The 72,089-nt window shown below is 36.3% G+C and overlaps 3 protein-coding genes and 1 long non-coding RNA gene across 4 annotated transcripts; 3 read left to right on the top strand and 1 right to left on the bottom strand.

Annotated features, from left to right (window-relative positions):
• Positions 1–885: 885 nt before the first annotated feature.
• LOC110921805 (epidermis-specific secreted glycoprotein EP1) lies at positions 886–2,386 on the bottom strand. The gene has a single exon (XM_022166150.2). The coding sequence runs from the start codon at positions 2,368–2,370 to the stop codon at positions 1,063–1,065; it is 1,308 nt and encodes a 435-aa protein (XP_022021842.1). The 5' UTR covers positions 2,371–2,386; the 3' UTR covers positions 886–1,062.
• A 33,385-nt stretch (positions 2,387–35,771) lies between these two features.
• Positions 35,772–41,506, top strand: LOC110921333. Its single transcript, XR_002582355.2, has 2 exons — positions 35,772–37,857; positions 41,087–41,506. It is a non-coding gene; the product is annotated as an uncharacterized LOC110921333 (long non-coding RNA).
• A 5,187-nt stretch (positions 41,507–46,693) lies between these two features.
• Positions 46,694–48,177, top strand: LOC110922563 (epidermis-specific secreted glycoprotein EP1). The gene has a single exon (XM_022166849.2). The coding sequence runs from the start codon at positions 46,696–46,698 to the stop codon at positions 48,001–48,003; it is 1,308 nt and encodes a 435-aa protein (XP_022022541.1). The 5' UTR covers positions 46,694–46,695; the 3' UTR covers positions 48,004–48,177.
• Positions 48,178–59,222: 11,045 nt separating this feature from the next.
• LOC110922995 (epidermis-specific secreted glycoprotein EP1) lies at positions 59,223–60,672 on the top strand. The gene has a single exon (XM_022167189.2). The coding sequence runs from the start codon at positions 59,227–59,229 to the stop codon at positions 60,529–60,531; it is 1,305 nt and encodes a 434-aa protein (XP_022022881.1). The 5' UTR covers positions 59,223–59,226; the 3' UTR covers positions 60,532–60,672.
• The last annotated feature ends 11,417 nt before the right edge of the window (positions 60,673–72,089 follow it).

The following is a 72,089-nucleotide window of genomic DNA, read 5'->3' as shown; positions in this document are numbered from 1 at the left end:
TCTTTGAAACATCAAATGCACTAAAATTATCATTTAGGCTCAAAGCACTCGTACACATTAGCAATTCAGTGGTAACCTAATTGGGCGTAATTTTTAAACTATAAATATGTTTATTATGTAAAACGTTTAGAAAAAATAAAATAAAAGTGTCTCTCGAAAAAAAGCAATGGTGTCTCTCGTAAAAAAACAATGGTGTCGCTCGTAAAAAACAATGGTGTCACCCGTATTTTTTCTATTATACGATACATATAAAGCGCAAATTTGAATGGTGTCGGCAAACACCGTTGCCAAGTATATGGCTCCGCCACTGGATATACCCTGTGGGTGCCGAAGACAAATGGGGTGGGTGGGGTGGGGGGGGGGGTGTTCCCCATCGGGGCCGAAGTCCACATCAGCTCCCCTTCCCCTTCACACAATTTTTACTTGAACATTTACAATATCCACTTGGACACAGAAGAACATTCTAAATTGTATTCAAACTCAAGTAAATTAAAACCCAATATATATAATTCATGAAAATGTTGAAGCTCAAGCGGCCAAACTAAAGGAATAATAAAGGATTGAGAATCCGACGCTTGATGTAATTAAAGAAGCATAACATTATTTTATTGGCGTTTCTAAAATATTTTTCTACAGTTTTTATCTGTTGGTTTTTTCGTAACCTTTTCCTAAATACTTTCCCAGCCGGCTTGTGGGTCTGGAACTTTGGATGTATGTAGCTTCTCGACATATATAACAGAACAGGAAATTATGCCACTTTATAACATTGTTTGTATTACTATTAAAGTGTCTTGATGTAGCTTCTCGACATGGAAACAACATACACATTCTAAATAGTACTACGTCAAAACCCAATATAGTTGCTTTCACAATCATGATTCTTCATGAAGATAACTTTCTTTATTAATTATTAAAAATAAAAATATAATCATACAATCTTTAGGTCAATTATAGGATAGATCATCATATCTTTGACCCATACACATTTATTAAATTATTACACATCTAACAACACGAAAAATAAAACATAACACGCAAAGAAAGAAGTTGATCATGACACTACTACTTGTTGGGTGTTTTGATGTACGCCAAATGAGTCGAGTTCCCAACTCTCGTCAATGTTTTCAAATCGTAAGCAATCCAGCACCTTGAACTATCCGTGTGATAGAAATACCCCATGCACTTACAATCCTTTGTGCATTTGCTCTCACAATCGCTTTGTTTGGTCGCATCTCCCCTCGTGTACTTGATCATAAAATGGTCTACCCCTTGAAGCTTGTAGTACCCAAAGTCGCTAGCTTTGCAAGATGTCACCTTTTTCACCTCGCACTCCTTACTCCACCCCATTAGGCCGTTTGGTGTCGGGCACGCCACACACTGGCTGTCCTCACATAACCCGAAGTTCCCACATCGTCCCGGTAACTGACACTCACCTTCCATCGAATCCCGATCGAGAAACGTGTACACTAACTCCCATGCCACACCTTGCACATTCGGGTTATACGTGTAGAATCTAAGGTTTCCGTCTATCCCTAATCGAAGATACGATAACGTGTTGTTGTATCGCGAAAACGCCATGTTGCGATTTGACGATGATGTAGGGTTTGTGGTAAAGTATTCGAACGTCAAGTAATATAGAAAACCCTCATCAGTGTCTGGGACTGAGGTAAGAGTTAAATTGGTTAAACTCCCTTGGTCAATGGTGAACCATTCGCTAGAAGACCAATAAAGCATTGGTCGAGGCGAGTTGGGACTTTTGTAATACAAGGCTAACCCTTTGGGCTCCATAACCAAACTGTACGGTCCATCAACGTTGCTCACCTCGGAAAGCCGACTCACAAGCTTATTCGGACCACCCGCTCGTAGTGTTTGACCAACCAAGAGAGTATCGGTTGGGGAATCAAAGCTTTGCCATAAGTAATTACCCTTACCGTCGTGAAGAACCATGTTACCGGTTGGAAGCACTTGAAACCCGACCACACCCTTGTTCGCAGTGTTCGTTTGCCAGACAACCCGTCCATCAGCATCCGCTAGGACAAGGTTGCCGTCTGTACCGAATGTAAGGGTGGCGTTTTCACGAACAGGGTTTCCACGGTTAGCTTCCCAAACCCAACGCATGAGGGATTCGGATCGAACCGTACCCATACGGAGAGCTAGAGTAAATGCGTTAGGGGTTGTGTTGTAGAAGCAAAGCTGGAAGGGGTTGGTAAAAGGGGGAAGTGCACGATAATTTGCATCGTATTCGACTATGTAGTCGCCAAAATCACCTTCGTTAACGTAAGTGAATGTGTCTGAAGCAGGCACAACAGCTTCAGAAAAGGAGGAAAATAGTTGAAAGGAGAGTAAAAGAAGAATGAAGGTTGAAGCCATTTTTGTTGGTGTGTTTAAAAGCATGAAAGAAGTAGTATTTATAGATGAGAATTGGGATGGTGTAGCCGCCTCATGGTAATTGAATTTGAAGTTTAATCGATTGTTGTGCAGTGTATGGCTGCGGAGTCAATAAATAATAAAAAAAGTAAAATGAATAGAAAATAAAAAAGAGGACATACAGGCTATTGTGAATACTAAAGCACCTTTAGTGTTGCAACTTGATAATAAAGATGATAATAGCTTGTTGGTGGGAGGAGGATGCCCATTTAAGAAAAAAAAGCTACACTGCTATAAATGGTACAAGTTTTATTATTCTTCTTCTTCTTCTTCTTCTTCTTCTTCTTCTTCTTCTTCTTCTTCTTCTTCTTCTTCTTCTTCTTCTTCTTCTTCTTCTTCTTCTTCTTCTTCTTCTTCTTCTTCTTCTTCTTCTTCTTCTTCTTCTTCTTCTTCTTCTTCTTCTTCTTCTTCTTCTTCTTCTTCTTCTTCTTCTTCTTCTTCTTCTTCTTCTTCTTCTTCTTCTTCTTCTTCTTCTTCTTCTTCTTCTTCTTCTTCTTCTTCTTCTTCTTCTTCTTCTTCTTCTTCTTCTTCTTCTTCTTCTTCTTCTTCTTCTTCTTCTTCTTCTTCTTCTTCTTCTTCTTCTTCTTCTTCTTCTTCTTCTTCTTCTTCTTCTTCTTCTTCTTCTTCTTCTTCTTCTTCTTCTTCTTCTTCTTCTTCTTCTTCTTCTTCTTCTTCTTCTTCTTCTTCTTCTTCTTCTTCTTCTTCTTCTTCTTCTTCTTCTTCTTCTTCTTCTTCTTCTTCTTCTTCTTCTTCTTCTTCTTCTTCTTCTTCTTCTTCTTCTTCTTCTTCTTCTTCTTCTTCTTCTTCTTCTTCTTCTTCTTCTTCTTTTAAATAGAGTAAAGTCATTTTTAAGTCGTCGTGGTTTAGCTATTTTAACTATTTTAGTTAAAAACTAAAATTTGTTTTGATTTGAATGCCAATGGTTTCTAATCTTAACTTCTTGAGTCCAAAAGACAAACTTTGTTAGATTTTCATAGTTAGTTTTTATGAAATTACCAAAATACCCTTACCATAAAAAAATAAAAACAAAATATCCAAATATGCATATACCCTTACCACCCATCATCACCATCACAATCAATATCACCAATTCACCATGAACCACCACCTACGATCACTGCTAAACCTATAACGGTCACCATTCATAGCCACATCCATCTTTATCTTTGTTTAACACACTTAACAACGTAGACCTTCACTACCGAAGCCACCATCTCCATCGTATATCCACAAGAAACATCACCATAATCATCATTATCCATTTATGCTTTCGATCACCGGAGTTGCTCACCATTATCACCACCGCCGGAACAACTTCTGTTTCCGTTCCTCGTCGTTAGCATCACTAAGCTTATCACCAACACAACGCCTAACGCGTTTACTCTAGCTCTCCGCATGGGTACGGTTCGATCCGAATCCCGTATGTATGTATGTATGTATGTATGTATGTATGTATGTATGTATGTATGTATGTATGTATGTATGTATGTATGTATGTATGTATGTATGTATGCATGCATGCATGCATAGAGAGAGAGTGTGACATAAGTGTGTGAGTGGAGTGTGTGATATGGTGAGTAGATAGGTGTGTGTGTGTCAAAATTTAATGGTAAGGGTATTTTGGTAATTTTGTAAGATTTAATTTAGAAAATCTAACAAAGTTTGTCTTTTAAACTCAAAAAATTAAAGATTAAAAACCATTGGGACTCGAATCAAGATAAGTTTGGGTTTTGAACTCATGTAGTTAAAATGGTCAAACCATTTGAACTCAAAAAGGACTTTATAATGTTTTATTAAACAATTTCTAAACTATGGTAATTTTCATGTGTCTGTTTACATTTATTTATTTCTTAAGATTATATGAAGTTATTATATAATTAATTTTAATACGAGTAAACGGGTATATTATTGGTAATCGGACGAGTATCGTAATTAAATAATACTCGTCTCAAACAAGAAAGCTTCTATTATTAATCTTATATTTGGTCCTTATACCCAAATACACGTTTTGAATATTTCAAGTTTTAGGAGTTTTTGCCTAAAGTAGTGTTGATGGAAAAACTATTTACCAAAATGGTGTTTCTTAAAAACTATTTATCAAAATAGTGTTCTTTGTTTATTTAATATTTGTCTTTTCCTTTTTAACCAATATATTGAACTTTTTTTTATATTTCTATTATTGAACTTTTTTATATTTCTATTAAATTAATCAGGTAGCTATTTTTATTCATTAATTCTTTATATTTTTCAATCAACCCAATATTTTTTAATTTCTAAGTGGTGAAAAAGAATAAAACCACGTAAATTGTAAATTATAAAGGAGTTGCAAATGTGTGACTTTAAATGTGTAAGACTCAACCAGATTTTTCAACTCATGAATAATTATTTGATGATTTTATTAAAACCCCTAAATAATATTTGTGTAACATATATGAAGTAAAGAATGATGTTTAAACAACATTTATGTTTTCTTAAATATGCGCATATATACAATTCATATTCAGTAGGTAATATATTTATAAAATAAAACATGAAATTTTACTGCCACGATATAACATGAAAAGTGTTCAAACCGTGCTCCACAACTGCTAACCGAACAATCAAAAGCTCTGACGATTCTCCCATTCGCGAAAATAAAGAAGATGGCTATCGCATGCCATGCTTCTTACCTTAATCATAGACGTATAGTTCTTATAGAAGTTGCTACGTGGAGTTTAACATGCATATACTTGAAAGATAAACATAAGAATTAAAGACATAAATCATATTATTCTCAAGAGGATGATTCTGTTCCAAAATAAATAACATTACAACATCTGTAATCATTAGAGACTAAAAAAATATTGGGTTGATTGAAAAAAAAAAATACAAATAATTAAAGAATAGAAAAATGGGTTATTGGATTTTATCACCCCCAACTATCGGCCTTCGGCCGTTGCCACCCGCAACTAACACTTTGACACCCGACACCCCCAACTTGACATTTTGTTTGCACTGGCACCACTCAGTTAAATCTGCTCTAACTTGGTTAGTTTTTTGTCCGACGTGGCACCATTTCGCTTATGTGTACATGATTACGTGGCTGCTTATGTGTTATATCCCACTTATAAACCCTGCTAAGCTCATTTTCCAGTCATCAAATTCTAGTCATCAAACACAATCGTGATCATGAACAATGAAGAATGAAGCCCCAATCTCTCGAAACTAAGGTACGACTTATCAGAATTCTTGAAATTAGGCATTTTTTGAGATGTCGGAAACAATAGATGTTATGCTTTGGTATGGTGGTCACATTGAAGTAGGATTTGGTGAAGCACAATATGTAGGAGGTGAATCAAGGCTTGTTAGAGTAGATGCAGACGACATTTCATACTTTGAACTTGTAGATTATGCAATGGAATCAGGTTTTTTCAGTTCTAGAAACATGCATATGTATGGGTTGGATGCTGATGATGGGGGACTTCATCACTTTGAGAATGATAAAGATGTTTTGCACTTGGCTGCTAAGGTTTTGAAGTGGACTGAACCATTTATGGAAGTACTTATCCAACAAGGTCCAATACTGGCAGATGAAGCCCACTCCTGTTCCAGGCCCACTAACCCAGCTCCCCGGCCCAATGAACAAAAAAGCCCAATCCAAAAAGTTTGCTAGGTCAACTGATAGGGTTTCAGTGGATATAAACAAAGAATCTGGTGATGACAGTGATGATAGTGACTATAATGAAGTAGTTGGATCAGGAGAGTCAGATGAGTATACTTATGATATTGATGACCTAGTTGCAAACAGTGATGATGATGAGGAGGTTCCGGAGGAGGTAACTGGTTCTGAGTCAGATAGAGAGGACTTGGAATGGAGACAGTCACAAGATGCAGTTAGGAACATGATAAAGAACACACAACTAACTGCAGGGTTTATAGCTAATGAGTTCCTACTATTGTTTAGATCCAAGCCCAGTTGGACTGCTAAGGAGATTGCATTGGCTGTAAAACAGAAGTATAAGGTCGTAATTACTAAGTGGTTGGCTTACAAGGCCAAAGCTTGTGCTCATAAGAAGTTGCATGGATCAATGAGGGATCATTATAGTAAAATTGGTGCATACATGGATGTTTTGAAGAAAACAAATCGAACATCAACATTTGTTCTTGTAACTGCACCACCAGGTTTTATCAATCTAGATCCAACATCCACATGTGAAGCATTCTTTAGATTATTTGTATGTTTTGATGGTGTCAAAAGAGGCTTTTTAGCCGGATGTAGGAAGGTGTTGTGTTTAGATGGTTGTTTTCTGAAGACATTCCTGGGGGGAATGTTATTAAATGTTGTTGGAAGGGATGCTAATGATCAGATGTATCCTTTGGCATGGGCAGTGGTTGAAGGGGAAAATAGTGATAGTTGGGAATGGTTCATGGAAGAGCTCAGGAAATGTTTAGGAATAAATGATGGTGGGAAAGCATAGACATTCATATCAGATCAATAGAAGGTACTACTTTTTCATGTTACTTACTAGAAATACCCGTGTTATATTCTGCATAGTATTAATAATTATGATCATGCAGGGTCTATTGAATGCTGTTACACTAATATGGCCAAGAGCAGAGCATAAAAATTGTGTAAGGCACATCTATACTAACTGGCATAAGACATTCAAGGATGAGGAGTTGACGGAGCTGTATTGGAAAGCTACAAGGGCTTATTGTGAACCTGAGTACATTTAAGCCCTTGATGAGATGAGATCAATCAACCCTGATGCAGTAGAGGCATTATTGAAACAGGATAAAACTTGTTTCAACAGATGCTACTTGAAAACTCATACTAAATGTGATGTAATAGTGAACAACATGGCAGAAACATTCAATGGTTACATCATCAATACAAGGTCTAAGCATATTATACACATGTTAGAGGATATCAGAATTCAGATCATGAGTAGGTTGGTGACAAAAAAAAAGACAGAAATGGCTGCCAAAGATGTTGTTATCTGCCCTAATATATAGGAAAAACTAGAGTTTTCAAAAGGTGCAGCTTATAGGTGTGAAGTGTACCCCTCATCTTATCAGGTTTTCCAAGTAAGAGACTTTGATGATGTATCTGTTGACTTGGATAAGAGAACCTGCACATGTAGAAAGTGGGAACTTAGGGGATATCCATGTAAGCATGTGTGTGCTATAGCTGGGTTTTTACATAAGAATTCAGAAGATTATGTGGACCAGTGTTACCACAAAGATACATACATGAAGATTTATGACTTCACAATCCCTCCATTGCCTAGTGAAAAGTATTGGCCAAAGATTGATTATCCAATGGATCCACCTCCAATAAAAGTTGCTCCTGGTAGGCCTAAGAAGAACAAAAAGAGAGATCCTCATGAGGATCTAAAAAGGCCAGGCAAACTAACTAAGCATGGGGTTATAATGACATGTGGTATTTGTGGAGAAAGAGGTCATAACAAGAGAAAATATACTGAAAAAGGGAAAATGAATACAAGTGGACATTTAGTGTTTTATTTCATTTGTTGTAGATGTCAAATTATGCTAACTAGTGTGTTTTTATTGGTCACAGCTGAACCTGGATCAAAGAGACAGAAGGGGAACATAAAGAAGAGAAAGTCAACTCAAAAGTCAACTCAACAGACCAGTCAACTCAACAGTCAACCCACCGGTCAAAGAGGGAGCAAACTGTCAGCTAAAAGAGGAAGACCAAGAGGGAAGGGCAACAGAGAAGGATGTACTTAGTGGGTGAAAGTTTGACTTATGTTTGGACAATTTGATGTTTTGTATTGCCTGTTTTGGACAAGAATCATTTAGGCTTAATGTTAAGTAGTGAATCTATGTTATCTAATGACTTAATGTTTTATGTAATGTTTTGGTAAGTTAATGTTAATGATGCAGGGGTAATTTGGTCATTTTACAACAGTGGTATATATACAGAAGTGGCTTATATAAGTTTTAAATGTAGTAGGGGTAATTTGGTCATTTTAGAGCTGTGGTGTATATACAGAAGTGGCTTATATTACTTTTAAATGCTTCAGGCGTAATTTGGTCATTTTACAACTGTGGTGTATATATAGCAGTGTTTCTGTAAGTCTTGGCTGTTGGGGTAATTCGGTTATTTTACAATAGTCGTGTGTATATAGCAGTGGTTTATGTAAATCTTGGCTGCTGCAGGGGTAATTTGGTCATTTTACAGCAGTGTTGTATATAAGGTAGTGGTTTATGTAAGTCTTGGCTACTGCAGGGGTAATTTGGCCATTATAGAGTGCATTGTACATACACCAGTGATTTATGTAAGATTTGCGAGCTGTAAATGGGTTAAAACAGATGCAAGTGTGTTGTACATACACTAGTTTTGGTTTTGGTCACAAGTTGTTGTAGTGTGGTGTTGTTCATTACGAAATGATGCAAATGGGTCAAAACAGACCACACTACTTAATGCTTTTGCTTTTGTTTATTGTCAACTGCTGCAAATGGGTCAAAACGGACCACAAGTTGCTGCACTCTGTTTTAGGTCATTACCAGACGATGCACTTTGGTTTTGCTCATTACCAAATGATCCAAATGGGTCAAAACAGACCACTATTGGCTGCACTTTGGTTTTGGTCATTACTAAATGATCCAAATGGGTCAAAACAGACCACAAGGTGCTGCACTTTGGTTTTGGTCATTACCAAATGATCCAATGGGTCAAAACAGACCACTATTGGCTGCACTTTGGTTTTGGTCATTACCAAATGATCAAAATTGGTCAAAATAGACCACAAGGTGCTGCACTTTGGTTTTGGTGATTACCAAATGATGCAAATGGGTCAAAACTGACCTAATGATGCAAATGGTCAAGACTGTACAATGTAAAAACAAATGTGAATTGGCAAATAAACATACTAAACAATTGTCAATTGCAAATAAACATACTAAACAACTGTTAACTGGTTTTCATTCATAAGTTCAATATTGTACAACCAAACTAAATCACTTATTCAAAATGTACATCCATATGGCAATGATAAAAGACATAGTAAACACAAATGGTTGCTTCCACATGGACTTTTTGCCATGAATTTTTCATTTCAGCATCTTGTTCTCTTCGTGTAGCAACTTGTTCTGCAATTGCAAGTTCTCATTCTTCGATATATTTGTCAAAATCTTGTTTCCACATAAAGAACTTGCAATCGGATAACTACAAAACAATATTCCCACTTCAGTTTCAACAAGAAATTAAGTTCAAGCCATAATTAAACAACTTACAGGTCATTGAGGGCAACAATAAAATTGATCACCATGTCGAACACTTTTTGGACTAGCGATGCGAAGAACAACAACAATTTCATGATGACAATACAAGTTTCCATCGAAATCAACCATGAATAATTTAGGGGTTCGGTTCACACTCCACGAATAATTGGAAGAGAAACTCATCTCAATTAGAACTTATGCTTCATTTGGACATGAGTCAATTAGGGTTTTTGTGGGATGAATCGAAGTGTATTAACATATGGATGACGGTGATTTTGTGGGATGAATTGAAGAATGGAGGAGATTAGGGTTTTTTTGGGGTTTCTGTGTTATAAACGAGAGAAGGGAAGGTATATAACACATAAGCAGCCACTTAATCATGTACACATCAGCGAAATGGGGCCACGTCGGACAAAAAACTAACCAAGTTAGAGCAGATTTAACTGAGTGGTGCCAGGGCAAACAAAAAGTTAAATTGGAGGTGTCGGGTGTCAAAGTGTTAGTTGCTGGTGGCAACGGCCAAATGCCGATAGTTGAGGGTGATAAAATCCAATAACCTAGAAAAATAGATGCTTGATCTATTTAATGGAAATATAAATAAAAGTTTAACATGTTATTTGAAAAAGAAAAAGACAAATACAAAATAAACAAGTAACACTATTTTGATAAATAGTTTTGAAGGACTATTTTGGTAAATAGTTTTTCCACTAACACTAGTTTAGGTAAAAACTAGTTTAGATTATCATAGTTCGTATAATTTTCTCAACATTTACCCATTGTTATATCTTTTATAAACACAGAGGTAAAAACATGTGTAATATGACAGTCTTAATGTGCTACCCATTGTTTTTATTTAATTATTAAAAAACATATGTTACTTGTTAGAAGATAACCAAAGAACGAAATATATAGTTAAATCCAACACGCAATATTACGTGGGCCCATGCGAGATTAAACTAACACTTTTTTTTTTTTAACGGTTAACAAACTCAATCTCGAGTATTCTCGGGGCACCCACTTGACAAACGAAGTACTCCGAGAGTAACCGGAGTTCACCACCAATTCCGGGGAAAACCCGGTAACCCACCCGCCCGTAGGCACGACCGTGAAATTACCGGTAAAACCCGTTTGGCTCAAGGATCGAACCCAGGTTTCCCTAGGTCTCCTATCATTGCCCACCAATGCCTCACTCTACATCAAGTGGAAGTCGAACCTGCATCTCTCAAAAGAAATGCAAGTCCTCCACCACTTGATCTAGAGATCATTGGTTTAACTAACATTTCTTACTTTTGATTAACCGATTGACATGGAAAAAGTCCTTTGCCTATAAATTCATTAATATATGACGTGTTAAATATATCTGTTTTAGCCATGTTGGTGTCCTTTGTAAAGTTCCACCCTTCATTTTTTTTTTTTTTTATAAAATGCCGTGTTAAAAGAAAATGAATAGCAAAAACCCTTTTAATTTAACGGTATCAAAATTTTGGATTAAACTTTATCTTATCCAATTACAAGGCCACAAGGGTTTAATATTAATACTTATATTTAGTATATATCCATTTCCTTGTATAACAGAAATTTTCATGGGTAATGGTTGATGTACCTTAAGGGGTGTTTTTTTGTCACATTACCATCATAATGCTTCATGTAATGATTAAGACTTCATAATGCCCTTTCATTTATTAGCTTCCTTGTTTTTCCTCCATATTGGGCATTATTCTAGAAATGTTCCTCCCTCTTCATGCCCTTATAACACCCATGAGGAATGGTATAAGGGCATTATCAAAATCTTTCACGTCCTTAAATAGCCCCATTTCATATGGCCTCAACACATCATTGAAAGGAAGGCATGAGATTTTACCAAATATTGATCCTCCTCTGATCTTCCAACCCTATCGTTGGCTCCTCCTTCTTCCAGCAAGCGTCTTATTCCTTTTACCCTCACCTCCCTCTCTTTAAATGGACTCTAAAATCCACCTAGCCGTAGGTGTGTCCAACATCAAAAACCTGATTCTAATCACTCTGGAGATGGAGACGGGTCAATACGACTCCTCGACTGAACTTTTCAAGATCTACTGTCGTGCATTCATGGTCATTGACCACCTCTCCCCAAAACCTGCTGAAAAGTCTCAACCTCAAAAGATGTAGACAAAACTCTTTCCAAACCTGCAAAGGATTCTTGAGATAGACTTGATGTAACACCCATCTAATTACTACTCGACTTTAATCAAAATTCATATGATTTTATATAAAAGGCGACTAAGTTAAAACATAAGTTACCAAAACATCGTTCTAAGTAAACATAAACTAGACAACTACTGACTAGCTTGAACATTCATGACATATTTAACAACTTGTTTACATACTAAAACATTGTCTAATAAAGTTTAGATATCGCGGAAGCTTCAAAAGTGTGTTCGGTTCTTCAAAAACTTGCTTGATCGCCATCCGTAAGATCCCCATTGTCACCTAAGGTCAAAACCATTAAGAATGTTAGTTTTGACATTGATATAGTACATATAAACAAGTTCCAACATCGAATCATGACAAATAAAATAAAATTTCAAAATTCATCATGTCGCGTGTCGCGCCAGGTACCTTTCGTTTTGTCGCGTGGCGCGGGGGAGTCGGTTTTCCAGCAGATGCAGGTTTGTGTCTTGCATTTGCTGCCAGCTCCGAAAATTCAGATTTTTAACTTCGTTTGGCCATAACTTTTGACTCGTAAGTCCGTTTTAGGTGATTCTTTTTCCTATACGTCTGTAAATTCATTATCGACGTGCCTATTACATTTATCATACCTAAAATTTGATTTACGGACCGAACGACTAGATGTCACTATGCATTTATTCGACCCATTCTAACTTTACCCATTTTACTACCATTTCACTAGTAAGCCTATGGCGCCTTATGCCCATCATCCAGGGCTTAGCATCACTTGCATTTCCTTACCAATCCCATGGTTTAATGCTCTTGTGATTAATATCACCATTGCTAACTAATTAACAGTAATACTACAATTTACACTATTATTCGACCCGTAGGCTCATCTTGTGGAAATCCTCCAATGTGATGACTACCAAACGATTCCTTATCAATTCTAACCCTATTAATTCAAGTAACGATCATGGTCACTAAAATCAACACAACTTCTATTCTACAATGCGACTACGCATAGTCTAACAACAATTCATTTAATGTAACGGGTCAAGTTACATACCTTCAAAGTGCGCCCTTCAAACGTAAGTCGCCACCGGCTTGTCCACTCGACGCTCCGGTATCTTTTCCTATAGAGTTCAACCATGATACGTTTAGAACCCCTTTTTAATCATATGTCGCATAATTTGCCAAAACATCACAATTATGTGTTTTAACTTTAAATTTCAGTTTCGAGCCTTCTTTGAGGCATTTCTACGAACACTTTAAGGGCAAAAATTATACATGATTATATAGCAAGTCCCTAGCTTATCATTTAGCCCGAATTTACATCAATCAAACCATTTTACATAATTGTTAGCTTCTATAATTCTGAATTCACTTCACAATTGTCAAGTTACACTAGAACAACACCCAATTTCCTAGTGTTTATCAAATTCTACATAACCCACTAACCACCTACAAGGGTGTTCATGGATTTTACTAAAATTTCACATGATTTCAACTTGTATTTGTCTAGGGTTTGCCCCTTGACACTATATTGCTCCTAATCCATCCATGAAACAAACATGCAACCATAAATTTCAGATTTCCCAATTTCATGAGAATTTCAAGTGGGGAATTTTCATCAAATTTTACATACCTGATAACCCCCTTGCAATGAGGATCACTAATCTCAGCTTGGATTTCGTTTTGGATCAGATTTGAACCTTCAATTTAGGTGTTTTGTGGAATTTAGGGTTTTGACAAGCTTGGTCACCCCCCTGCTTTGATCGATCTCCAGCACTCTCACAAGGAGTGTTTGTGTTTTAATTAAAATGTTTTTTTTTAAAACTTGTTTCAAGTTAAACACTTTTGGTCCCTCTAGTTTCTTTTAGTTTATTTTTATGTCTTTAACTACACATAAGTCATCATCTAACTAGGTTAGTGTCCTTCCTAGTTAGTTTATTTTACTAATTTATTTGCAATCAAATTGCAATTTTATGAATTTATATTTTCGGGATGTTACAAGTCCACCCCCCTTAAAAAGGGTTTCGTCCCCGAAACCAAAGTACATACCAAATAATGTAGGGTAGAGACGTCGCATCTCCTCTTCGGACTCCCACGTAGTGTCCGAACCTTTCCTATGCTCCCACTTGATCTTGACTTGATTGATTTGTTTGTTTCGCAAGTGCTTGACCTTTCGATCTAAAATCTCCAATGGCTTTACTGCATAATTCAAGCTATTATCCACCTCGATATCGTCGTAATGGATATAAGTTGTTGCTTCCGCTAGACATTTCCGCAATTGCGACACGTGAAACGTGCCATGTATTCCACTCAACTCTTCCGGTAGCTTGAGGCGATAAGCCACCTTGCCAACCCGTTCGATGATTTTAAATGGCCCGATAAACCTCGGGCTTAGTTTCCTCTTTTTCTGAACCTGATAACGCCCTTCCATGGGGAAACTTTTAGCATAACCATATCGCCTATCTGAAATTCAATAGGTCTTCGTCTTTTGTCAGCATAAGACTTCTGTCTATCTTGAGCTGCTTTCAAATGGGCTCGCACCACTTCAATTTTCTCATTAGTGGCTTGGATTATGTCTTTATGTGCCAATTCACGGGGTCCCACTTCACCCCAACACACCTGGGTTCTACATTTTCTACCATATAGCATCTCGTAAGGTGCCATGCCGATACTCGAATGGTAACTATTGTTATACGAAAATTCGGCCAAGGGTAGATAAACATCCCAACTTCCACTGAAGTCGATGATACACGCCCGTAACATATCCTCTAGCGTATGTATTGTTCTCTCGCTCTGCCCATCCGTCTGAGGATGGTAGGCGGTGCTAATGAAGAGTTTCGTTCCCATCTGTTCTTGAAAATCTTGCCAAAAATTTGAAGTAAACCGGGTATCTCTATCCGACACGATGGATACCGGTACTCCGTGACGTGCCACTATTTCGTTTGTATATACCTCGGACATCTTTACCGAAGTATATGTTTCACGTATAGGAATAAAATGTGCACTCTTCGTCAATCTTTCCACAATCACCCATATGACGTCGAATCCCCGAATTGTTTTAGGTAGTTTGGTCAATAGGTCCATAGTGATATGTTCCCATTTCCAAACCGGGATTTCCAAAGGTTGCAGTTTCCCATAAGGTTTCTGGTGTTCCGCCTTGACTTGTAAGCAAGTCAAGCACTTCTCCACATATTTCACTACATCCCTCTTCATTCCAGGCCACCAATAATTTTGTTTCAGATCGTTGTACATCTTGGTCGCACCCGGATGAATAGAATATCGGGATTTATGGGCTTCATCAAGTAGTAGCGCCTTCACCCCACAAGTATTTGCAACCCATATTCTTCCGGATCGAGTCTTCAACCCGTTCTTTCCATCCGACAAGTCTTTCAACTGGCCGATTATTCGTTCCTTCTTCCAATTATCCTCTTTCACTGCTTCTACTTGTGCTTCCCGGATACGTTCAAGTATACCCGAGGTCACCACAAGCTACATCGACCTTACTCGTTTAGGGACATAGTCCGCTTTTCTGCTCAGAGCATCCGCCACCACATTTGCCTTTCCGGGGTGGTAGTGTATTTCGCAGTCGAAATCCTTCACCATTTATAACCATCGTCTCTGGCGCATATTTAACTCCTTCTGATCGAAGAAGTATTTTAGGCTCTTGTGATCGGTGAATATGGTGCACTTTACCCCATATAAATAGTGCCTCCATATTTTTAACGCAAGTACCACCGCAGCCAATTCAAGATCGTGCGTGGGATATTTCTTCTCATGTATCTTCAATTGCCTCGAGGCATAAGCTATAACTTTGCCCCGTTGCATCAGAACACATCCGAGCCCCGATAATGAGGCATCCGAATAAACCACCAAGTCCTTGACTCCGTCCGGAAACGTTAATACCGGAGCTTTTGTTAACTTCTCTTTTAGCGTCTGAAACGCCCTTTCTTGTTCTACACCCCAAATAAACTTCTCCTCCTTCCGGGTTAACTTTGTTAGTGGCGACACAATCTTGGAGAAATCTTGAATGAATCTCCTATAGTACCCCGCAAGCCCTAAGAAGCTTCTAATTTCTGAAGGGTTCTTCGGGGGATTCCATTTTGACACAGCCTCAATCTTTGACGGATCTACCAATACTCAATCGGCACTTATGATGTGGCCGAGAAATTGCACCTCTCGTAACCAAAAGGCAAACTTAGAGAAATTCGCATACAACCTTTCTCGTCTAAGTGTCTCTAACACCTCTTGTAAGTGGTGTGCATGCTCAGTTTCACTTTTCGAATACACCAAAATATCATCGATGAACACGATGACCGATTTATCCAGCATTGGCTTGCAAACCCGGTTCATGAGGTCCATGAAAGCCGCGGGTGCATTTGTCAGCCCAAATGACATTACGAGGAACTCGTAATGTCCGTATCGCGTGCGGAAAGCCGTCTTCGGCACATCTTCCTCCTTGACCTTTAGTTGGTGATACCCCGATCTAAGGTCAATCTTTGAAAACCAGTTCGCACCTTGTAATTGGTCGAATCGATCATCTATCCTCGGAAGCGGGTATCGGTTCTTTACCGTGAGTTTATTTAACTCCTGGTAATCGATACACATGCACATGCTTCCGTCTTTCTTTTTCACGAACAGTACCGGTGCGCCCCAAGGAGACACACTCGGCCTTATGAATCCTTTGTCAAGCAGGTCTTGAATCTGGGACATCAACTCTTGTAATTCCGACGGCGCGAGTCAGTATGGTGCTTTAGGTACTGGTTTTGCGCCCGGAATCAATTTGATCCCGAACTCTACTTCCCGTTCGGGCGGTATCCCTGGTAAATCTTCCGGAAATACATCTTCGTAGTCCCGTACTACCGGTACATCTTCAATCTTCAGTGATTCTTTCTCGGGCTCATTTGCGTATATCATAAATGCCTTGCATCCTTGCTTCATAAACTAGTGAGCTTTCAACATCGAGCATATTATGGGGTTACCTCATTTTTCGCCATAGATAATGACGTGTTTCCCGCTCGGAGATGTTAGCTTTATCTCCTTACGAAAACACACGACCTTTGCGTGGTGCTGAGATAGCCAATCCATCCCAACGACTACTTGAAATTCCCCCATTAACATCGGGATTAGGTCTATCAGGTATTCTTCATCATCGATGCTTAATTTGCAGCCTCGACAAATATCACAAACTATAAAACTTTTGTTGTCCCCTATTTCAACTTCTAAGGGCACAGATAATTTCGTCAATACAAATCAAGGATGTCGAATAAATCCATGCGAAATGAAGGATTTATTCGCACCCGTATCAAACAATACACGTGCAGGAATTGAGTTAATTGTGAATATACCTAAGACCACATCGGGTTCTGTTTTCGCTTCAGCCGTGGTAAGTTGGAAGGACCTAGCCTTTGCCTTAGGGGCTTCTGTTGGAGATTCTTTAACGTCTCTCCATCCAACTAAGTCTGGGCATTCGGACTTTTTGTGGCCGGGTTAATAACATTTGTAGTAAACCGAGACTTTACCCGGGCATAGAGACGTCGTGTGCCCCGTCTTACTACATATGGGGCACGGTTTGTCTTTGAACCGACACTCTCCCTTGTGTCCTTTCCCACACACTTTACAACTTGGCGACCCACTTTTAGCATCCACCTTCTTTCCCGATTCTCCAGTTCGAGCTTTCTTTGTAGGGCTTGGATTCACATCTTGTACCCTTCGCTCACCCCTTTCAACTTCTTTCTTTAACTCGATTTCCCGTTCCCGAGCAACGTTTATGATCTCGGTAAGGGTCTCGTATTTTGAAGGAGTCATGAACTCCCTATACTCAGCGCTCAACATGTTATAGTTGTAGTATATCTTTTGTTCCCCATTCATCACCAATTCATTGCAAAACTTCATCTTATCCATAAATGTCGACGTGATCTTGTCTATGGTCTCGCCCTTGTGCCTAAGTTGCATGAACTCTTCCTTGATTTTATTAATGACCGCCTTGGGACTATGATGTATAAGAAATGGCGTCTTAAACTCTTCCCATGTCATGGCCCTTGCCGCTTCGGCCCCTATTTCATTCTTTTTATTGTCCCACCAATTTTTGGCTTGTCCTCTCAACTGACCCGTTCCGTAAGCAACGAAGTCACTTTCGTCGCAATGGGTCCTTTCAAACACCCCTTCAACGTCGCCCAACTATCTTTGGCAAATTATCGGGTCAACCTCCCCGTTGTAGATTGACGGTTTACACGCCATAAATTCTTTGTATGGACACCCTTTACGTTCTCCCGATTTCTCCTTCATAAGGTTGACACTATCCTCCAACCTTTTGACTCGTTCTTCGACAAGTGACAATACCGTGTTCTGAATTTTGTCTATAAACCCGGATAGACTACCTTCAATTGCCTTCCCCACTTCTTCGGCAATTATCTCTTTCATTTGTTTGATGCTTGTCTGCACCGGATCATCATCGTTTCTTTCCGACATCTTGAAACTGAAATGTTTACATTAAACATTAAACATTTCATTTATAACATTGCTTAATTTGTTTCCGTTTAACCAAGTTCCTAACTTGCTTTAACCGTTCACATTTGGTGCACTTTCCGGGTTTGAGTGAATTAACACACTCTTCCCATGCACATCAATTCACATCTCATTTTTCACATAAGATATAATCTACTAAAATAACAAATTAATTCTTACCGGACGATCGATCAAGCTTGAACCGAACACTTTGTTGACAACCTTAGGCTCTGATTACCAACTTGTAACACCCATTTAATTACTACTCGACTTTAATCAAAATTCATATGATTTTATATAAAAGGCGACTAAGTTAAAACATAAGTTACCAAAACATCGTTCTAAGTAACCATAAACTAGACAACTACTGACTAGCTTGAACATTCATGACATATTTAACAATTCGTTTACATACTAACATTGTCTAATAAAGTTTAGATATCGCGGAAGCTTCAAAAGTGTGTTCGGTTCTTCAAAAACTTGCTTGATCGCCATCCGTAAGATCCCCATTGTCACCTAAGGTCAAAACCACTAAGAATGTTAGTTTACATTGATATAGTACATATAAACAAGTTCCGACATCGAATCATGAAAAATAAAATAAAATTTCAAAATTCATCCTGTCGCGTGTCGCACCAGGTACCTTTCGTTTTGTCGCGTGTCGCGACAGCTCCCTAGTGTCGCGCCGGATCTAAGTGATCCTGTCGCGTGGCGCGGGGGAGTCGGTTTTCCAGCAGATGCAGGTTTGTGTCCTGCATTTGCTGCCAGCTCCAGAAATTCAGATTTTTATCTTAGTTTGGCCATAACTTTTGACTCGTAAGTCCGTTTTAGGTGATTCTTTTTCCTATACGTCTGTAAATTCATTACCGACGTGCCTATTACATTTATCATACCTAAAATTCGATTTACAGACCGAACGACTAAATGTCACTATGCATTTATTCGACCCATTCTAACTTTACCCATTTTACTACCATTTCACTAGTAAGCCTATGGCGCCTTATGCCCATCATCCAGGGCTTAGCATCACTTGCATTTCCTTACCAATCCCATGGTTTAATGCTCTTGTGATTAATATCGCCATTGCTAACTAATTAAAACACTAATACTACAATTTACACTATTATTCGACCCGTTGGCTCATCTTGTGGAAATCCTCCAATGTGATGACTACTAAACGATTCCTTATCAATTCTTACCCTATTAATTCAAGTAACGATCATGGTCACTAATACAACACAACTTCTATTCTACTATGCGACTACGCATAGTCTAACAACATATCATTTAATGTAACGGGTCAAGTTACATACCTTCAAAGCGCGCCCTTCAAACGTAAGTCGCCACCGGCTTGTCCACTCGACGCTCCGGTATCTTTTCCTATAGAGTTCAACAATGATACGTTTAGAACCCCTTTTTAATCATATGTCGCATAATTTGCCAAAACATCACAATTATGCGTTTTAACTTTAAATTTCAGTTTCGAGCCTTCTTTGAGGCATTTCTACGAACACTTTAAGGGCAAAAATTATACATGATTATATAGCAAGTCCCTAGCTTATCATTTAGCCCGAATTTACATCAATCAAACCATTTTACATAATTGTTAGCTTCTATAATTCTGAATTCACTTCACAATTGTCAAGTTACACTAGAACAACACGCAATTTCCTAGTGTTTATCAAATTCTACATAACCCACTAAGCACCTACAAGGGTGTTCATGGATTTTACTAAAATTTCACATGATTTCAACTTGTATTTGTCTAGGGTTTGCCCCTAGACACTATATTGCTCCTAATCCATCCATGAAACAAACATGCAACCATAAATTTCAGATTTCCCAATTTCATGTGAATTTCAAGTGGGGAATTTTCATCAAATTTTACATACCTGATAACCTCCTTGCAACGAGGATCACTAATCTCAGCTCGGATTTCGTTTTGGATCAGATTTAAACCTTCAATTTAGGTGTTTTATGGAATTTAGGGTTTTGACAAGCTTGGTCGCCCCCCTGCTTTGATCGATCTCCAGCACTCTCACAAGGAGTGTTTGTGTTTTAATTAAAATGTTTTTATTAAAACTTGTTTCAAGTTGAACACTTTTGGTCCCTCTAGTTTCTTTTAGTTTATTTTTATGTCTTTAACTACACATAAGTCATCATCTAACTAGGTTAGTGTCCTTCCTGGTTAGTTTATTTTACTAATTTATTTGCAATCAAATTGCAATTTTATGAATTTATATTTTCGGGATGTTACACTTGACGCCATTGTTCTTCAATGGATATATAGTACTATCTCCAATGATCTTCCACACACTATTCTCAAACCTAATAACACCATCTATGATGCATGGACCACTCTGGAAGGCATCTTTCATGACAACAAGAGTTCTCGAGCCATATATTTGATGCACAGGTTATCAAATACAAGACTAGATGGATTCCCCAACATGTCAGCCTACTGTCAAGCCTTGAAAGTATTGGCTGATTAACTCACCAATGTTGGAACTCCTGTGGATAGCAAATGTTTGGTCCTTCAATTACTTTCTTGACTCACTGAAAAATTTGAATGTATTTCAACAATCTTGTAACAAAAAGAACCATTCCTTACTTTCTATGAGGTACGGTCTCAACGCATCATGAATGAGACTTAGAAAGCGGGAAAGGCCCTCTATGCATCACAGTCTGCTAGTCATGCGCTGAACACCACCACTGCCAAATCATCCACACCATACTAACAACCCACGAACTACTATTCAAAATAATCCAGGGGTTGGGGCAGATCTCGTGGGCGGGGACGTGGCACGTGAACTCCACTCGCGGACGAGGTAATCACTCAAGTTACCAGATGCAGTAATTTGGCTCTCCATAATACTTTGGCACTTGTCATCAGGCTCATGGGCTCAAACACCGCAGTCGCCCACACCATAGTGGGCCGACCTAAACACAGCAGTCCCATGGAAGCCCTGATCGCCACCTTAATATTTGTTTCCCACTAATGCCTTGCCCACTCAGCCTTTTTGAGGAAATGGGATATGTGGGCCTCGACCAACTCAGCCTACACTACCTCTTATGTTCTAACGGACCTTCGATGGGCCCTATACATAATGAGTCTCAATCAACCAGACTACAATGCTGTCATGGACTCACGCACAACTGATTTCATGGGGCCAAACTTAGGTAATTTTCGTACTTTTGTTAATAATAGCAAGATTCAACATATTATTGTTGGAAATGGCATGACTATTCCTGTGCACAACGATGGCATATTAACCTTACCACCACCCTTCCCACCCCTTCTCCTTAAACATGTTCTCTTTGCTCCCAAACTTATTAGAAATTTAATATATGTACGTCTCTTTATAAAAGAAAAATTTGCTTCTCTGGAGTTTGACCCTTTTGGTTTTCTTGTGAAGGATTACAAGAAACGGGCCCATATCCTCCGGTGCAACAACAACGGTGAATTATACACACTTTCAACAAGGTCGCAGCTCCACACCTTCCACCTTTGTTGCTCTATCTTCACATCTTTGGCATCAACGTCTCGGTCACCCGGGACCTACTTTATTTTAATCTTTGAAAACATCTAGTTCTATTGTTTTTTTATTAATTCAATAAAAATGTTTGTGAACCTTGTGTTTTTGGTAAGATATATCTTTGTTGTCACAAAGTGAATATTTCAGGTCATGTGTGGCCTTAGATTACGATCCAAGTAAGCGTTTTATCCTACAAATTTTTCGATAAAGAACCAAAAGATTTGGAAGTAGCAAGATTGGTAATTGAAGAATCTTTATTGATTACAAAAATTAGAATACAAAAGAGTTCCATAAGATGGTTTACAAGGTGGAAGTTGGAGTTTTGGAGGTGGTTTGGACAAATGATCACCCTCCCACTTATTATTAACTAGATAACATTTGAAAGATTGTGAATAGTAGATGCAACCCATTAGTCTATATGTGTGGGCCATAGAGCAGGGTCATCCTTAAGAATGATAAATTAAGTTTTAGGCCTCGTGTGAGATAAAAAAATTGGCCCCATCCTTATAAGATAAACTCATCAATCATATATAAAAACCCATAAGACAACGATTTTATGTTGGACTCAGTGTAGCTTTTGGTTCTGAACACGAAATATTGCAAAGACGGAAACATAAACACTGATGACAATGATCAAATCATCCAATGACTGGTGCCTTCTTCAGCTCTGATGTCGTTGGTAGTAGGAAGTCCCAATCGTTGTTTAAGTTTTAGCACCCCATCCAAGTTATTTTTTAATTGGATTTGAAGTTTGTACTTGAATAAAGAATTGAGCCTTTTACAGATTTAGTAAGTCAACATGTAGGTGAATATGAGTTTTTTTAGGCTTAAATTTTTGGTAAGTTACATATTTGGTAAGTTAACATGTAGGTAACATATTTGGTCGATTGAGCTTGAATTTTGAAGACATAAAGTTTTGCTTGCAGATTAGGGTGTTGTAAATCCCAATTAGGGTTGCATGAATCGCCACCATCGGTTAGGGTTGATTGAGATTTAGAGGCTAGATCGATTGTAGGAATTAGATAATGGTAGCTACTAACACAATATATATATATATATGAGAGAGAGAGAAATAGATCGTGAGAAGAGAGTGAGAGACTGAGGTCGATAATGGGGCTACTGTGGTGGTGTGGCGGTCATGTGGGGCTGTCATAAAAATGATAGTTGGTGGTGGTAAAAACCATTTTTTTCAGGCAAGGGAATTGTTGTGGTGGTTTTATAAGTTGGCCGATAATGGGACGACCATGGTGGTTATGACTAAACGACTACCATATTTGGAGGTGGTTTAACCTAGAGATAGCGATGAAAAGAGACTAAGAGTGAGACATAGATCGTAGCGGGAAGGAGAGAGAAAGAGAGGTGATGGCCGGAGACGGAAGGTGGCCATTGGAGACTTCTTCTTGTTTTTGTGGTGGTAACTAGTTGTTAGAGATAAAGAATGGTAGGGGTGGAGGTGGGTTAACATCCAATAAACTATAGTGGGAACCACAATTATTATAGTCTTATGTTGTTTAATTAGTTTTAAGTTTTTATATTATGTTTTCAATATCACGGGTGTTTGAATATTTCATATGTATCAGTTTAATAAGAAAAATTAATCACATATGTTTTTAGGGTCTAAAGGTGTTACAAACGCGTTTGTTCAAATTGCTCGTCGCTCGAAACTTGTTTGAAAAATGTTTAGAATTTGTTCGTTCAATTCAGCTCAATTGAAAAAGGCATTCGGTTCGAATCAGTTCGGTCTGAAACGGACTGAGTATGAGCAAAGGCCCGCTCAGTTTGATGGCTCGAATTAGTTTTTAGTGTGTGTGCATATATATATACGGTAGGAATTCTAAGAGAAGTTCACCATATTTGAGAAACTTGAGAAGTATTCTGGACCACACATTTCACTAACCTTTTCGTAATATACGCATATGTATAGTTTAAATTAACTGTATACATATATGTATATTGTCAAATCTTGAATTATACACATATGTATATAGTCAATTTTAAACTATACATATATGTATATTACGAAAAGCTTAGGGAAAATGTCTGGTCTAGAATGTTTCTCAAGTTTCTCGATGAGCTTAGTGCTTGTCACACGATCCTAACTCTATATATGTGTGTGTGTATATATATATACACACACACATATATATATATATATATATATATATTAATAAAATAAGTAGAGATGCACATTAATAATTCATTTAATTATAGAACTGAAGGATGATACTAATATGAATAAAATAAGTAGAGATGCACATTAATAATGTATGGTCCAAGATCCAACTAGAGTTCATTTAATTATAGAACTGAAGGTTGATACCAATATTCCATTGCCCGATGATCCAATGTCCGTTTGAGTAATTGAGTCAAAATGTTAAAATACTGTAACGTGAAGTGTCGACTGATAATTAAGTGTTAACCCGCCATTCAATTCAGAAGTATATAATCCTAATTAAAACCCCAAATAAACCATCATTATTCGAATTCTCCATAGCCAGGACGCCAACTCCCCAAGGTTTTGCTTTATTCGGTTCATTCGGTTTCAAACTTCTCATCGATCAAGGGTCTGCTTCAATCGATCAATGATTCATCTTTCCGCTCAGATGATATCTTGAGAACCAATTGAGTGTTTATTCTATTCCTTGTTATTTGTTAAATTTATTATTGTCTTCTAATTTGACGAAACTTAGGGACGAAAACTGCACTTTACTCTAAAAACTAACAACCCCATCATCACTTTCCTATTTGTTATGCGACGCTCGATACCCGCTCGACATTCGCTCGAAAAATACTCGGATCGAAAGTCGCTCACTCGACTTTGGCTTGGTTGAAAAGACGCTCGGTTTGTTTTGTAAACAAACCAAACGTAAGTGAAGGTCCGATCAGTTCCGTCGATTCATAAACAACCCTAGTTACAATATTGGAAGGGTTTAGGTGTAATTTCTCCTACTTCGGGATGAATTCTTAAATTTTGGATAACCAGCATGCACTATCCGTATAGTTTACTATTAATAAATTTATCATAGTCGTTAGGGTAAATTACACTTTTCGTCATCGGATTGCAATGGGTAGCCTTTAACTTTAATAATTACAGTTACAATCCTTTATTTGGAAAACGCATTACACCATACGTCCTTTACCATTAACCACTTTAATTTTTAACATTAAGTCAGATCATGTGAGGGCATTTATGTCCGTTCAGCTACTTATTTCTTCCCACCTTCCCACTTTATAAGACCCCTCTTTCAACTTAGTTCCAAATTAGGATTCCAACCTGCAAGTGTGACTTCCAATAAAAAATTAGGGCTTCACTCACTCTCATATTCATAAAAGCTTCCATGAAGGAATGCTCTTTCTATGTGGATATGGTGGCAGAGTATGACCAAAAAGCGCCCGACCGAACATCGACTAACTCAAAACAATTTCAGCGACATTAAACAACATAATCAATCCAGGAATACACGGCATCAACAAAATCACAGTATTTTATTGCTAGATGGCAAGTGCCAAAATAACAAAGCAATGGCCGCAATGGTCGTCATCAGAAGATGGAATCGATGTGTTGGAATGTTTCTGAAAGCGCAAATATATGAAGAAACGTACAAGCATCTTATGTTTCAAAAAGCGCAAATTTGTGTCCTGGAATCCATGCTTGTGACGTCTTGTTCTTCGTCTTTGAATATGTTTCTGATAACGCAAACCAGTGTACTAGAATCGATGCATGTGCCGTCTTGTTCTTCGTCTTTGAATTTGAATTTGAGATCTGGAAACCCTAGGTATGTGATTTAGGGATGATTATGTCTGTGTTTGTGTCTGTATTTATAATATACTTTAAACAAACAAGTAAAATTACCGATCTACCCTCATGTGCAAGTCACATGATCAATTTAACTTAAAATTTTAACCTGGTTAGTGCCAAAGGACCTAGGGTGTAATGTGTTATCAAATAAAGGACTGTGACTGTAATTATTAAAGTTAAAGATTATCCATTGCAATACGATACAAACATAAATAACGAAAAGTGTCATTTACCCAAGATGTTAGAAGATAACCAATGAAAGAAAAATGATGGGTTATTGTTGGATATTTTTTATCTTCAAACCTTTTTTATTTGCTGAGATAAAATATTCAAAGCGGCAAGATATTGTGTGCCCATGAGAGATTGAACTAAAATTTGTTACTTTTTGATTATTCGATTGATATGGAAAAAAGTCACTTGCGTACAAATTTATCAATATATGACATTTTAAAAATACTTATTTTAACAGTGTAGGGTTCCAGCGTGAACAACCTCCCAAGAGTAAACTGCGTGAACAGATATGGACCCTTGATTTCCTTTTTAGTTGTTAAGGGTAGGATTTTAATTATATAAAAAATTAGATTTAAATGATTATTTTAATAATTGAATTAAGTTACATCTTTCCTAATTTAAATTCATTCTCCACATTATGTTTATTTATTAATAAGATAATTATTTCAGATTTCATCACCAGAATTCAAATTTTGATTTTTAAGATCCACGTAACCTTCATATTTCAACGGTATACACATGTGTACTTGGATATAAATAGAACAGTACACATGTGTACTCAGCATCGTACATATGTGTACAACAATTCGCAGGTGTACATCAACATTCAATACAAAAAAAAAATTCTGAGATATCACAAAAACAGACGATATACACATGTGTACATCGCATTAAAAAGAGGGCAAAATCAGAATACATATGTGTACATCACATTTAAACAAATAATTATTTTAATAATTGAATTAAGTTACATATTTCCTAATCCTTGATTTGATTTGTGAGAGATTTATGCAATCAATTTAAGAGGATAATTGATTACTTGATTTGTGAGAGATTTATGCAATCAATTTAAGAATGAAATTACACATATACCCTTTTTGTATTTAATTAAATGGAAAAAATTAACCAAATAATTACCATCATGCAACTCACTTTAATCTCAAGATCATAAAAATCAAGGGTCCAGATCAGTTCACGCAGTTCACTCTTGGGATTTTGTTCATGTTTGAACCTAATCCTATTTTAACATGTGTGCTCTTAAGTTCCACCCTTAATTTTTATACAATGTGGACAATACAATCAAAATCTCTACCATATTTTGCATAATAAGAGCCACATAGCGTTGTCGTTTATGATAATAATCTTAATAATTAAATGCCACATCGTTGACAAGCATCTTAAAAAATAGTTTTTAAATTATAGAAAGAAATGATATATAAACAACATAATTCATTAAGAAAAAGATGTTTGTTCAGATAAAACTAGATTGTTGTCGTAGACCGCACATTGTAACGGTAACGCTTTAGAACATAGGTGGTGGTATGTTATGTGATGTGATGTGTTAACTCTATAAAAACACGTGTTTTAACGTATCCGATCTAACTCAGTATAACCTACGCAAGCATTGCGGTTACAAAAGAAACGGAATCGTACCCAGATTGGTTCGTTTACTGGAGGTTACAGCAAACCATTACACAACCTTTACCGTTGTATAAAGACTAATTAGCGACATCAAAACGTAAAGTAACTCAAATTTATATCGTCGGATGAAAACGTATTATATTTGATCCAACTCGTTTCCGAACACAATTTACATCAAAACGTAGACCAACTGAAAACATACACAAAAATAAGCATAAAAGCGTATTATATATTTGACCAGACTTGTTTTTGAAAAAATATATATCAAAACATAAATTTATATTTGTTTACGTTGAAACGTGAATTTATACTAACATGTATGTCAAAACGTAGAACAATTAAAATCGTACATAAAAATAAGCATAAAAGCACATTATATTTGACCCTACTCGTTCCCGGATGTTTTTATGTCAAAATGTGAATTTATCTGGACATATATTTAAAAATAATTGCGTGACCGAAATATGAATTTATATCGTTAACATTGAAATATGAATTTATACTGATATGTACGTCAAAACGTAGATCATCTGGTAACATACATAAAAATAAGCATGAAAAAACCTTATATTTGACTAGAATTATTTCTGAAAAACTTTACGTCGAAACGTCAATTATACCAACACATATATATAAATAACCACGTGAGAAAATATTTTTTTAAGCTAGAGAATGAAAATACAAAGGTAACGTTTGGAAAGTTAGAACTCAAATGGTGAAAATAACATTTTATAAAGTTTTAGAAAGTATAGAAAGTGTAAATACCCATTTTAAAAGTTTAGAGCTACCAACCTTTGTTTTTAAAAACACATACAATACAATATATACTGTTTTTTTATTTTATACTAGTATTAAGCTCCTGCGTTGCAGCTTTTGTTGTAAAACTGTGTCAAGTAGTACCAATGTTATACCACTGCCAGAGACCACCGACACCGGAAAAGCTCGTAAAAACAAATTAAATAAAAACGACAAAAATAACGCCGAGCGAAAAGCAGACGTAAAATCTTTGAATCACGAACGCTCGTTGCAGAGAAATTAAACCGAAACATAAAACATAGAAAAAAACAACTAAGTCAATCCAGGACCCGCGCGTTGGTCGAAGTTGTTAGGAGAAAAATAGATGTGTTGCGATGGGCCAGTCAAACGGAAAAATATATATGAAAAAAAATGTTGAACCCCACACGCACGTTGCGGTGCATTAATTCACAAAATTTAGAACGAAACGAAAAACTTGGGAAATATGATAAGTATGGTGGACCAAAATTGAAAATAAAAAAGAGTTGAGATTAAATTGCAAAAGATGAAAAACTTTGGGTTTACAGTAAAAAAACAAAGGGTCTAAATTGAAAAATTCAAGTTATTTATTAATCTTAGATAAAGATAAGGATAACAATAAATAATATCACATATTAGTTATTAATATTAATATTAAAAGAAATTTATTAAATAATTATAAATAAAATTTATGAGGTTGAAGGAGAGAATGTCATGTGGCATTATTAGGAGTTTTTTTTATTATAAGTTAGATTCTAATATATACCATACTAGGTTATAACCCAGTGTATTACACGGGTTGAATAAATAAATTTTATATACTAAATAATAAAACAATATATCTTTAAAAATCTCATTTATTGCATGGGTTGAATAAATATAATTTTATTTATTAAATAATTAAAAGTTATATCTATAAGAACAATATTCTACGGGTTGAATAAATGTAATTTTATATACCAAATAAAAAAGTTATATCTTTAAAACCACGTGTATTACATGCGTTGAATAAATAAATTTTATATACTAAATAATAAAACAATATATATTTAAAAACCTCATTTATTGCACGGGTTGAATAAATGTAATTTTATATACCAAATAATAAAAAATTACATCTTTAAAAATATGTGTATTAAACGGTCTGAGTAAATGTAATTTTCTGTACTAAATAATAAAAAATATATATATCCTTAAAAAACTCGTGTATTATATGGGTCGAGTAAATGTAATTTTGTATAGTGAAAATAAAAATATTTAATATATTAACACAAAGTTTGGTTTTCGTAATAAAAATAGATTATTCTGTTGTTGCAAAATTTGTTAACGAAGCCTCAATAAATTTAACCCTTTATTTAAAACTCCGTAAATGTATAAATGATAAATAATATTAGTTAATTTTATTTTAAGTTTCGTAAAATCTATTTGATACCAAACTAAACAAAATGTTCAAATATATAGTTAAGATCAAATTAGATAATTAAGTTTGAATTTGAAGTAAATAGATAAATAAACAAGTAATAATTAATTCTGTAAGTCACGTATAACCGGATCTTTCAATGATATCAACCAATCTTGTGAGAGTGCGGAATCCAATCACAGGATGATTCAAGATAAATCGAAAAATATGAAAATCAAAGAACACAATACCGAATCACCTTTAAACTTGCACACGATTCTATTACTATCAATTAGCAAAATCGTCTGGTACAAGCTTGCAACCAATCGTCTCTCTCTCTAGAGGAAATCTGTAACTGTGAATGTCCAACCCTAAAACAAGTTAGAAACTTGTTTATATACATACCTAAGCCCAAATCCCTACATGGGCTCCCCTTGGGCCTGCTTGGCCCACATGGCCTAAAGCTTGGCCCAAGTGACCTATAAAGGTCCAAAACCTAATATAAACTAACCCGGTAAAGCCCAGTTCGTAACCATAGTCCATTGTATTAATTTGATGCGTCAGTCTCACACTTTAGGGCCTAACAATCTCCCCCTAGACTGATGCCATCAAATTGTCTTCATAACTTGAATTCAGAAACGTCTTCAACGAGATCTATGGTTGTCGCTATGCTGCAGATGTTGTGGAAGTTCTTGACTTCTGAACCCTCAGCACTGGGTCTCTTTCTTCAACTTTTGTGGTTAGCTTCATATCAGGATCACGATCAGCTTTGCTTGAAAATCTTGTTAAAAAGAATGTGAGAGGAGGATTCTCAGCAGCTCTTTTCTTCTTCAATCTTTGTCTTTCAAGCAGGTTCACGGTACTTCTTCAAATGCACTTTCATTGTCAGACGGCGTCTCGTATCCGGTTCTTCTAACTCAGGTACATCTTGTTGTTGTGATGCTTTGGGCTTCTTCAGCAACTAACAGCATCTCAGTCTTCATCAACCCCTGTTCTTGATTGAAATCAAGTTCTGCACATGCTCACAAACTCATAAGCAAACATTTCTTATGCAACAGGGAGAGTACCACATGAACACTAGGTACATGAAATTTCACAATTTAAATTCTTTTAACTTTTGATGATCAGTCAAATCTTCAAGAACGGTTACATTTTTAATTTTTAAGAGAAACAAATAAACACACTATTTTTGGATTTTTGAATTTTTCTATTTTTTTTAATTTTTAATTTTCAAAAACTAAAACAAATAAAAAACTCAAAATATAAACAACTACCATAATATACAATTACAATTGCAAATGGGATCAAAATTCGTTCTCAGGCAGACTAAGGAACACTTTTCAGTACGAGCCTAATCAAACTGGTCTATGCGATTGCCAATATATTTGTCCACTTAAACTTTAACGACTCAACTTTCAATTTTCAACTTCGTGATATGCTTAAGGTAATATTATACTATTATACCCGTGTGTCCCATTCCAAGGCATACCCCCGCGATCAAGGTAAGCACAACGATTCATCGTAATAGGTGAGTATACTGATGTCATCCTTTAAGATATCCTGACTGTGCAGTCTGCATATAATCTGTTTTATCATGTTTTGATTTCTTAACAATGAACACCCAAATAAATACTAATCAAATCCCGGAAATATAAACAGCACACTCTATCATGCAAGTATCTTCCCTACCACATATTTCACAAGTCCAATCCAGATTTCTGAAATCTTAACTGGGAGTAGGTTGAGAAAAGAACATAATAGATCTTTTGCAGAGATGATATAATATACAGATCAAATGAGTTTTTCTCAATTTGATATAGGTTTCTTGGGGTTTCTTTTGGGCACTAGAGGGCCTCTTTCGGGTGTATTAGATCTATAGCGCGACAACGTACAGCTAGGTCAGCATGTATCTGGATGCAGCAGAAGCTGTCGTTGCCTAGCACCTCCAGGTCAGCATATATCTGGATGCAGCAGAGGAGGTACACGACTTTTTTTAGAGAAGATTTCAGAATCAGATCAAAATTGTGTGTATCGGGAAACATACAGACATTCAAATAGATATGAGCTAATTCCAAGTGACTTTCTTTCCTGGGGTCATGTACAATTTTAGTTCTAAGCAGAAGGACAACCAAGATATCCTCGGATGATTCAACAATATAAAGACCCGAAACCTCAGATGTTGGCTATCTATCAACGCAAGATTTAAGACCGTAAAATCATACGCCTTTGGTATGTTACCCACATGATACATAGTTCGTTATGTTTATATCACTTAGTATCTTTTATCATGTTGAGCGTCAAGCCTATCGACATATCGCAGTAGATCCTAGTCTTTTCAGCTGTGGCACCTTACATGTGTTAGTCAAACCCTTTAACACAAACATTTATTTCACTTCCCATATCATGCAATCTTTCTTTTTGGCTTTTTCATTTTTCTAATATTTTTGTATTTTTCTCATTTTCTCCCCCTAAACACTATATATGTCTCTCTCTCCCCCTAAATTTGTGCAGAAATCTTGGATTTTTGCGCAAATTTACCCTTTACAAGAGAAAGGACACTGTATATACAAGGTTATAAACTAAGAAAAAGAGAGAAAAATATTTTTGTTTAACCGTTCTGTCATCAGATTGAAGACTAATCAAATTCAAATCAAAGGACGGAATTTAAACGGTACCTTTTGCTGATCATTTCTTACTTCTCTAATCTCCTCCAATGGAAACATATCATCTGTAAAAAAAAATTTGAACTTTTTGCAACAGAGAAATGTTACCCGTTTTATCTCTGGAACAACCGCTATCAACATTCCAGAGATTGTCAACAGCTCCTCCTTGGTTGTTCCTGAAAAGTAAGGAGGTTAGTAAGACATGGGTACCCAGGCCATCGTGGTCCTGGGATTTCCTGAAGCATCAAAATAAGACACTTCTTTTAAACACAAGTCCCCTTTCATTTCAAGGATTGGAGATGTAGTTGCTTTTTGTTTTGCTCTCCAAATTTGTTTAGGCTTTTCTAGTTTCTTAGATGCCTTTGGCAAAACATTTGGCTTATCAACCTTGTTATTTTTCGAAACTTTTGTAGGTTTCAAAGCTTGTTTTCTTTTTGCTTTAGCAACATTCCAATCCCCATCAGAAGGTTTAACCGTGGGATTCACATTCTTCATTGCCTTAGGTGAAGATACCTCCATCGGCTTAGAATGATAGTTGCCCTTTGGTGTAACCCTCTGATTTTGCATATAGTGGGGTACGTAAGGACGATGTGTGCAATTTCGAGCAATGTGACCAGCAATGCCGCAATTGAAGCATGTTTGTCTCTTTACGTAGAATGCATTCTGATCAGCTGGATTTGCTCCTGAAGACCCTGAAGGACGAACCGGTCCTTTCTGTGCTTGATTTTGTTGCACATTTCTTGCAGACGACGATGAATTTGGATGTCTATACTTGTCGTTTGCAGGGGCCTTCTGTGGTGGAGATTTATTCTGAGTTTTCTTGTTTTGAGTAGACTGCACGTCATGTTCAGAAATCTCACCAGTCTTTCCGAAAGCTTTGTTAGCACAGTCAAATGCATATTTTTCACATTTGCCGTTAGTGACTGGCTTAACAAAAGTATTTTTCACATTACGGGCCTTTTGAGGACTATTGTTGCCCGTTGAGGACTGTGGAGAGCCTGCTTGTCTTTGATGTTTAGGCTTCTTCTTTCCACGTCCTTTACTTGCTTGCTTCGGCTCTTGTTGCTTGATCTGAGCCTTTTCGTCACCAACCGAAGGTTTAGACTGTTCAGCTTGCGCATTTGGAGCCTTGGTCACGTCAATCTTCACTTCTTCCTTTGACGAATTTTCAGCACAAGTCGGTTCTTCACATGACATCCTTGAGCTGAATTCACCAGAATCAACTGATTCCAATTTCTCAGAATCAGCTGCTTCAGGTGATTCGCGTTTGGAATCAGACGGTTCAGCCGGCTCATTCGTTTCATTTGCCGATTCAGTCTCTCTAACACAAGCATCAACGTTTTCACCCAAACCATCAGGCCTGACATTCTTCAACATAGATTGCAAAAATGAGCCAAAAATGTCACACACATGAGAACTTGACGCTTGTTCATTTTCAACGACACCTTCAACTTTAACTTCATCTGCAAGAGAAGACGAAGCATTAGGATCAAAAGTACCCTTGGAAACAATATTTATCGAAGGAGTCGCTTCTTTATCAACAGGTCTGCTGTTGATTGATGACTTATCAGTTTTAGGACCGTAAGTCATCTTGTTCTCATTCATCAATTCCTCCTCAGTCATGGGTAAGTATGTGTAATTGTCATTGTAAGGAGGAGGAACTTGATTAAAACCCAATCCCAACCCTTTTCTTTTCTGGTATGCTAGCTGTTGATCACACAGGTTTTTGACTAATTTGCTGGAAGAATCAAATTTTTTAATATTTAGCTCATTTATTTGATATCTATCTCTGATATCCTCCAGTTCCTTAGTCACATCGCATAGTTTTTCTTGAACCATGAAGAGTTGGGCTGTTTTTACACTAACATCATCCTTAAGTTTGATGATGTCTTTTCGCTGAGCTTCAATTTTATCTTTATAAAGCTTTTCATTCTTTGATAAAGTAAAATTTTTATTTTTTATGTCGTTGTATTCTTGAATCAACTCAGCATTGTTTAACCGATATGCCTCATTTCTATTTCTACACTCAGGAGTGCAAAATACAGAAAGTATCTCTTCACGCTCACGAGTAACTTCTTGAGCCATGGGTTTGTTAAACATAAATGCTGAATTTTGTGATGAGTCAGCATTGCCATAGGATTTGATGAGAGAGATCAGCTCATCTGACTTCATTTTGTAACAGTTGCCTTCGGTTGTCACTATTATCTGATTAACATTCATTAACCAACTACAGTTCCCTTTTATAGCCTCCAGAAGCTTTCTGTTGCTCACGCGAGTAGGCACCACCATTTCTGCCTTTTCCATTTCAGAGAGCAGTTCAGTAAACCGACCTGCAAGAGCTTCTATCGATTCACCGTATAAGTAACTGAATCCTTCGAATTTCTGCTCAAGCATCTCTCTTTTTGAAGACATTTTAAGATTTGATCTCCCAAAAAATATGATCTTTTAACTATTCCCTCAACACAATCTCAAGCGAGAACCCGTGCACTCGCTAACTGAAACCTTTTGCACGCGAAGGAACCTGCTTTCTGAACCGTACCTCAAAACCTGTCAAACCGAATTCACCACCAAACAAACCCCCTTTTTTCTTAATTAATTAATTTTTTTTTTTAATTATCAATTTGTTTTTATTTTTTTTTATATAAGAAAACTAATTATTATTATTATTATTATTAAAACCTAATGATTATGTAATGATGAGTTAATAATAATTATATAATGATTAACAAATGATTGTTTATGATTATATTATATTTGATCTCAATTAAAAGAAAAGCTGATATTATAAGTCCCTGATCAAGTCGTCGTCTTCTTCGATTTAAACACACCGAACCCTACTTATAAATCTCAGGCGACTGATCAAAGGTGGCGGTGCTCGGAGATGGAAACCGGAGATCGTTGGGGGTCACCGGAGAAGATGGACAATGACCAACCTTGAAACAGAAAACACGAAAACACGACTCGAAAACTCGGTAACTTGAGAACTCAAAAACACGTAATTCGTCGGAGATAGATGAAGATGATGGATCTGAAATCTCTGTGACCGGAGAAGATGATGGAGGGTATGATGGTCGACGGCGAGGGTTGATGAAGAGGATGACCGATGATGATGATGATGATGAACGGCGGAGGAGGTGGTTATGGAGGTGACGGAGGTGATGATGAACGGGGATGGGAACGTGGTGAACGATGACCGACGATGACCGAGATGATTGATTCAGACGATGACAGAGATGCAGGCCGGAGATTGACGACCGGAGATGGTGTAGGTTGTAATGATGACGGTGATTCAGGAAGGTGATTGACGACCGAGATGATTAATTCAGACGATGACAGTGAAAGTGATAAGAGATGGTTGCGACTCGGAACCGTGGTTGCGAGTCGGACGAGTCGGAACGGTGGTTGCGACTCGTAATGGAGTTGATGCGAGTCGTTATTGCGAGTCGGAGATTGCGAGTCGGAACGAAACCGTGAAGAGCCGAAACCTTGATTGCGACTTGATGAAGATGATCAGTGGTTGCGACTTGCTGTCGTTGAAGAAGGTGAAACGGTTGCGACAAAGGAGTTTGCGACTGAAGGTGTTTTAACTGAAGGTTGCGACTGGAACCTGAAGGTGTTTTAACTGGAGGTTGCGACTGGTGTTAAAATGTAACATTCTTTTATCTTAATTCATACATCAAATAAAATACGTTACATGTTCAGTGGGTTGTTTGTATAAAAGTTAATCTGTTCTATAAGTTGTATGGGCTGGTAAGTTGTATGGGCCTTGGGCTTATTTGTGTGTTAAGTTTGCAGTTTTGGAAGATTAGGGGGCAAAGTGAAACATGGGCTGTTGCTGTTATAAAAAGGGAAAAGTTAAGTGCATCTGGATGATTCTAACACGCCTGTTTCTCTCTTATCCCACCTACCTATCCTTCTTCAGTCTGTTACAAGTTGTTCAAGTAGCTGTTACAAGTCGCTGATGATGTTGATGATCCAGTGTGGATCTTATTTCAGTTGTTGATCCTTCGTGTGGATCTGTGGTTACTATAGATCCCATGGATCTCTGTTTTTGGTTGTGTTGTTCTTGTTAATCAACTGATAATCATCAGTTGATTATTTATTATTTCTTGTACTGTTTCTATTTTGGATCTTACAGTTTGTAAGGTCTTGGGAGGTTGGGTGTTTTTTCGGTTTGGGCAAATAATAAAGTTTTCGTCACCGGTTTTTGTCGCTTCTTTGTTGTTCTGTATTGTTAGTTGTTTGTGTCATAGTTTTTCATACCATTTTGACATGGTATCAGAGCTTAGGCTCTTGATTCTTCATCTTCCGCTGGTCTAGTTTTTGGTGCTTATTCAAGTCCATACTTCTGATTGTAGTCAGAATCTTAGATCTAAACCCATGGTTATTGCTGTTCTTTGAAGGTTTGGATTCGAAACCCTAACCTAGGGTTTGTCGGTTCCAAAACAGGTGTTCAACAACACACCGATCTTAACACAAACAAAGCACATCTGTCATTTTCACTTTCCTCGATCGCAACAATGTCTTCAAGTTCAGGATTCAGCGGTGATGAAACCGCTCCCTTTTTTTCGGTTTCCTCGGCGCTGCTGCCGCCCTTGTCTTCTCCTGTATGGGGGTTGCATATGGGACTACTAAGAGTGACTACTAAGAGTGGTGTAGGTGTGGCGTCATTGGGGGTGATGAGGTCGGGGCTAGTGATGCTGGTGTTAGGCATGAAACGCTCAAGATCTGGGGACAAGTGCTTGATTCAGATCTGTTGGTCTGGTGTTGTATTTGTCGACATGTGAATGGTTTTTTGAATGGAAAAGTGTGAAGCCTAAGATCTGGTATGTTGAAGTCTGTTCTTGCTCTATTTCTTGATGAAATTGAAAGAATCTATAGACGAGATTTAGGGTTGCAATCAAAACCCTAACAATGATTCTTGGCGAATTTTTCCTGTTTTGGTTCTGTTATGTTGGGCTTTCTTGAAGACATCAGAACCCTAAGTGAAGGGAAGGTCACATACCTTGATATGAAAAGGAAGCCCTAACTGAGAAAGTCAAAAATTTGAAGCAGTATTATGGGCTGAGAAGAAAGCAAATGGTGGCTAATGGGCTTAGGACAAGATGATGTCTCGTGGTATATTGGTGCTATAAAGGTGCAACTGTTCAGTTGTCAAGAAAACAAATCAGAAAAGTCATGTACCTACTTTTAGGGTTTCTCTCATTTTGTTTACAGTTTTTTTCTCATATCGTCTCTAGGGTTTGAACATGTAGTGTTCCGTTTTGCTGTTAGATTGAGAGTTTTATGAGAGTAGATCATTCTAGTAATGTTCTATGTGTGAGCTGTGTGTTGTTATTAGGAGTCCTAATTTGTTTTTTTATTAGCTCATGTGTCTGATTGTCTGGGGTTTCCGTTGTGTTCTGTATTTGTCTCTTGTTTTTTTTGTCTGGTCTGTTTTGATCTCTTTCTTGGAGTGTGTGCAGGTACATATCTTGTGAGATCTATTATCTGCTCTTGTTTCTTGGTGTTACACAAATCCTAATTAGGGTTTGTTGGAGGTCAAGGAGGAGACCTATTATCTGCTGTTTCTGAAGACCTGTGTTGGTCTCTGAACCCTAGAAGGTTCAGGGCAAACTAACAAGGTGTTGTTTGTTTTTGGCTTGATCAGTTCTTGTAGTTCTCGAAAACTACAGTTCTGATCTTCTTTTGAAGCATATTGCACCCTTTGTAAGATCCATCCATTCTACTTTTATTTTTTGTTCCTTTGTTATTGATTAGTTGAAGTCGGGGTAGTGAGGACCGGCACCTTTGATTGTTATAGTTAATTCTTGTCTACTCTGTGATTACTTGTTTTTGTCTGTTTCTTCTTGTTGCGGTTGTTATTGTCATTTGTTTGATTGTGGCTCCTGAGTAAAGACATGTCCAGGCACCATAGAGTGATGAACCTGGAATCTTGTCCCTGACTCAGCTTCGCCTTAGGGTTGTTTGCTCTTATTTTCTGTTGCTTCTGTAATTAGTTATCCGTCTGATAACTTGTGTTCTCCTGGTTATATAGTGTTGTTTATATGTTTTTTGTCTTGGTTTAAAAATGCTAAATTGTTTTTTAAAAAAAGTTCATAAAAGAGTAGAGATCATATGGTCACAAACTCTATGTTATGGTATTCTAGTTTTTTATTGTTGTTTGTGCAGATTGTTATTTGTTATGTGAAAAATTCTTATTGACTGTCTGTTCAAAGTCTTTTGTTGAGAACAGTCAAAATGTTTGTTTGTTATATGAGTTGTATGTACTTTTTCTCAATGTTATGTGGTTTACAGTAAACGGGTTTTTTAAATCATTCTTATATGTCTATTAAAATTGTGGAATGGGAGTGTAGCATCTTGTTCATTTGAGTTCATGTTGTTCTCAGTCTGTCTTGTTATCAAGGTTCTTAAACTCAAATAATGTTTTCTTGTTAGTATGAGAAATGTTATATGTTAGGTGTGGTTCATGCTTCAAATTTTTTGAAATGTTCAATAAATTTGTACAAGTTTTCTTGGTTTATTGAACCTAATGTCTATATGTCTTGGATCATGTGATTCGATTCTGTTTTGGACTGTCGAAGTGTCTTCTGGGCGTTGTTCATATGTCTTATTGTTTTTTGTTGTATGATTAGTCAAGCCATGTGGTTTGCGTGTTCTCTAATCAGTTGTTGTGCAAAGATTGTTCTTGATGTTTGTGTCAGTCTAGTTATGAGATCTTATGTAGATTCTTTTTGTCTTGAATGTTGTTTAAATGTCTCTTGTTTGCAGTCTTTGTATCTGCCTGTCTTTGATATTGGTTGTATGGTTAGTTGAGATGTGTAGTTTATGTTTAACCAATGGTATTATCAAGATTGTTTGTATATGTGACAGCCTTGTATGTTATCTCTTGTGAGGTGTTTTTTTGGTTGCAAAATATGTTATTTTGTGATTTTGTTTGGCTGTGTCTTATTGTCTTGTGTATGTCTTGTTATTCTTTGCCTTGTATGAGATATAAAGTCAAGTGATTTTGTGTTTCATTTTTGTTAGGTTGGAATTGTTGTCTGATATAGAAGTGTGTACTTCTCTTTTATCAGTGTTATTATGAATCTTGTTGTCTGGATCAATAGTATTGTCAAGTTTGTTCTAGAATGTTTGTACAGCCTTCTATTTGCTCTCATGTATGAGATGTGTGTTCCGTTTGCAAATCGTGTGATTTTGTGTTCTGTCGGAACTTGTTTGGTTGTATTGTTTAATCTGATGTCTGCGTTGTTATCAGAGTTTTTCTTTGAATCGTGTGATTCAGTTTGTTGTGAAGTTGTAAAATTTTATTTGCTTGATTCAAATTAGTCTTTATGTTCTTTACAAGTTTATGTTTCTTGTAAAGTTGTAAAAGTTTTTGGTCAAGTCAAATTAGTTTCTTAAGATCTTCACAAGTATTGTTTTTTCGGTCTTGGTATCGTATTCTTAAAAATCGTGTGATTTTTAGTTTAAATGGTATAACTGTGGTATTGTTAATGGACTGTGTGGTTCATTGTTCTAATTAGAATATGTTTTCTAATTGTCTGTTGTCTCACTTGGTTTGTATATGTATGAATTGTGTGATTCAATTTTGTGGTTCATGTCTTGTGTAATTGTAAAGGTTTTTTTTGGTAAAAACAAATGAGTCTTTGTGAGTTCTTGACCAACTTTTTTTGGTTCAGATGTGATGTGGGTCTGAAAGTTTTTAGACATGTGACTTTATGTGTCGTTTAAGTATTTGATTCTTTTGAATGTAGAGTCGAAGTCTATTGTTCAATAAGAATTTATAAATCTTGTCATATGTGAATTCTTGTTATGACAGTTTTTTTGTGTGGTTGAAGATTCATGACATTCTTGTTCGTTTTAGACTTAGTTGTGAGTTGTGAAGGTTATTCGGTATTGTGCTAATTTTTAGTTTATAACTCTTTGTTTGCCAGGGTTGCTTCTTGACTTATCTAAGTCTTTATGTGATCAGTTTATAAGCATGGTAAATGGTTATCGAATCTTATGATTTTTCTTTACAGAATTGTCCTGCATTATGTGATATCTTCTTGACTTCAATACTGTTAACATTGTTTTCTGGGTATGATCTGTATATCATATTATATGATTATCATATCTCATGTTTTGAATAGGTCCAACGTGAGCTGTTTTTCGAGCTTGTCTCTTGTATGTTGTTGCGTTAGCCTGGTGTTTCTATCTTTGTGTAAGAGATGTGTTTCTGATTGTGTATTTTCCCAGAATCTGTAAAGGCTATTATTGTTGTCTGGTGTTCTTTGATATAGAGAGTTCTTTGATTTGTTGGTATTTCTGTTTTACTTCAAGGAATCTCATGTCTTGTCTTGTAGCTTGTCAGAGTTAGGATTTTTGGTTAAAAAATCCTACTTTTTATTTGTCCTCATGTTGTTGTGTATATGACTCTATTGCAATTAGTTAGGGTTATAATTTGTATTGTATAGTATAGTTTTTGGTAAATACTTGGTATTAAATGCAGTTTGCTTAAAATCTAGTAAATTGCTGAAGGTTAAGTTATTCTGTGATCGTTAGTCTGTCATTTCTATATCGTTTAATCCGGTATTTCATGAACAGACTAAAACATTTTGAGATTGATTTGCATTTTCTGAGAGAAAAGATTGCAAATGGTATTGTTCTTTTTGAGAAAGTTGCTTCTGATGATCAGTTGGCATACCTATTCACGAAAGGGTTGAATGGGTTTCAACATCAGGATTTATGTAAAAAGTTGGGAATGGTTAACGTATTTGCTGTATGAATTATGGGGGGATGTTAAAATGTAACATTCTTTTATCTTAATTCATACATCAAATAAAATACGTTACATGTTCAGTGGGTTGTTTGTATAAAAGTTAATCTGTTCTATAAGTTGTATGGGCTGGTAAGTTGTATGGGCCTTGGGCTTATTTGTGTGTTAAGTTTGCAGTTTTGGAAGATTAGGGGGCAAAGTGAAACATGGGCTGTTGCTGTTATAAAAAGGGAAAAGTTAAGTGCATCTGGATGATTCTAACACGCCTGTTTCTCTCTTATCCCACCTACCTATCCTTCTTCAGTCTGTTACAAGTTGTTCAAGTAGCTGTTACAAGTCGCTGATGATGTTGATGATCCAGTGTGGATCTTATTTCAGTTGTTGATCCTTCGTGTGGATCTGTGGTTACTATAGATCCCATGGATCTCTGTTTTTGGTTGTGTTGTTCTTGTTAATCAACTGATAATCATCAGTTGATTATTTATTATTTCTTGTACTGTTTCTATTTTGGATCTTACAGTTTGTAAGGTCTTGGGAGGTTGGGTGTTTTTTCGGTTTGGGCAAATAATAAAGTTTTCGTCACCGGTTTTTGTCGCTTCTTTGTTGTTCTGTATTGTTAGTTGTTTGTGTCATAGTTTTTCATACCATTTTGACAACTGGACCGATGAAGAAGGTTGCGACTTGAGAAGTTAGGACTCGGAACCGTTTAAAAAATCCTTTGCACTCTTGGAATCAGTTTAAAATTCAAACCAAATATTTGTTTTAAAAAACAAACAAGAAAGATATCCCGAGAATTTTGTGATTTCGGTAATTTTGGAAAAATCAAGAATTTTCAAAAACAAACAATTTCGAGATTTTTTTTTTTTAAATAAAGAATTTTTTTTAAAAATAAAAAAAATTCCTTTAACACAATTTTGAAACGGATCAAGGAGCAAATTATGGCAATTTTTCAATAATAACCCGATGAACACGATGAAGAACGCTAAGAACACGAAGAACACCGAACCAAAAATAACGAAAATCTTGAATCTTTGATATCACACCGAGCCTAGAAACAGGTTCTAAAGGCTCTGATACCACTTGTAAGTCCCGTATAACCGGATCTTTCAATGATATCAACCAATCTTGTGAGAGTGCGGAATCCAATCACAGGATGATTCAAGATAAATCGAAAAATATGAAAATCAAAGAACACAATACCGAATCACCTTTAAACTTGCACACGATTCTATTACTATCAATTAGCAAAATCGTCTGGTACAAGCTTGCAACCAATCGTCTCTCTCTCTAGAGGAAATCTGTAACTGTGAATGTCCAACCCTAAAACAAGTTAGAAACTTGTTTATATACATACCTAAGCCCAAATCCCTACATGGGCTCCCTTTGGGCCTGCTTGGCCCACATGGCCTAAAGCTTGGCCCAAGTGACCTATAAAGGTACAAAACCTAATATAAACTAACCCGGTAAAGCCCAGTTCGTAACCATAGTCCGTTGTATTAATTTGATGCGTCAGTCTCACACTTTAGGGCCTAACAAATTCAAATAAATAATATTATAAATGAGAAGAAGATTAAACTAAATAATAATTATCCATAAGATATTAAACTAAATAATATTTAGTAGAAGAGTTATCTATAATTGATTAGAAGAGATTAAACTAAAATAATAATTATTTATAAGAGATGCCCTAATATGATGACAAGTGTCTCCAAAGTAATTTTTTTATTATATAGTAAAGATTCAATTTCACAGCAGGAGATAGTTAAAGGTAAATAAGAATTATGACGAATTATTTTAAAGTTGTAATATATACTGTATTCAACAATTTCACAGTAGGAGATAGTTAAAGGTAAGTAAGAATTATGACGAATTATTTTAAAGTAAACGTTAAAACGAATTCCCCATTCCCCATTCCCCAGTATATTAAAAAGGAAACGTTTTGAACAGTAGTAACAATATAAGTATATTAAAAAGGTTACTAAGTAGAAAAGCAGGGACGCAGCTTTCTTGGGGTGGAAGGGGCGCCCCCCTCCCCCCCCCCACTTTTCGACGCGTAGTGTTATGAACAGTACATTCGCATAGAAATTTTTAGGTATATACATTTTCTCCCCCGGAATTGGGAAAAATCGACCCCCCAAACTTCGCCAATGTAAAAAAGGTTATAATAATAAATATAGTTTTTTAATTATTTTTATTATCTTCTTCATATATATTAAAAGGGAAACGTTTTGAACAGTAGTAACAATATAAGTATATTAAAAAGGTCACTAAGTAGAAAAGCAGGGGCGCAACTTTCTTGGGGTGGAAGGGGGCGCCCCCCCCCCCCCACTTTTCGACACGTAGTGTTATGAACAGTACATTCGTATAGAAATTTTTAGGTATATACGTTTTCTCCCCCGGAATTGGGAAAAATCGACCCCCCAAGCTTCGCCAATGTAGAAAAGGTTATAATAATAAATATAGTTTTTTAATTATTTTTATTATCTTCTTCACTTTTTAAGTTAGATAAATTTATGTCAACTGGTACTGGTATCGAAAATATCAATACGGTTATCAGTACATGAAGGTAAAAACCGACACCAGTCTGGTACAGAAAACACCATAAGTCGGTATCGAATTGATTTTGAAAATCTTTTAGTTCGGAAAATTCGGTACTGCTACCCGGTACCATTTTCTCATCTCTGATCACGGGCGTCGTACGAACAACAACGGTATCGTGCAACTTTTTTTGTTGATTTTCTTCAACTTTTAATGATTTCTTTTTTTAGTTTCAGAGGTAGGGATGAGCTCGATGCCAACCAATACTGAATCGGTACTGGTACCGAAAATACCAGTTACGGTACCGGTATATGAAGGTAAAAAATGGTAGCGAACTGGTACCAGGAACGCCAAAAGTCATCCCGAATTGGTACTTAAGATCTTTCGGTTCAGAAAATTCGGTACCGGTACCCAGTATCATTTGCTCATCTCTGATCACATGTTTCATACAAACAACATTATTACGATACAACTTTTTTGGTTGATTTTCTTTTGATTATCTTTTAGTGTTTTTTCTTATATTTTCTTTTTATTCTTGTCAAAGTTTTCCGTACGCAACGCGCTTGTAGTGATTTCAAAACTCATGTAAACACAAACTAAACAACAAAAGACGTTTGCCGCAACGCAGCGATAGTAAAAAAACTAGTTAAATAAAATTTAGAAACTTGAAATGGATTAAAAGGCATATATGCGGTCAACGATCCCAGCTACACAAATTGCCGATTGCAATAACTGTTGGCATGCACCAGGGAACGCGTCAGTTGCCATCTACGACCACAACTTTAATTGACCACGTTCGATGTTACCTTATATACTTTTGTTCTACTTTTCAGTTTCCAAATAGCTTTTTTTTTTTTTTTTTTTTTTTTTCTTTGAACTAGTTTCTCACAGAATAAAATATACAAAACTTTAAGGGGAAAACAACATTATAATTACGGTAGAGATAGTTGTGGTTATTGTAACACCCACTGACCGTACATTTTTAAAGTCAATACAAAACTATATTTTTATAAAATGGTCTCACCTTTTCAACTTAAAACACAATTAGCAGAATTGTTTTTAACAAAAATACATATTAACTATGTATTTAAAACTGGTTTACAATTGAGGTAGTGAGGTACGATTGTTGGCGTTATACATTCACTCGAATGGAATGACCCATAACGGATAAGGCTAAGTTTCGAAAAACATGATCAACATCATCAGTCCGAGAAACTCGAGTGACAATCCAACTATCTGAAATCCTTTGCCTAAAATGTTTCAAACTTACAATACAGACAATGCTAAGTAAGAGTAAGAACATACCATGTTATTAAACCACCTCATAAAAATATTTTGTAAAATTTCAACATAGGCTTGGGATACCGGTACTCTCCGGGGTGATGCCCTCTCCAAAATGCATTTTTCAGTGTACTAGTTTATACATCATATAATAGCTACTAGACATATTGCAATGTATATTTTCGAATAATATGTATACACTACGGACATTGCTCCTTTTTAACAAATTTTTATACCTAAATACCATATAAGTACATAATCTTACACCTATAAGAATTTAGATGTATACCTGTTTTGTGCGGGATTAAAACCATACCAATAGATAGGGGTGCAAACGAGCCGAGCCGAGCCTGAGCTCGGCCAGGCTCGAGCTCGATTAACTTATGAGAGCTCGGGCTCGAGCTCGGCTCGTTTGTATTTTATCAAGCTCGAGCTCGGTTCGGGCTCGGCTCGTTTATTATCTATTAATAAGTATATTAAATAAAAATAATATAAATAATAGACTTTTTAGGCTTGCGAGCTCGATAAGTAAAGCTCGGGCTCGGGCTCGTTAACTAAATAAGCTTATTTTTAGGTTTGAGGTCGGCTTGTAAACAAGTTTAAATAAGCTCGGCTCGACTCGGCTCGTTTACACTATGGCTCGATAAGGCTCGACGAGCCTAACGAGTTGCACATGTGAGGCTCGAGCTTGGCTCGGGCTCGATAAACAAACGAGCTTTGTTTGGAGGCTCAAGCTCGGCTCGGGCTCGATAAGGCTCGGCTCGTTTCGAGCTTTTTCTCGAGCCGATCTTGAGTAGCTTGCGAGCCGCTCGGCTCGTTTACACCCCTACCAATAGACCACTACATCTAGTGGCGAAGCTTGAGATTTCCGACCGAGAGGTTGAAAACGTATATACACAAAAATTTCTATAAAACCCGGGGGGGGGGGGGGGGGGGAGGGGGCAAAAACGTATATACCAAAAAAAATCTATATGAAAACTACCTAAATTCCACTACTGAGCGAAAAGTTCGGAGGGTCGGCCGTCCCCACCATGCTTCGCCCTGACTACATCATAGATATGAGGAACAGACACCATATAACTAGACCACTAGGTTATGAATTAATACAAACATTGTTAGTAGTGTAACATATATATGTATATATTTATTGTTATATACGAAAAGTAATTTGCTAATTTTGGTTATATAAAACTAGGCTACAAGTTGGCTAAAAAGTCTAAAATTTCTAAAATTTCTAAAAAGTGTAAAAATGCTATAAAACCCCATGATGTCAATCATAAAACACACGCTAAACCCACAAATAACATAATAAAGATTTCTAAAACGCCATATATGTGGATTTTGTTTTGTGTTTTGGATGATAAAGCCCTAATTATCCAATAACTAATATTATGCGTTTATGTTAATTATCATGTTGTGTTTTATATTTATAGTTCTACGATGGTGTGTTTGAAGATTCTTGTGGACTGCTAGTGTTTGAAAATAGTGTTTTAGTTATGTTCACTCTGTTATTTGTGCGGTTTGGATGTCTTTTAAGATTAAAATTATGGTATTTTATAAATTTTTACACTTTTTAGGAGATTTAGACTTCGTAACCAAACCCTATCCAAACTAATCAACAACTTTTAAAAGCCGCACAACAGTTTGTATTTATTTATTATTAGAAGATAAATTCATATCTTTTATTTCGCTTTGCATCTTCCTCGCACCAACAACCCATTACTAGATCTATGATCAAGTTGCAATATTAAAGGTTATTGACCAACTTTAGCATTCGCAATAAGCCTGTAAGTCCTTTTTTTAGTTTCCTTAATAGTTATTAATTTATTATTAATCTTGACTCCGTAGCCACCTCACAAAATAATAAAAAATCAAATTACCTTACCATGAGGCGGCTACATCATATCAATTCTCATCTATAAATCCTACTTCTTTCATAGTTGCTAACACACCAACACACAACAAAAATGGCTTCAACTTTCATTCTTCTTTTGCTCTCCTTTCAACTATTTTCCTCCATTTCTGAAGCTGTTGTGCCTGCTTCAGAAACTTTCACTTACGTTAACCAAGGTGATTTTGGCGACTACATCGTCGAATACGATGCGAATTATCGTGCTCTTCCCCCTTTTACCAACCCATTCCAACTTTGCTTCTACAACACAACCCCTAACGCATTTACTTTAGCTCTCCGCATGGGTACGGTTCGATCCGAATCCCTCATGCGTTGGGTTTGGGAAGCCAACCGTGGAAACTCGGTTCGCGAAAACGCCACCCTCACATTCAGTACAGACGGCAACCTAGTCCTCGCGGATGCTGATGGACGGGTTGTCTGGCAAACGAACACCGCCAACAAGGGTGTGGTCGGGTTTCAAGTGCTTCCAACCGGTAACATGGTACTTCACGATGGTAAGGGTAATTACTTATGGCAAAGCTTTGATTCCCCAACCGATACTCTCTTGGTGGGTCAAACACTACGAGCTGGTGGTCCGAATAAGCTTGTGAGTAGGCTATCGGAGGTGAGCAACGTCGATGGACCGTACAGTTTGGTTATGGAGCCCAAAGGGTTATCCATGTATTACAAAAGTCCCAACTCGCCTCGACCAATGCTTTACTGGTCGTCCATCGAATGGTTCACCGTTGACAAAGGTAGTTTAACCAATTTAACTCTTACCTCAGTCCCAGACACTGATGAGGGTTTTCTATATTACTTGACGTTTGAATACTTCACCACAAACCCTATGTCTTCGTCAAATCGCAACATGGCGTTTTCACGATACAACAACACGTTATCGTATCTTCGATTAGGAATAGACGGAAACCTTAGATTTTACACGTATAACCCGAATGTGCAAGGTGTGGCATGGGAGTTGGTGTACACGTTTCTTGATCGGGATTCGATGGAAGGTGAGTGTCAATTACCGGGACGATGTGGGAACTTTGGGTTATGTGAGGACAGCCAGTGTGTGGCGTGCCCGACACCAAATGGGCTAATCGGGTGGAGTAAAGAGTGCGAGGTGAAAAAAGTGACATCTTGCAAAGCTAGTGACTTTGAGTACTACAAGCTTCAAGGGGTAGACCATTTTATGATCAAGTACACGAGGGGAGATGAGACCAAACAAAGCGATTGTGAGAGCAAATGCACAAAGGATTGCAAGTGCATGGGGTACTTCTATCACACAGATAGTTCGAGATGCTGGATTGCTTACGATTTGAAAACATTGACGAGAGTTGGGGACTCGACTCATTTGGCGTACATCAAAACACCCAACAAGTAGGACTAGATTGACTTCTTTCTTTACGTTTTGTATTTTATGTTTCCTGTTTTTGGATTTGTAATAATTTAATAAATGTGGATGGTTCAAAGGTATGATGATCTGTCCTATAATTGACCTAAAGATTGTGTGATCATATTTTTATTATTTAATAAAGAAAGTTATCTTCAAGATGCATGATTGTGAATATGAAACAAAGTTAAGTAAATTGGTTGATGAAGTGATTTGCAAAAGAGTACGAGGATTTGGATGAAGTGAAACATGGGAAACAACCCTATCACGGATGACAAAATGTAATCATTGTTACTTTCATAAATTTTTATGCCTTTAATTTTAAATTCAAATAATTAGTTTTTTTCTTTTTTCTTTAATATCGTGGCTATTCTGGTTACAACCGTAGATCTTTCAACACAGGCGGATGGGTAATAGATTCCTATAGAAGTTCATTATCCCGCACCATTTTTTGGATATTAATTTGCACACATGACTGGATTCGAATTAAAAATGTTCTTTTAGGCATTAATTAAAACTTTTAGATGTTTTTGAAAAAAATCAAGTTGACGAGGATTGAATGAAGAATTAAGAAATACCTATTTTGACGATCGAGGGAAGTCCATATAAATATTTTTTTTAAACTATCATTTAAAAGATCGTTTATGTTTTTAGTTCTTTTAACTGTTTTATAATGGTTTGAATGTTAGCTACTCATCATTTGATTATAAATTTGTTGCTACAATATATAATCAATTTCGTACATTTGACTTTTTTACAATCGGTTCAATATATATGTTCAATGTTCATATGTTTTTTTTTTTTTCTTTTGGATTTGTTGAGCACTTCAGCAGTTCAGCCGGCGCAACAGTCGCAAACATTTGCAGCAGCCCAATCTTTCATCAGCTTGAGTTGAACTGGCCCAAAAGTATTGGGAGTGGCTTGGATTAAGGCCCAATGTAATAAACTGGTTCTATAGACTATAGGGACCAAATATGGGTCTAGGAACCGTGAGCAGAGGTGCACATATGACATATCTGGTTATTTAAATACCTAGTTACAGAAACTGGGTATTGGAAGAAATCAGGTTGCGTTCGATACGGGTATTGAGGAAAAAAGCAATGTACCCGAGTGGGGTATAGAATCGAGTAACATTCGGACCTAAGATTGGCAACAACTTGTGTTCTTGGTAACATCCGGACCTAACACGACCGTGCTCTATGTTAGGTACGGTTATGGGTATTGCAAAAATTCTCAATTTTCTCCCCAACTTGTTCGCAAAGTGTTACACTTTCCTAGGTCATATTGCATTTTAAAGAATTTTCCTTGAGTTGTAGTGAATTATGATAGATCATATTGGATAATGATCAGTGGCAGAACTAGAAAAAAAATTCAGGGGTATCCTATTTTTTTTTTAAATCTAAGGTTGTTCCTAAGAATTCGAGAGCCCTTAGGAGTCCTGTGCAGCTAATAAAAGGGGCCCCTAAAAATTTTCTTTTAGTGAGGGTCAATTCCAAGAATTTGAAAGCCCCTAGGGGCACTCTACGGCTAGTGTGTGTATATATAAAATTACTAGGTTACATAATCGTGTATTACATGAGTTGAATAAAAAAATATTAAATAATTCGTACTAAGATTTCGAAATTATAATATGATAACATTTTAAGACAAGATATAATTGAAATTATGTATTACTTAGATATTTATACGTGTATTGTGAAACTATTTTTAAAAGAAAAAAATGTTTATCAACCTTTCTTGATACATAATTTATAATATAGTGTCACTATTTAATAACCGGTGTGTCACACACCGGAGAACGTTAACGAATAAACTTATATAAAACTTTAAATATTATTTAAAAGTTTTATAAATATTATTTAGTTTGTAATACATATATATTTAACAACAAAAAACCACCGAAAACTTATTAGCAAGTAAATCTAAACTTAATTAAAGAATAAACAAACAAATTAAAAACTAAGGAAAACAAACAAGTAATATTTAGAATAAACTGCCATTTTGGTCCCTGTGGTTTGGCCAGTTTTGCCACTTTAGTCCAAATTTCAAACTTTTTATATTCAGGGCTCTGTGGTTTGGTTTTTGTTGCCATTTTGGTCCAAATTTCAAATTTGACCAGATTCTCCTACTTAAAGCCTTCTATTTTATCTTTATTCTCAGGGGTATTTTGAGCATTTTGTAATTATTATAACTCAATTATGTAAATAAAATACCCTAAAACAATTATATATATATATATATATATATATATATTATATACCTACACATACAGAACTCTCTCTCTCTCTCATCTTTCTCACTCTGCTCTCTCCCTCTCTGAACTACCAATACCACCGTCGCCGCCAATACCAACACCACCATCGCCACCCAACCCAAAATCATCATCCTCATCATCTCTCTACCCCCAAATCAAATTCCTTAAAAACACATCAAAAACCAAACTAGAAACCAGAAACCTTAAACAGAAGCTTGAATCTTTTTATGCAAACGATGGAGGAGAAAGGATTGATGGTGTTTGCCAGTGGGTTTGATTGACGGTGTTTGTACCGATGGAAAGTGGAAACCCTAACGGTGAGCAGAGGCAAAATCAAGAACACCAGACAAAAATGGTGAACAAAAGAATCAAGAAAACCCTTAAACCCTCCTTCTCACAAGCTTCCACGGAGGATGCTGATAATCAATCGATTGAATCTGGAGCTTTGATTGGATTGACGGTGTTTGCACCGAACGATGAGGCTAGTGGGTTTGATTGGTTACGGTGGAAGATGGGGATTGTGGTGGTGCTAGTGGTGGTTTTGGTGGTGGTGAGTGTGTTTAGAGAGAGATCTAACCTGATTTCGTGGGGATGATGCAGAGAGATGGTGGTGGTGGGGATGATGCAGTGGTGGGGGTGGTGGTTTGTGGCGGCAGGAGGAGAGAGAGAGGGAAAAAGAGAGAGACGGTGGAGGAGGTGGTGGTGGTAGGTACGGTGGTGGTGGTGATGATACGTTGGTGGGGGTGGTGGTGGTGGTGTGGTGGTGGTAGTTCAGAGAGAGAGCAGAGTTGGTGGTGGTGATGATACGGTGGTGGTGGGGGTGGTGGTGGTGGTGTGGTGGTGGTAGTTGAGACAGAGAGAGAGAGAGAGAGCAGAGTGAGAAATATGAGAGAGAGAGAGAGAGAGATCTGTATGTGTGGGTGTATATATTATATATAATTATTTTAGGTATTAAATATATACAATTAAATATAATAATTTTTAAAATGCCCAAAATGCCCCTGAGAGTAAAGACAAAATAGAAGGGTTTAAGTAGGAGAATCTGGTCAAATTTGAAATTTAGACTAAAATGGCAACAAAAACCAAACCACAGGGCCCTGGATGTAAAAAGTTTGAAATTTGGACTAAAGTGGCAAAACTGACCAAACCACAGGGACCAAAATAGCAGTTTACTCTAATATTTACAATGAATTACTGTAAATAAAGTAAATTAGATAAAGGGTCTTTGACTCTGATTGTGACGTACTGATAGAGGTGACGTGTTGTGTTTTGCCTTTTTTATTTATCTTTCCCAATGTTCAAACTAAATACAAGTTCATCTCCTTCAACTTTTTTAAAAAGTGCCGCTGCCACTTTTTGTGGCCGGAATTTTCGTTTACGTCTACCGGAAAATTTCACTTCATCTTATTTTCACCTATCTTTAGGGGTATTCCAACGTTTACTTAGAGATATCCTTTATAAATAAAACGAAGATTCGAAAAAAAAATTACACTTCGCTAAGAAAGTTGAGGGGTATCTCGGGCAACCCCTGACCACTAGATAGATCTGCCCCTGATAATGATAGTTCATATATGTCATAAAGGATCATGTTAGGCCTTATTAACGATAGCTCTTAATAGATCACACATGTTTAGTGGCGGAGGTTTCTTGTGACTCGTGGGTACCCTGACCCCCACTAATTTTTCACTCGTAGTGTTAATCTTACCCTAATTTTCTGATTTTTTTGTAGTATAAAATATTGAATTTTAAAAAGTACAATTTTAAGAAAAGGGTTTTATCGGTTTAGACAATTGGCAAAAAAAAAAAAAAAAAAAAAAAAACCAATTTAAAGAAAATGGTTTTATCGGTTTAAATTGAGAGGGTAAAAACTATAATTGCAAGAAAAGATTTTATCTAGAATGAGATAATAAAAATTGTATTTGTAGGGAAAGATTTCATCAGGTAAAACAAGTTGAATAGTTGGAGAAGTGTGAAAGAAAAGGAAAAAAAATGAAATTTTATAATTTCCTTGACTAAGTCGAGTTTATGAGAATTTTTTTTTTAGATCAAAGTAGTTGGAAGCAATTTTGGTAACAAGAAAAGTGATTGCATGATTTGAGAAGTGTAAATCAAGTAGCTACATGCATAATCAAGTAAAATGGCTGAAATTAGTTAATTGATTTTTTTTGCCGGTAAGAAAACGTTGTGGTCTAAGGGGGTGTAGACACGGTTTGTCAAAAACTTTCCAGTCCACAAGGGATAACCAAACATGTGAGGTAAAAATAATGAGGGTGTTAGACAAAAGAGAAAATAGATCGTTGAAGAATGCCGGAGGTGGTTGGAGCCACAGTGATTAACAGATTCGAAGGTGTGATTTTGTTATTGTCATGGTTGCAAAAGTCGCTAGGCGCTCCCTAGTCGGATTCGGGAGTACTCGGGAAGTACTCGGCTTAGGCGGAGATTACTCGGGGAGTAATTGTCCTGGGAGAAGAGTACTCGTGCCTCGGCAGCCTACCTTGTAGCGAGTACTCGGGGAGTACTCGGAGTCTAGACGGGACTTTTACAACCATGGTTATTGTCGAACCGAATATTAAAATATTTCAAGGTAGAATTGTAATATGTATGAAAAGTACAACTAATTAATATAGGGCATGGTCTTCGTGCAACTTCTGTATTTGGTCATAAGAAACGAGGTGTTGGTTGCATGTGACGAAATGAAAGGTCGTGTCGCCGGGAATTATTGTTATATGAAAAAGGAAAAAAAGATTACTGACATACTACCTCCGTGCCACTAAAAGTGTCTTATTTTGAATTTTCAAAGTCTTTATTTACAAACTTTGACCTTAAATAATTTTGTTTGTGTTAGATAATACTTGATGAAAGTTATATGATTTGAGTGTGTTTCACAAGTGTTTTTATCGGGTTGATTTTCATCAAGTTTTATGTAACACAAAAAATATATAATTAAAGTCAAAGTTTATAAATAAAGACTTTGAAAATTCAAAATAAGACACATTTAATGGGACGGAGGGAGTACTAAAGTTTGTTCGATAAATAATATTGTTTAGTAAAAAGGTTCAAATAACACCGACTTTCCCATGTTACGTTTTACGTAACTTTCGTTAACATGGTAGGAACACTTATATATAGAAAGTACCAGCGGCGTATCCACCATGCCCTAACCATGTCATATTCGTTTCGTTACTCGATGTCATGTTACGTTCCGTGTCACGATACACAATTGAACTTGCTATGACTTTCATGCGCCTACCATTATAATTACGTGTGCACCCGTAGTTAATCTGGTCATTGCATGATCCGCATAAGTCATTCTTGAGGTGTATGGGGTAAAGGGTAAAATAAGGTAATACAAATAAGAGGACATGCATGATAGTTAAGATGACACACTCTAAAATAGGTGAGCATAGTTTTAAAAGTTTTGACTATGAGAGTTTCTGGACGTAAAGTACGGGATTATAGTAAGAACGGATTTGAAGTTGTATTAGGCAAGACCCATAGTGTGATTTGTCATGGGTTTGTATATGAATTTACGAAAAGTCAAGTGTACGGAAAGACTAAGCATGTGTATATTTGATTGTGTTCAAGTATGTGTAAGGACAACATATGTAAAACTAATCATGTAATGTCGAATGTATAGGTTCAAGTATGTGCAAAGACAAACATATGTAAGACTAAACATGTGATGTTAAATGTATAGAAAGTCATGATTGTAAGAAGTTAGATCTGAGAGTAGGATTAACCCATAGGAGATCAGTTCGAGGATTGAACATGGATCGAGTTTAATGATAACGGAAATATAAAGTCCGTTAGAGATGGAGAATCGTGCTTGTTGTCATTTGAAGGGGGTAATAAAATTGGGTTCATTGAAGATAGGAACTGAAGATGGAGGGTTAAGTTTATAGAAGAAGTACTACTTTTGTCGAGGATTTGATTCGTGGGTGTTGTAGGTTGCCCAATTCCATGAATATCCGCCCACACGTTGGTATTTGAGACAAATTTTAGGCAATGAGTACGTTTTCTTTAGAGTATTTTACACAATGTGGGAAAAATTATGCTCGTGACTTTTATAGAAAATTAGGTTTTTGAAAAGTTTAAGGAAAACAAACTTATATATGGTCAAACTTGGTTGGTATTAGCGTGTATGGTTCAAGTCATTAAGTCTAGTGCATGCATAGGTATTGGGTTGACTAGTGGGATAGTAGTTGTAGGTTGGTGATGTGGTGGTTTGGTGGTATAGTAACAAGTTCCGACTAAATGGCCATGGGCATGGCAATTGGTGCACAGACGGATGGTGTACGAGCGGGATTATGGGAGTTATCGGTTATGTATAATGGGAGGCTTCCTAGGTACGAGCAGGATCATGGGAGTTTATAGAAAAAATACTAATTTTGACAAGGATTTGATTCGTGGGTGTTGTAGATTGCCCGATTCCATACGGGTAAAATAGTCGTAAATAAGAGTCATTTTAATGAAAAAGGAGAAATATGTATATAATAATATTCACTTAATAGTTCAATAAGGGTAAAATTATCAAAAATAAGAGTCATTTTAATGAAAAGGAGAAATATGTAATATATATGGGTTAGGGAGAGGAAATAGGTAATTTCTTTTCTTTTCTTTTCTTTTTTTTTGGGTTTGAGGAAATACGTAATAAATTCGATTCTCACTTGTGTCATTTTGGGGTGGATATAGGCAATGAAGGATTTGAACTAGACCTTGTGCAAGGTTGTCAGTTCGATTCCCGAGCGCAACCGAGTTTTCATCCCATCGTATGTTACGCCAGAGAGTTCTGCTCTTGTGGTGGCATAATGTCTGTCAAGTGGCAGACGGCGGTATGGCTTACCGGGGGAACGCCCAAAAAAAGCCAAACTCTGAAGCTAGTGTGGGCCCGGTTTAGACAACATAGTCTGGCTGAAGTAGGGCAATATTAAGCTCTCTGATTTGGAGTGTGTGGTAACTTATACATGAACTTCACCGTTTAAAAAAAACCAATGAAAGAAAAAGGATAGGTTATTGTTGGACATTTTTTTATCTGCAAACCATTTTTTGTTTGCTGAGATTAAATATTCAAACATGAGACGCAGGATTAACATGAGACGCAAGATTTGGTGTGCCCATGACTTTTGATCATTCGATTGATATGGAAAAAAGTCATTTGCATACAAATTTATCAATAATGACATGTCAAAAATACTTATTTTAACATGTGACCAATTTACCATTTTACCCTTGTTGTTTATTTTGGTTTACCCTATAAGGTACCCATTCAAAAGTTTCATTTTCCATTTGTCATGAAATGATCGAATTACCGATTTAGCTCCTTTTAAACCATCAACATGATTTCTTGTCATGCGCGACTATCTTGTCCCGTACGTTTACACGCCGGAACATCATACCTCAATTATGTATTTATCTTATTCGTAACTAATACAATAAGAGAATATCCTAAAATATAAGACTAGTGTAAGCTATACTTACCTTACCTCCGAATTATGCTTTTCCTTCATTCTTTCTTCGTTTGACCCGCTTTGTTCCCAAGCTTTCACCTAGCTTGTTAATCGTCAAACTATCATTGTAAATTGTAAGATGGTTAGATTAGTCATAATCATTCACGACTATTCCATCTCACTTATTTCATACGTCGAAACTACTATTCGACTTCATGATTAGTTAACTTAGCTTATTAAAGTTAACCACTTTAAATCACAAGGTTCACTACATTAAGCCTAAATCAACATTATATTTAGAACCCTTCTCACTTCATATTACGCGTAATCATCATATCATTCAAATGCGCGTTTTCGCTCTAATTTCAACACTTTAGTTTTCACTTAGGCATTTTAACAAACACCTAATGTGCATACATTTTTACACATTTGCAACTAGTTCATAACTAGTTATTTTTACCAAGATTAACATCAGGGCCGGCCATAAGCATGTGTCGGGTGTGCGACCGCTCAGGGCCAAAACGAAAAGGGGCCTGCAAAATTTTCTGTATTTTTATATATATCTGTACATAAAAGGTTGGGCAGTGGCGGAGAGGTGGGTCTCGGGGCCCCTAATTTTATCCGGAATGTTGACCGGAATATTTTTCCGGCAAGTAGTTGCAGGAAAGATCTTAAGAGGGCAAAGATGAAGAGGATGTTGGTATTTAAGTAATTTAGTAAGGATAAGTAAGGGTATCAAAGACAATACACAGATAATAGCTAACATTTTTAATTCTGAGTTCTGACACACTTGTATCCTTTCAAACTTTGACCTATTTTCTTTTAAATTTATAATTACGAAAAAGTAAATAATGATAACATAAAAACCTTAAAAGAAACCATTTTAATTTCAGTTGAATTCTTATTTATTATTATGTTAGGTTATACATTTATTAGTTTATTTAATTTATTTGATTTTTTTTATCTAATTTACTAATATTCTATATTTATCTATTTTTACCTCAGTAAAAAAATATAATATAGTAACAAGTATAGAAATATATTGTGACCCTAAAGGTTTTGGTTTTGCCACTACCTATTATTTTTTGAAAAATATTATTTCTATTTGTTTTTTATGTGTAAGAACTGATTATTAGAAGTTCTCTAATTATTTAGAGTTCTGAGATTAACTCAATATATATCTTAATATTGGTCTTTAATAATCTCAAATAGACGTCATTGGTCATTGACACCTTTTTTACATCAGTGGACTCGTATTCTTGTTCTGATCAAAAACCTTAAAACGTCATTTTGTAATTCGGAAAAAAAATATAACTATGTTAAGTTTTTTTAACCGAGGACCAGTGGAGTAAAAAATAGTTGAAAAGTGAGACTGTCAGGGAGAATAAAAAAAATGTGGGTCTGCCAATGGCTAATGAAGTCTATTTGAGATGACTGGAGACCAATATCCCATATATATATATATATATATATGTATATTAAAAAGCTCTAAATTTTTACTTTTAACTGTGTTAATCTGTTTTAATACTAGAAGTTACAACTATTTTAAAATGCCCAAAATTTAAACCCAAGCTAAATAACTAATGATTAAATATCCCACTCAGTTTTAAAAGACCAAAATTTCAAACAACTAAATCCAAATTAAATATTATATAATAATCGATTTAGGGGAGGGCCTAATTTTTTATCTTGCACAGGGCCAAAATTCTTTTAAACATTTTCGGAGACGGCCCTGATTAACATCAAAATTCACCACTATCACTTATGATCAAATACTCAAACTTGCAAATTGTTTAATTATATCCCGATTACTAACATGCATGATGATCCTAATCACAATCATATCATCAAATTCATCATATGATTAAAACCCACTTAACCTAGTGTGGTAAATCATTCAATCATTCAATCCCTAGCATGTTATGTATGATTTTCACTTAGGGTTTTGTTCCTAAGCAAATATACATCACTAATCTAGCCATAGCTTCTCAAATCCATGCCTAATTCGCGATTAGGATGATTATCCAATTTTTACAACTTCAAGAATGTTAGAAATTCGACATACCTTACGATCCCCTTGACTTGGTGACCGTTTCTATGTCTTCAAATCTGAATTTGACCCTTGTTTGATCCTCCAATTTGAGGGTTTTGTTGAAGTTTAGGGTTGAGCTCCATGGGAGCTTTCCTGAGATCGATCCAGAACACACACTTGTGTGTGTGTTTGTGTTTTGTTTAGTTAAATAACTTTTCTAGTTATCCCACTTTAACCCCTCGTGTTTGGTTCGTTATTAAGTAGGCCACAACCTACTTATTTTTAACAATATTCCCACTTATTAACTAGGTTTAATATTCCTAGTTAACTTAGCGGGTTCAGGAATATTTATGACTAAGTTTATTTTAAGTCCCGTTAAGTCGGGCCTTCTATAAACTTTATTTCAGCAAAAACCTTTATACTACTTTCATTTAATGTTAGGTTTATTTATTTAAAATCCTAATATTCACCGGGTTACTCTTACCACTAACGGTACTTTACCCGTCTTTTAGTTTTAACATGGGTTAATTACCAAACCCGTTTTTGGGGTGTTACAATACCTCCAAACGTTACAAAATGAAAAGTTAATACCCTATAATATGATTTTAAAATATTAGTACCTAAGTATGCTACCTTGGGCAAACCATAGGAACTAACTATGTAATTAACTCCAAAAAAAAGTGTTGCAAATTCTGACACTTTTGCAACGCACTTTTAACGAAAAGAAAGCCCTAATTTCTTAAACAGAAATACATATTAACTGTGTATTTAAAACTGGTTTACGATTGAGGTAGTGAGTTACGATTGTTTGTTGGCGTTATACATTCACTCGAATGAAATGACCTGTAACGGATAAGCCTAAGTTTCGAAAAACATGGTCATCGTCAATTCGAGAAACTCGAGTGACAATCCAACAATGTGAAATCCTTTGCCTAAAATGTTTTAAACTTACTATATAGACGATGCTAAGTAATTAGTAGTAAAAACTTACTATGTTTATTAAAACACCTCATAAAACTATTTTGTAAAATTAAACTTAGGCTTGGCATACCGGTACTCTCCGGAGTGATGACCTAATCTACGACTTTTATAAGCCGAAAAACAGTTTATAAATTAATATTTTTTATTTCGCTTTGCATCTTCCTCGTACCAACAACCCATTACTAGGTCTATGATCAAGTTGCAATATTCGCACCAACAACCTATTACTTGATCTATATGATTATTAAAGGTAGCAATAAGCCTGTAAGTCCTTTTTTTTTCTTAATGGTTATTAATTTATTATTAATCTTGACGCTGTGCCACCTCACAAAATAATAAAAAATCAAATTTATTACTAATGTATTATTAACCTTACCACGAGGATGCTTTTATTATTAATTTATTTTTAACCTTAAACCACGAGGCGGCTACATCACATCAATTCTCTTCTATAAATCCTACTTCTTTCATAGTTGCTAACACACCAACACACAACAAAAATGGCTTCAACTTTCTTTCTTCTTTTGCTCTCCTTTCAACTGTTTTCGTCTCTTTCTGAAGCTGTTGTGCCTGCTTCAGAAACATTCACTATCGTTAACCAAGGTGATTTTGGCGAATACATCGTCGAATATGATGCGAATTATCGTGCACGTCCTGTATTTACCAACCCATTCCAACTTTGCTTCTACAACACAACCCCTAACGCATTTACTCTAGCTCTCCGTATGGGTACGGTTGGATCCGAATCCGTCATGCGTTGGGTTTGGGAAGCCAACCGTGGAAACCCGGTTCGCGAAAACGCCACCCTCACATTCGGTACAGACGGCAACCTAGTCCTGGCGGATGCTGACGGACGGGTTGCCTGGCAAACGAACACGGCAAACAAGGGTGTGGTGGGGTTTCAACTGCTTCCAACCGGTAACATGGTTCTTCACGACGGTAAGGGTAATTACTTATGGCAAAGCTTTGATTCCCCAACCGACACTCTCTTGGTGGATCAAACACTACGAGCTGGTGGTCCGAATAAGCTTGTGAGTAGGCTATCGAAGGTGAGCAACGTCGATGGACCGTACAGTTTGGTTATGGAGCCCACAGGGTTTGCCTTGTATTACAAAAGTCCCAACTCGCCTCGACCAATGCTTTACTGGTCGTCTATCGAATGGTTCACCATTAACCAAGGTAGTTTAACTAATTTAACTTTTAATTCGTTCGCAAACACCGAATATTTATATCGCTTGGGGTTCACATACTTTATGACAAACCCCACGTCAGCTTATAAACTCTACGTGGCGCATTCGAGATACAACAACACGTTATCGTATCTTCGATTAGGGATAGATGGGAACCTAAGAATCTACACGTATAGTCCGAATGCGCAAGATGGTGTGGCATGGGAGTTGGTGTTCACGTTTCTCGATCGGGAGTTTGTGGCAGGTGAGTGTCAGTTACCGGGACGATGTGGGAACTTTGGGTTATGTGAGGACAGCCAGTGTGTCGCGTGCCCGACACCAAACGGGCTAATCGGGTGGAGTAAAGAGTGTGAGGTGAAACAAATGACGTCTTGCAAAGCTAGCGACTTTGGGTACTACAAGCTTCAAGGGGTAGACCATTTCATGATCAAGTACACGAGGGGAGATCAGACCAAACAAAGCGATTGTGAGAACAAATGCACCAAGGATTGTAAGTGCATGGGGTATTTCTATCACACGGATAGTTCAAGGTGCTGGATTGCTTACGATTTGAAAACATTGACGAGAGTTGGGAACTCGACTCATTTGGCGTACATCAAAACACCCAACAAGTAGGACTGTCACGACCGACTTCTTTCTTTACGTTTTGTGTTTTATGTTTCTTGTTTTTGGATTTATAATAATTTAATAAACTAGTTGTATACCCGTTCAGTGGACGGGCATATTAATGGTATAATGAGATAAATATTTTATTAATTGTATTCTAAACAAAACATTAGTCGTTTAAAACCAAAAAAAAAGGTTTTAAATAAAAAGCGATCATATATCATGCCAAAAATAGCAATTACTTTAAATAGATATTTACATGGTAACACGAAGAATGTCAAAAACAATATAAACGAAAGTATATGTGTGTCGTTTTTGCATGATTTTAAGGCTAATGCCAGTCGTTGTACTATTCTTCTTAGTTGTTCCTTAAGTTTGAGTACCATTTTCTGCAAAAAGAAAAAAAGCATAGAAGATAAAAAGACTGATAAAGCATTATAAAAAAGAGTGGACTTTAACAGTTCTTTAAAATCTTAAAAAACTTACCATTACATGGCAATTAATAAAGTTTCACATGATCACCCTGCAAAGTATCAACATCAAATATCTGAAAACCAATAAAGGACGTGTGATGTAGCGCGTGATACGGAAACGAAGATCGAACACGTTGATTCTACGAATACCCGTGTAGTTCTTCCCCAACCACCAAATTGCAACCCAAAGGGCACAGAATTTGAAGTGAAAAATTGAGTAGTTTCAAAATTCAAGTCTGATCATTCATATTACTAGAGGAACATATAAATAGAAACCGAAATTCGAAATGGGCCTAAAAAAGATAACGGGCCAAACACACGGCCTAAAACAAAAAGCCCAAAATAGTTCAAAAAACATAAAAATGCAAATAAGTAATAGAAATAAGCGTTTTTTGGCTCGGACGATGACCCAAACCGCCGTAGGCGTTTGCAACAAGATGGAGCTCGTTCTCACGTTCGATTCGCCTGGTCGCACGTCCAAAACGGACCCCCGTAGCCCAAGTTAGAGCCATTTTAGTGAAACCCCTTTTGTTACACGGTCTTGGGCCTCCAAATACAAAATACTCCACACTTGGGCCCGCATCAACGTGTTAACTGATTGATGACAAGTAATATAGTAAACATAATAAGGAAATTCTCAAATTCCAGGCTGTACCTGGAAATCGACAAACAACTCATCAAATGGCTTAAGAAACCGAATGGTTGGGGTGGTCACTGATGATTCCCCGCAGGGTAGGAGTTCAGCTTTTAGGTTTGAATCCCAGGCATAACATTTTTTTTTTTTGGTTTATAACCAATGAGTGTATGCAGTACAATTAGCTTTAGAATGTGTCGGAGGTTATAAATAAATAAACAAACCATATTCTCATGTCCACTTTAGAACAATGTTCAAGAGGTGCTTAACTAAAAGCTGCCATATTCTTCTATATTCCAAGTTCCTCACAAATCTGCTAATGATTCTTTCTTAAATCTTGTTAAAAATCTTGCCAACTTCATGTAGGTCAGAACTTCATTAGCAGGTTGGAATAAGAGCATAACTCTCAATTTTATTTGCTATGCACACATGATCATTGTTTAAAGCTCAGTTAAAACAGTTAAAAAGTTATATCCATTTGCCATTTAACGCATCTAAACCCATTTAAATCAATTAAAAAACTAAGTAGCGACAACAAAACTTGGAGATATCACGTTTTGTGTATCACCTATCCGGTAGAAAAAAAAGAAAAAAAAAGCGAAATCCCATTAAGGGGCCCATTTTTCTCCTCGTACAGGGCCCCCAAATTTTCAAGGATGGTCCTGCAAGATTCTTACAGTGACTGCACCTGCCACACGATACAAGGTCATTCGGGTAGTATTAACTTTACAATACGTGACCTGTTCAAAGTAATCAAATGTTGCTGACCCGGTTTGCTCCCATGTCTCAAGGGCTTCAAGTTAATTTATGCTGATGGTTGTAGCACAAAGTTCTTCAAAATCCATCTTCCTGTAAGATTAAGCGCACCATCTACAAAAACATAAGCAAGCATTCATTAAACATGATGATTTTAAGGTTATATAACCAAACTTGGTTCCTTACTGAATTTAGATATTAGGAACTGCATTTGTAGCATCGCGCATGAGTGTGCAAATGATTTCCAAACATTAGGATTAGAATCTTTTTGAAAAAAAAGCTAACCCTTCTAAACTTGTCATGAGACACGCACCCATGTTTGTTTTGTTCCAAAGGCATAAATGAGCTCTTAGATAAAACCAATTCATTATCAGTCCAAGAAACTCGAGTGACAATCCAACTATCTGAAATCCTTTGCCTAAAATGTTTCAAACTTACAATATAGACAATACTAAGTAAGAGTAAGAACATACTATGTTTATTAAACCACCTCATAAAATTATTTTGTAAAATTTCATCATAGGCTTGGCATACCGGTACACTCCGGGGTGATGCTATAATTGACCTAAAGATTGTATGATCATATTTTTAATAATTAATAAAGAAAGTTATCTTCACGAAGAATCATGTTTCCATGTCGAGAAGCTACATCCACACTCTTCAATACAACCAAGTGATTTAATCTGAACGTGGCGTAATCTCATCTGTTCTATTGTATGTTTTTTTAGCGAAATGGATTTTTGTTTGACTTATATTGGGGTTATGGATAACTCTTGGATTCAGTGGCGGCATTTGAACACAAACTTGATGGGGCCGAATTATTAAAAATCCAATATTTTACACTAAAAAAATTTGAAAAAGTTAGGTAAAATTAACACTACTAGAGAAAAAAATCGGTGAGGGCCGGGACACCTTTGAGCCACCTTTAACCTCTGCCCCTTCTTGGATTTGTAAGAAGATGATCATCGATGAAAAATATTTTGAAGATCATATTAGAAACAATAAGTTGTTTGAGTTTGTGACTATATTAGATTCACGAACCAAACTTTTAATAATAAAGTTTGATTGTAAAAAAAGTTGTGAGTTGATCAAATCATCCTGTTTATTAAAGACCACCGCCAATACGAAACAAAAGTTAAGGAAGGGGGTGTTTGGCTAAGCTTTCAACACCTCCTTATAACTTATTGACTTTTACAAAAAAACTAATAAGGAGAAAAGGTGTTTGACAAACTCATAAGCACTTTTCTAAATGACTTTTTGTATAGTGAGGAAAAGTTAGTTTTGAAAAGTTAGTAAGGAGTGACTTTTTGAAGCTGCTTATAACTTATTGGTTTTCCTACCTCTTTTAGTCATTTTAGATGAATAAGCTAAGCCAAACACTTTTTAAAAAACAACTTATTTACTTATTGGTTTTCCTACCCCATAAGCTAATCCAAACACTTTTTTAAAAGAGTTAATTACGTTTTTCGTAACTGTGGTTTGTCAAAAATTACTATTTCAGTCCATTAGTTTAAAAATTACGAAAACAGTCCCTGTGGTTTCACTTTCGTAACGATTACAGTCCACCTCCATTAACCCCATCCATTTATACCGTTAAGTTTGGGTGAAATTACCAAATTACCCATATATTAAAAAAAACTAAATGTTTCTCTCCCACACTGACCATCATCAACCCTAAACCCTAATATTCAAACACTGATCATCATTCTCCATCTCAAAACCCTAGATCAAACACCAGACTCATCACATATCAGTTTATCCTGGCTATCGGCAGTTGTTTTGTTCATCTCAACCGTTCATTCGAAGCGGAGCTTCAGATCTCGAATCTGAAATCGAATTTGAAACCTGAAGCGGATGAGTTCCACCATTTGTTTACGGATTGCAGTATGAAAGTTCACCTGCGGTTAATCGGTTAATCGATACACAACTTTTAATCAGTTTCAGCCTCCGTTTTCTAAAATTCTCCGATGATTTGCCACTGGTTGAGAAATTGAACAAAGGAAAGTATGCAATAGGCAGATCTTTTGTGGTTGGTGCATTCGTCAGAGGTGGTGGTTGTGTTCGGTTGTACGACAAAGACGGTGGTCGATGGTTGTTAGGTTGAATTGTGGTGGTGACCAAATGTGGTCGTACGGTGGTTGTTAACTATTGGGACGGTGAGGGGTTCAGTGGATGTAGTAGCAAGAGTTGACAAGAGGCGGGAGATGTTTAAAGTGAAGTGGGTAGAGAGAGAGATGTAGGAGAGAGAGTAGAGAGGAGTGGTGCCATGGATTAGGGAGGTTGTCTGTCAGTTAAAGAGGATGAAGATGATGTAGGTCTCAGATAAATTTAAGTTGGGGGAATATATTTTGTATTTTTTAGAAATTATTATGTTTTTTATTAACAAGGGCAATTTGGTAATTTCACTTAAACTTAACGATATAAATGGATTGGGTTAATGGAGGTGGACTGTAATTGTTACGAAAGTGAAACCACAGGGACTGTTTTCGTAATTTTTAAACTAATGGACTGAAATAGTGATTTTTGACAAATCACAGAGACGAAAAATGTAATTAACTCTTTTAAAAAAATCCCTTTTCAAAAAGTTATAAGTCAATAAGTTCTTTTAACAAAAAAAATCTTTTTTGAGTTAAAAAAGCTTAGCCAAACAAGCCCTAAATTGGTTGATGAAGTGAAATATGGGATGCAATTAAAAATGGGGTATGATAAATATACCCATTATAAGGGGACTAGGGGTGGTTCACTAGTGATAGAATTTATCACTCACAAGCACCAATCAAGTTTCGCCATGTCATTGACCATTTTTCCATCACTCACAAGCATTTTTAGTAGGGGTGGTCATCACTCACCACCACACCCAACAATTTCCCCCCAACCAACAAATACCCTCACAAACCAAAATGATAACGCGTGAAGGAAATAACGGAAAATGGTTTGCGTTAATGTATAACGCGTTATGTAAATGAGGCGGGGTGGAAAAACTGAACTTCCACGCGTTTTTTTTTTGCCCATCACGCGTTAAAGATGACCGCCCCGGGTCCTCTAAGGATAAATCTACCCATTAGTCAAACTTTGTAATGATTAAGCACTTTATTACATTATTTTATTATAAAAGTCAAAGGTAATAATTATGTTTTTGTATTATTTACTTTATTACATTATTTTATTATAAAAGTCAAAACTAATAATTATGTTTTTTATGTTATTTTATTTTATAATACTTTTATTACTTTTTTATATTTTGTTTCTACTACTTGTCTTATATAACAAAAAAGAAATACATATATACAGTTAACAATTACAATTTTATATATTACTAATGGACGAACTATATTTGTAATTTAACGGATTTTTTTGTACTATATTAATTATTTATTTAATATAGTATTAATATCAATAGTAATAAATAAATAAATAATCAAGACACTTTATTATAAATACGAAAGTGAAAAAGTTAATCATAAATAAATAACGAGTCTCTAATAAAACAGTAAACGTGCAAACATTAAAACAATTAATCACATAGATCGACAAAACCACTTTCACGATGATAAAGTTGGGAAAAAAGTTCAAGAAACATTATTCTTAAATAGTAGGGAAAAAGTTAAAAAAAAAAAAAAGTAAAATATCTCCTTCAAAAGAGATATATGACGTGCAAATCAGATTTGGATATGTATTTTTATGCTTCGTACCCTAAAAATACATTTTTGTTCGTCCATACTAAAGGATATGTGAATATAATTTGACAGTACAATTTTTCTGTTTTTTTTAGCTACAAATGAAAAAAGATATGCGAATAAAATTTAAATGTGGCTACGGTTTTGGGGTATGATAAATATACCCATTATAAGGATAAATCTACCCATTAGTCAAACTTTGTAATGATTAAGCACTTTATTACATTATTTTATTATAAAAGTCAAAGGTAATAATTATGTTTTTGTATTATTTACTTTATTACATTATTTTATTATAAAAGTCAAAACTAATAATTATGTTTTTTATGTTATTTTATTTTATAATACTTTTATTACTTTTTTATATTTTGTTTCTACTACTTGTCTTGTATAACAAAAAAGAAATACATATATACAGTTAACCATTACAATTTTATATATTACTAATGGACGAACTATATTTGTAATTTAACGGATTTTTTTGTACTATATTAATTATTTATTTAATATAGTATTAATATCAATAGTAATAAATAAATAAATAATCAAGACACTTTATTATAAATACGAAAGTGAAAAAGTTAATCATAAATAAATAACGAGCCTCTAATAAAACAGTAAACGTGCAAACATTAAAACAATTAATCACATAGATCGACAAAACCACTTTCACGATGATAAAGTTGGGAAAAAAGTTCAAGAAACATTATTCTTAAATAGTAGGGAAAAAGTTAAAAAAAAAAAGTAAAATATCTCCTTCAAAAGAGATATATGACGTGCAAATCAGATTTGGATATGTATTTTTATGCTTCGTACCCTAAAAATACATTTTTGTTCGTCCATACTAAAGGATATGTGAATATAATTTGAGAGTACAATTTTTCTGTTTTTTTTAGCTACAAATGAAAAAAGATATGCGAATAAAATTTAAATGTGGCTACGGTTTTTATAACTATTTTATTTTATTAACTAAATAACAAAATAAGCTCACCACAACGTGGCTACGGTTTTTATAACTATTTTATTTTATTAACTAATTTTTTAATAGAGAATAAAGATTTAGTTAAACCATTACATGCAAATAAATAAAATAAAAAATTAGTTAGATCTCATATATACGTGCCATATAACAGCCACATTTATTGACATAATAACAGTTATAAAAATAAAACAATTACATATGGGCTAATGCTCACAATCAAGTAACCGTCCAACTCAAAGCAGACAATTTAATCTTTGACTTTCAGTCACTGACCTCTTTCCAATGTGTCTACTTTATGGGAAAAATAAAAAAAAATTGGACTTTTTGGGTATATTTAACGATACCCTTAGGGTGTACGGTGTGGTGATCGGCAAAGAGTGGCAAACTAGTTTACCACTCGGTAAACACCGCCGCCAACACTAGTTTGCCACTCAAAGTTTACCAAATCGGTGATGGTTTGACGATTCGGTGAGGGGAGGAAGGAGAGAGAGAGAGGGTATTGTGGGTGGGGTCCATTCCTATCTCAACCAATCACACCTTTTTCCTTTTTTAAAAAAAAAATAGTTTACCACTTCACCAAGTGTTTAAACCATTGCCAACACTTTTCACCAAAGCTTAAACACTTTTAACTGATTGACATGGCGCGCTCTAATTGGTCGGTTTTTTGGTTTGCCACTCCAAAGTGTTTAACCACTCCCTATACCCTTAAAAAGAGTATGAGGATTTGGATGAAGTGAAATATGGGATACAACCCTATCACGGATGACAAAATGTAATCATTGTTACTTTCATAAACTTTTATGCCTTTAATTTTAAATTCAACTAATTAGGGTTTTTTTTTTTTAATATTGTAGCTATTCCGGTTACAACCGTATATCTTTCAACAAAGGCGGATGGGTAGTAGATTCGTACAGAACTTCATTATCCCGCACCATTTTTTGGATATTAATTTGTACACACGACTTGATTCGAATTAAAAATGTTCTTTTAGGCATTAATTAAAATTTTACATGTTTTTAGATTTGTAATAATTTAATTAATGTGGATGGGTCAAAGGTATGATGATCATAATAATTAATAAAGAAAGTTATCTTCACAAGAATCATGGTTGTGAAAGCAACTCTATTGACGTACTATAGAATATGTATGTTGTTTTCACGTCGAGAAGCTACATCCACACTCTTCGATACAACCAAGTGATTTAATCTGAACGTGGCGTAATTTCAAATGTTCTGTTCTATGTTTTCTTTTTAGCGAAAAAGATTTTTCTTGACTTATATCAAGGTTATGGATATGGAGCAGAGGTGCACAAAATAACCGGTTAATTAACCGTAACCGGTTAATAACCGATTCGGGAATAACCGGTCCAGCCGGTTATTTAACCGTAGGTTAGTAACCGATTATAAGTGTTTAGTATAATAACCGGTTATTAACCGGTTTTTTTAAACCAGTTTTTTAACCAATAGACTGGTTAACCGAAAAAATAACCGAAAAATTCAAAAAAAAGGCAAAAAAAAAAAACGGTTAATAACCAAAAATAACCGGTTAATTAACCGAACCGGTTAAAGTAATTAACCGGACCAGTTAAAAAAATAACCGGTTAAAGTAATAACCGGTTAAAGCATTAACCGGTTAAAGTCAAAAAGTCAAATTAACCGGTATAACTGATTAACCGAACCAGTTATTAAAATTAACCGGTTTGTGCACCTCTAATATGGAGGATAACCTGGAACAAACGTTTCACAAATGTACTCTTGGATTCAGTGGTGAAGCTTAAATGAGAATTTGGTGGAGGCTAAACTCTCAAAATCCAAATGAGTAAGGGAAGGACTCTTAAAAATCTAATATTTTACACTATAAAAAATTTGAAATTTTTTGGTAAAATTAACATTAAGAGTAAAATATTGGTTGATAAAGTGAAATATGGGATGCAATTACTTGCAAGAGGGTATGAAGACTCAAATGTTGGCTGCTCGAGCCAAATGGAAACAGGGTCTTAGAGAGATGAGATGCAACCTGTAAAGATCACAACAAAATAAAACAAAACACTGTCAGCCTTGTCACAGAGAGGGAGGCCTCTCTGTGACCAAGCTCGGGCGTGAGTATAAGTATTGGAAGTGCAAAGTCCGATCAGTGAGAGAGTTGGAGATTATAGAGAGAGAAAATACTGATTACTCGTCTTTGGATGTTTAAGTATGGTATTTATACTTATGGAAATGCTGATGTGGCGAGGGGTGCTATGAACGAACCAGTCACTATCAGGCGGTTAGGATTGTGGGCCCTCAGTTAGTTAGGGAAGATTCTTTAAGTCGGACGACTTTTGTGAGCCGTAGCGTGTCTGTTCGGTCTTTGTCATGTGGTGTTCGGTGAGTTATACGTCACCTCATCAAGTCCCCCTAGTCCATGACGTTGTTTGCAACGTTATGGGCTAGTTTTGAAGCATGTTCGAGCCTTTATTAGGCAGGACTCTTTTTTTTTTTGAATTTTGAATTTGCTTTTTCCGGTCATTTCACTTGAATTACTGCTTCTTCGTTTTATCTTTCCCTTTGCCGTGACGTTTGGAGTACGTAATCTTAGCGGCGTGTCGCTTCCTTATTGGCTCGAGTAAGGCGGTGATGGGTTATCACCCTTTTTTATTGCCTATATATAAAACGGTAGGTCCACTTTCTGTTGCTATAGTGTTTTGAGAACGTATTTTCATTTATCAGAGTAGTTGTTGCTTTTTAGCGTGTTTTTGTTTTATTAATTATAGCGATTTAAGCATAATATCTAATACATAATCGGCAACTAAATAGCTACATAGCCGGTATGTAACGCCTAGAAATTGAAGACATGACCGGGTTCACCTGAGTGAGTTGAAACTAGGTTGAAGCATCTGGTTACAAACCGCTTAGGGTTGTCATATGCCCTTTTTAGGTAGTTTCAGTTTCACCTCTTGTACCATCAAGAATATACACCTTTAATCTAATTTATTATATTTCATTTGATTTAATAGTACTAACTTTTGTTCGATAATTTAAAAAAAAATTGTATAAACAGATGTGTTTTGTTTTTTCACCACATTCAGATATAAACTTTATTAAACACATAGTTCTACTAAAAATATAGCATTTTTTGTCGTAAACTTTATTGAGTAGTTATATCATAACAAATCGAACCAACACCCACCTAATAATGGTACCGTTTTGATGGTTTTGATTGATAACGAATGAAAACAATATTTTGACTAATCAACATGGAAATACTATTCATTATATGGCTTTCAATCCACATAAATCACGTGTTTTTGTTATTTAGAAAATATCCTGAATTTCTTTTTAAAGATTTTTCCGCATCATCGCGCAACGGAAGTTGCTGTATCCAACATTTAGGTGGTGTTTGTTTTTTGCTAGAAGCACTTCAGAACCACTTATGTCTTCCCCACCCAGACCACGCGCAGACATAGGAGTCTGCAGCTTGTTTGTTTTTTAGAAGGGTTTTCATTAAAAAACCTCTTCCTGACCTCTTTTTCACACAGATACGGCCTCATGTCTTCTAAGCTCTTCACAAACCTTCTCCTTCAAAAAAATAAACCCTAACCTCCTCTCATCCTCTCCAGCCGCAACCCTCCTCTCCCACCCTCTCCACGTTCCGTCGACCACCTCACGCAGCCGGCCACCACATCCCGTCGTGTGACACTTGAGGAAAAACCCACAATCGCTGTGATCTATTACTTCGTTCCTCTAAGATTGCTTGTCAAATTTCGGGACGAAATTTCTTTCAAGTTGGGGATGATGTGACAACTCGGAATTCCAAGGCTCTTTACGCACGTATTATTTCTATTCATGTTCGGTCGTACGTTGTGAACTTGTATTTGTTATGAAAACATGTTATCGTATATTAGAATTAACAAAGGTCGTTAGACGTGAAGTGTTCGTGACACTTGTTGTTAACCGCGCACAAGCTTCGAGTCGCACACCCCGAGCGGGCCACACTTCAGCCGTGTGATTCAAATATTGTTGGGCCAAGATTCTCGAGCCCGAAATAGAACCAAACTAAGCCCGGCTCACTAAAGTGTTTATACACATGACCTCATCTACAACTTTAATAATCTCATAATTCGAATAAGAAGGTAACAAACCCTATACCCCATCCTTTCTCTTGGAGTGACGGCAGCCACTCTTGGATTGTCCGCAGTCAATCTCTTGGATTTGTCGAGTAAGTATATTATCATATTGATTAGAGTGTGTATGTTATGTGTTAATGATTGATTGGTTGTGTGATGGATCATTATCTTGTTATTAAACAAGGATCATGCTAATCACACACAGCCAAAATAATTTTCACACCCCTAAGCGCGCCGCTTTGGCCATAGCGCGGCGCTTAGGGCGACAAAAGTTGATACGAGGTTTCGAATGACTGACTGAGTGACAGACTGACAGACATAAAGGTGATACGAGGTTTCAGTCGCCCCGTGAACCCTAAGCGCCGCGCTTTGGCCATAGCGCGGCGCTTCGACCCCAAAATCTGCCTTTAAGTCACTGGCCAGACTCGAGATTCATCACTCGAATTGTTTTCTGTCGATCTTCTTTGCTCTATTAGTTAAATTTTTTGAAAAAACGATGTCGTGGTTCAGTAACTATCTTTTCGGTCAATATTCTGACGAGTCAGTTGTTCCTGATTCTTACGAGGGGACCGCTATTTCTGACTCGTTTGAGAAACCGGTGTCGTCCAACTTGAGGGAGACAGAGGTTGTATCTGGCATTCGTTATCGTGATAACACGGTGCAGCTGGATTTGAATACCCCTGTGGAGGACCCTTACGCACAACAAGGTTATTCGAATTTCGGTTACGGTGGCGACTATAGCTTTGTACAGCAGGAGTGTTATCCAAACGACAGTTACGGTTGTCAACAAGGTTATTCGAATTTCGGTTACGGTGGCGAGCAAAGCTTTGTACAGCAGGAGTGTTATCCAAACCAGAGTTACGGTTGTGAACAGAGCTTTGAACATCAAGTCTATTCGAACCTCGGTGACGATGGTGAGCCGGAGGATGTGTCTGTTGAC

This window comes from Helianthus annuus, chromosome 11, assembly GCF_002127325.2.
Source record: "Helianthus annuus cultivar XRQ/B chromosome 11, HanXRQr2.0-SUNRISE, whole genome shotgun sequence".
In the NCBI taxonomy this organism is placed as follows: Eukaryota; Viridiplantae; Streptophyta; class Magnoliopsida; order Asterales; family Asteraceae; genus Helianthus; species Helianthus annuus.
This window is presented reverse-complemented; position numbering and strand designations above follow the sequence as displayed.

What these genes read in the sequence shown, in the direction of transcription:
- LOC110921805 (XM_022166150.2), bottom strand. Translation starts at nt 2,370, where the DNA reads ATGGCTTCAACCTTCATTCTTCTTTTACTCTCCTTTCAACTATTTTCC.
- LOC110922563 (XM_022166849.2), top strand. Translation starts at nt 46,696, where the DNA reads ATGGCTTCAACTTTCATTCTTCTTTTGCTCTCCTTTCAACTATTTTCC.
- LOC110922995 (XM_022167189.2), top strand. Translation starts at nt 59,227, where the DNA reads ATGGCTTCAACTTTCTTTCTTCTTTTGCTCTCCTTTCAACTGTTTTCG.